Source organism: Apodemus sylvaticus, chromosome 17, assembly GCF_947179515.1.
Source record: "Apodemus sylvaticus chromosome 17, mApoSyl1.1, whole genome shotgun sequence".
In the NCBI taxonomy this organism is placed as follows: domain Eukaryota; kingdom Metazoa; phylum Chordata; class Mammalia; order Rodentia; family Muridae; genus Apodemus; species Apodemus sylvaticus.
The window spans coordinates 53,307,775-53,368,722 of NC_067488.1; the positions used below are offsets into that span (position 1 = coordinate 53,307,775).

At 50.5% G+C, this 60,948-nt stretch overlaps 1 protein-coding gene across 2 annotated transcripts; it reads left to right on the plus strand.

Moving 5' to 3' along the window:
- Positions 1 to 8,544: 8,544 nt before the first annotated feature.
- On the plus strand, positions 8,545 to 56,118 carry Arhgap8 (Rho GTPase activating protein 8). Of its 2 annotated transcripts, none has more exons than XM_052160192.1 (12): positions 8,545 to 8,626; positions 19,795 to 19,936; positions 30,074 to 30,161; positions 31,282 to 31,413; positions 34,748 to 34,834; positions 39,536 to 39,634; positions 40,309 to 40,419; positions 49,589 to 49,662; positions 50,235 to 50,312; positions 51,431 to 51,559; positions 53,665 to 53,768; positions 55,694 to 56,118. In XM_052160192.1, exons 2-12 carry the CDS (start codon positions 19,858 to 19,860, stop codon positions 55,988 to 55,990), a joined length of 1,278 nt encoding a protein of 425 aa, XP_052016152.1. In that variant the 5' UTR covers positions 8,545 to 8,626; positions 19,795 to 19,857; the 3' UTR covers positions 55,991 to 56,118. The 2 variants fall into 2 exon arrangements, with proteins under 2 accessions (XP_052016152.1, XP_052016151.1); XM_052160191.1 differs by lacking the exon at positions 8,545 to 8,626 and adding an exon at positions 15,516 to 15,609.
- Positions 56,119 to 60,948: the final 4,830 nt, after the last annotated feature.

Consider the following 60,948-nt stretch of genomic DNA (forward strand, 5'->3'; position numbering starts at 1 on the left):
AGGAATGGTCGCTACAGACGGGTCATTAGTGGGCTTTGACCTGCAGTAGATAATGGCTCAATACTAAACCATTGGCTTTGATGGACGTGTTTGTAGAGACGGCAAAGCAACTCTAACCAGCTGTAAAGGGCTATAAAAATTATCACTATTTGCAGATGACATGATAGTATACTTAAGTGACCCAAAAAACTCCACCAGAGAACTCCTACAGCTGATAAACAACTTCAGCAAAGTGGCAGGTTATAAAATCAACTAAAGCAAATCAGTTGCCTTTCTATACTGAAAGAATAAGCAGGCTGAGAAAGAAGTGAGGGAAATGACACCCTTCAAAATAGCCACAAACAATATAAAGTATCTTGGTGTGACTCTAACCAAACAAGTGAAAGATCTATATGACAAGAACTTCAGGTCTCTGAAGAAGGAAATTGAAGAAGACCTCAGAAAATGGAAAAATCTGCCATGTTTGTGGATTGGCAGGTTTAATATAGTTAAAATGGCCATCTTGCCAAAAGCAATATACAGATTCAATGCAATCCCCATCAAAATCCCAACTCAGTTCTTCACAGAGTTAGAAAAAGCAATTCTCAAATTTATCTGGAATAACAAAAAAACCCAGGATAGCTAAAAACTATTCTCAACAGTAAAAGAACTTCTGGGGGAATCAGTATCCCAGACCTCAAGCAATACTACAGAGCAGTAGTGTTAAAAACTGCATGGTATTGGCACAGGGACAGGCAGGAGGATCAATGGAATAGAATTGAAGACCCAGAAATGAATCCACACACCTATGGTCACTTGATCTTTGACAAAGGAGCGGAAAACATCCAGTGGAAAAAAGATAGCCTTTTCAACAAATGGTGCTGGTTCAACTGAAGGTCAGCATGCAGGAGAATGTGAATTGATACATTCTTATCTCCTTGTACTAAGCTCAACTCCAAATGGATCAAGGACCGCCACATAAAACCAGACACACTGAAATTAATAGAAAAGAAACTGGGGAAAACCCTTGAGGACATAGGCACAGGGGAAAAGTTCCTGAACAGAACACCAATAGCTTATGCTCTAAGATCAAGAATTGACAAATGGGATCTCATAAAATTACAAAGTTTCTGTAAGGCAAAGGACACCGTCAAAAGGACAAAACGGCAACCAACAAATTAGGAAAAAGATCTTTACCAACCTTACATCCGATAGAGGGCTAATATCCACTATATACAAAGAACTCAAGAAGTTAGACCCCAGGGAACCAAATAACCCTATTAAAAATGGGGTACAGGGGCTGGAGAGATGGCTCAGCGGGTAAGAACACTAAGTGCTCTTCCGAAGGTCCTGAGTTCAAATCCCAGCAACCACATGGTGGCTCACAACCATCCATAATGAAATCAGATGCCCTCTTCTGGTGTGTCTGAAGACAGCTACAGTGTACTTACATATAACAATAAATAAATAAATCGTTAAAAAAAAATGGGGTACAGACCTAAACAAAGAATTTTCACCTGAAGAAATTCTGATGGCCGAGAAGCACCTTAAGAAATGCTCAACATCATTAGCCATTAGGGAAATGCAAATCAAAACAACCCTGAGATTTCACCTTACACCAGTCAGAATGGCTAAGGTTAAAAACTCAGGAGACAGCAGGAGTTGGTGAGGATGTGGAGAAAGAGGAATACTCCTTCACTGCTGGTGGGATTGTAAGATGGTACAACCACTATGGAAATCAGTCTGGCAGTTCCTAAGAAAACTGGGCATGACACTTCCGGAGGACCCTTCTATAACTCTCCTGGGCATACACCCAGAGGATTCCCTAGCATGCAATAAGGACACATGCCCCACTGTGTTCATAGCAGCCTTATTTATAATAGCCAGAAGCTGGAAAGAACCCAGATATCCCTCAATGGAAGAATGGATACAGAAAATGTGGTGTATATATATACACAATGGAATACTATTCAGCAATTAAAAACAATGAATTCATGAATTTTTTAGGTAAATGGATGGAACTGGAAAATATCATCCTAAGCGAGGTAACGCGATCACAAAAGAATACACATGGAATGCAATCATTGATAAATGGATATTAATTAGCCCAGAAGCTCTGAATACTGAAGATACAATTAGTATATCAAATGATTCCCATGAAGAAGGAAAAAGAGGGCCCTAATCCTGGAAAGGCTTGATCCAGCATTGTAGGGGAGTATCAGGACAGAGAAAAGGGAGGGGGAAAGATAGGAGAATGGATGGAGAAAAGAGGATTTATGGGACATATGGCGGGGTGGGGGTGGGGACTGGGAAAGGGGAAAGCTTTTAGAATGTAAACAAAGAATATAGAAAATAATTATAAAAAATAAAAAATAAATGTAAAGTATGCCTCTCTGGCAATGGGCAAAGAGACACCTTGTTAGTGGTATTATATCATCAATCAGGAGTAGAGCAGATGGCATTCTTTTGACCATCCTAGCTTGATGCCCCTGGCTTGGTGGCCACAGCGGTGTTATGCCTATGACACATAAAAATCAAATCAAATCAAATCCAGGCAGAGCAGCTCAAGAAGGGGAAGGCAGAGACCTGTAGACAGCCGTGCCACCCCAGACCTGCCCTCCAGTGCACAGCCCAGGTGGGTCATAGACAGCTGCTACCATGCCACACAGCAAAGATGGAGGATGTCACCCAGGGGCCCATCAGCCACGTGGCCAGCCTGCAGCAGGAGCCACCACAATATGTGAGTATGCGGTAGTCACTTGGGAGTGAAAGGAACGTGGAGCCCTTGAGCGTTATGAAGAAAGATGGAACTGGAGACTCAAGGGCAAAGAGGATGAGCCTGTTATAAGTGACCAACCCTGCCATCTGGCGCCAGGGTGAGGTCCCAGCCCAAGCTGCCGCTGAGGGCCCTGCCTGAGTCTGTGGGCAGGGGCAGGGGCTGGTGTCCGTGTGGATGGCTCATATTACCACACGGATGTCCAGGGGCTGTGCACAACGAGCCCCTCCCTTCATTGGCTGTATTCCTCTGGAGAGCTGGCTCTGTCTCTCACTGGGCCCTGCGCCTTGACAAGGAGCACAGTGGAGCTGGTCCTGGTGGCTGGGATGTGGATGAACCAGTTAAGGGAGAGCTGGCTTGGCGCCCACCCAGGTCCAGATCCGGGGCTCTGAATTGCCCTACCCTAAAAACTCTATCATCCTATCATCTGCAAATGGTTGTGATGCCTGAAAGGACCAGTCCTGCTGTTCCAAAGCTGCAGGATCTCCATGACACAGGGCGAAAACAGGATAACCTAGAGGTGTCCCAGTTCTGTGACACCAACATTGGTGATGCCACAGAAGCCAGAGAGACCTCAAGCCAGACCAATGACTTATTGCAATGAATGTTTGCAAGTAAAGATGTGTGGACAGAGGGGTATACTCTGGGACACACTGTTAATGCTAGAGCTTCTGCGATGAGAGGTTTTCTATGCTTTTTTTTTTGTTTGTTTGGGTATTTTATTTTGGAGTGGAGGCTGCAAGGGGGAAGGGCAGATATGAGGGATGGAGGAGATGAACAGGACCTGGGGTATGTGACATGAAACTCACAAAGAACCAATGGAACATCTAAAAAAAAAAAAAAAAGGTAAAGAATCACTCACATTATCTGCAGAAAGGATCACTCATCCCAGGACTCTCTGGGACTCTCCTCAGCCTGTGATTGGTGGGGATGGGGGTGCTGATGAGGGACTTACCTGAGCCACTTGAGTACCCTCTTGATGAGGCAATGCTGATTGCCTGGTGGTAGGAGCTTTGCCAGGAGTCGAGGGCCACACTCAGGCTTAGTATCCGGGACCAGTGTCCAAAAAATCAGCCCACATAGCAGAGTGGGCCTTATGGGCAAAACAGTGACTATTGCAGTAACTCCAGAAGGAGAATCCACATCCCAGAAGACACCCGCCCAATAGGGAGACTACCCCACAGGAGACTCCTGTGACACTGATCCAAGACCAACAGCCCCAGCAGCCGTGTCCAAAAGGTCCCAAGTCAGCCTGCAACCACTGTGCACACACCCCTCTCCTCACCGCAGGGGTCTCTGCACACACCACAGCCAGCAGATCTGAGAGAGGCAGGAAGGCGGTTCTGTTCAACTCAGTAGCCAGTGTTGGTTCGAACTTGGAGAGTCTGACCTTGAGCGGTTTATTTTAGGTATATTTAAGCACCGCACAATGTGGTGAAAAGTGTCTGGAGATAATGAACTCAGTCCTGTGTGCACGACAAAGCTTAAGACATGGCTACATCAAAACTCTTTGTAAAGTACAAATGACATCTTCTGTAAGATAGTAACTGAGGAAAAAAAAAAACAGGCTCAAGATAAGGGTCTTGGGGAGGGCAGCCTGGCCACAGAAAAAGCACAAAGGTCACCAGGCTATGAACAATGTCTGCTCTCAGCCAGACATTTTCTGGCTAGAAAACAGGTTATACATCTCTCTTGGAAGAGACAACCGTGTGTTTAACATTCCTGCTTATATGTGACCACAAGGACCTGCGTGCTTCCTACACACACACACACATACACACACACATACACACACACACTGGTGACACAAGGTTTTCCCAGTTAACTCTCTCTCTTAGCATGTACCCCATCATGGTGAAGCCTGTCATTGTCCATACCCTGATGACAAGGAGCCTGGGTTAGTTAGTTGTTATGTCACTGTCCATCCATGAGGGTATCTGGTTACTTTTATGTCAACTAGCCACAAGCTAGTGTTGTCTGAGCAAAGGGAACCTCGACTGGCAAAATGCCCCCCACTAGACTGAACTGTGGGCAAGCCTGTGGAATAGTTTTTTGATTCATGATTAGTGTGGGGAGGGCCCAGGCAACTGTGGGTGGTGCCACCTCTGGACAGGTGGTCCTGGAGGGTGTAAGAACGCAAGCTGAGCCAGCCTCGAGAAGCAAGCAGTCTCCTCCCTGGTGTCTGCATCAGGGTCTGCCTTGAGTTCCAGCTCCGACCTCCCTGATGGATTGTGATCAGAATATGTGTGCTGAAACAAACCCTTCCCTTCCCTTCCCTTCAAGTTGCTTTTGGTCATGGTGTTTATCACAGCAAGAGAAGTTTAACTAAGACAGAGGTCCACCAGGTGGGGATTCTTTGATAACACAGGCTGAAGAGCTGGGGATCCAGCCCGGGACACCAGCGGCCGTGCTGGCCGTGCCTCTGTGTATGAACTGAAGTTCCCGAAAAGACGCTATGCCTGTAAGGCTGAATCCCTGATTGGGAAGAGGTTGGGGCGTTGCAGATCCAGAGCCACATTATCTGGAGCTATCTCTAACCCTGATAGCCATTCATTGCCCTCCTCTTATGACTATCCTGTGAGGCCTTTGAGGATGTCTTAAGAGGTCGCTATCCTCCCGCCACCTAAACACTAAGAATGTCATCAGACCGCATCTGTCTAAGCAGTGCTTATCCACCTTTGTGGAACTGGCCTACGTGGCCTTCCCACCATTGTGTTTGGAAAGTTGATTTATGAGTTTCTTTGTTCTGTTACAGTAAGAACTTCATGCAACCATAGCACGCTGGTGTGACTCACATCTGGCTCCAGAAGAAATGCTTCTTCCCTTTGAGGGAATAACTGTTTTTGAAGGGCTTAATCAAAACCCACAGTGTTTCTCATCCGAAGTCATGGCACCAAATGAAGGGGCTTAAAAAGAGAGGATTGGGGGTTAAGGGAGTGTGGCACGGCAGCGTGGGGGAAGGGGGTGCCCAGGCAGGCCTTGTCCGGGCACTTCTTCCCCCTGAGGGACCACACACATACAGGCATGGTATAGAATAGAGTTTATTCAGAGTAGAGGATGGGAGTTAGTGCCAAAGAAAGGCAGAGAGATTGAGAGAGAGAGAGAGAGAGAGAGAGAGAGAGAGAGAGAGAGAGAGAGAGAGAGATGTGGAGTGGAGGCTGGCCATGACCTCGTGGAGAGAGGTGGGGGGAAGAGCCCAAGGGGCAGAGAGGTGAGAGTATGTGGGAGAGCGGAGAGAGCAAAGAGAGAGAGGAGGGGCAAGTAGCCCCTTTTATAGTGGGTCGGATCTATGGGGCAGGGCATACCTGGCTATTGCCAGGTAGGTGTGGGGTGGAGCTTAGACAGAATACCAACAGTTTTAATCATTAGGATATCCAGAGCCAGGGCCACTCCACTGGGAATGTAAAGGATTTCCACACTGGGCCATAGTGTCTCACAGAACACAGTGGAGAAAGCACTAGGGATCCTCTGTGTGATGTCAGAACTGCCTCTGTTCTGAGACAGGAGGAGCATGACTCCTGTCTCCCTACTAGTCTACCGGCAGAAAGCAGGCCCTTAGGCCCTTAGTCGGTGGATAGCAGTGGTTTGACCTGCAGAGGGAGTGGCTGGAGGACGCCCAGATTCCTTTCTGCCTGCCTGTCCCCCTGCGTCAGCAGCACGGAAATGCAGGTTTCCTGAAAGATTGCAGCTCCTGCAGCTGGCTAGGCGAGCCACTGGGGAGAACACAAACAGGAAATCCAGGACCTCTGCTGGTGGCCGGGCCCTTCTCCTGTCCCCAGCGCTCCACCCAGGCGTGCTCATTAACTTAGAACTTGCTGCTTGGGAAAAAAGAAGCCTCCGACTTCATAATCATCTGCAAGAACAAATTTAATAAAGCCAGTATAGTAACACCATTCCGAGGAAGCTCTTCATTATTGTCCTTCTTGATTCATTGCAAGGCCTTTGAAATGCAGAGTTCTTGTTATAGGAGCAGAAGGGAAAAACCCACCAGCTAATTACTGCAGAAGGAAGACAGGGAAGGGCTCCTCCTGGTGTGCAGCTCCTTTCTGGGCCTCTGCCCTTTTGCATCAGTAGCAGCGCGTGCACACACACAACTGTGTTCCTAGGCATGCAGTCACTCTAGATGGCTGGCTTGTTGTGTGTGTTTTAATTTGTGTGTGTGACACACATACTCACACAAACCTATCTAACAGAAGTAGAAAACTGACCCCCAAAGGTTGTCCTCTGACCTCTATACACACACCCTGGCACACGTGTGTGCCACTGTAGTGCAGCATAAATTAATCAATCAATAAATCAAAAGAATTAAGCCTTTTTTCCCCTTCCTGCCACCCTGAGTCCTCTGCGAGAAGGAAGATGTTAGATAATTATATTCAAACTGTGTTGTGTTGGTTGGCAGGCCCACTTGCCAAGATCATTGCAAACTGTCTTTGCAGAAGGAGGCAGCTCTGAGGATATGGAGGGAATTCGGAGGGAATCTCCCCACTAAAGGCAGTTCTGCACTCACAGTGAGCCAAGCTTCCCCAGCTAGGGTGAGGATGATAGACACAGCAAACTATACTTTTCCCTTCCTCTCCATCCAGCAAAGTCCATCAGATCCACTGGAGGCACCTGCCCTCCATGGTGGCCTGTGCTGCTTGGCTGAGACTCAGTTATTTCCGGAAGCTGGAGGTGGTGGCTTATATTGATTGCACCCTTAAGTCACAGCACCCTTTAGAGGTGAGTGATGTCAACATGGCCCTGTGTTAGGGCTCTACATACTCTCCCACTCTCCCGGGACCATGTCCCTTCCTGCAGAGCAGCTGGGTTGTGGAGCTGCCTCATCTACTGGGAAAACTTCAGGTGGAGCTCCGTGTGAGGATCCTCAGAAAGGGGCCCCTGACCCTGTGTGGAGACAGATGGACCTGTGAGGACAGAGGCCAGGAGACCACCAACCTAACCCACTCCCCACCTTGTCCCTGCTTTCTGTGCCCCGTGCCTTCCTTCTGACCTAGGTTCAGTTCCTTTTGGACCCTTGGGGTCAGCATATGGTACAATGACATACTTTGTAGGAACTATTGGGGCTTGAGAGTGGACCACACACAGAATATGAGGACTCAAGGGTGTGGACCCCACCATTGGAAGAATGAGATGAGGAGGAGCTGTGAGCCCTGAGTCCCTCCATAGGCTGGGTATGCAGCAGACAGCTAGGAACCTGAGTATGGAATTAGGGAAAGAGCTGAGATCATCAAGGTCGTAGGTTGGTGGACAGCAAGTGGATGTAGGAGATGAGCTGTAGGCGGAAAGAGGTGCATGCAGACTTAGCATGAGATCAGGAAGCTTGGAGGCAGAAGTCCATGCTCTGGTAAAGCCACCTGCGTGTCCCCGTGTCCCCACTTCTGGTCTGCTCTCCCTAGGACACCAAGGTCTCCTTGTGCCTAGAGGCAAGTCATAGGGGTGTAGGAGTGGTTCTGAGCCTCCCGCCCCGACTTCGTGTGGCGACAAAGGGCTGGACACTAAGAAGGGCAGGGGACAGCGACACACCAACAGCCCAAGGGCAGAGTTAGCAGACAGTCCCGCACATGACCGCCTGGGAGAGCGGTTCGGACGCTTGGGGCGGCAGGCTGTGTTTTCAAACTCAGCCCAGATCTCCGGTTTCCCGTCTCACCTGGCGCATCTCAAATGCAGGTAACCGTGAGGAGGTGACGCAGGGTCAGTGTCCCTCAGCTCCCTCCCGCCTGGAGTTAGAACCACCTACGCTGGTCCCGCCCACCCTGGGGACTCCGGGCGGTGCGCTCTGACGTTGGGCGGGGCCTGTCGGGGAGGGGCCTGTCCCGGGCCCGGCCAGGTGTGCGGCTGGAGTTGCAGAGACCAGAGGCACTCGGTAGTCTGGTGAGTCCCGCCTTGGGGACCTGCTCGGGTGGGAAGGCACGGCTCCTATTCCTGATCCCGGCCTCTTCCCGCTCCAACTTCTCCTAGGTGTCCTCCACTCCCCACCTTGTCCCCGCTTTCTGTGTCCTCCGCCGTTCTTCCGACCCGGATTAGGTCCCCTTTGGGCCTCTGGGGTCAGCACATGGCAGTAGCCCCTCGGCTTCCGCACCAAACCTGAGCGCATCATGATGGCATCATTCCTGCCTAACAGGTGACAAGACAGAGGCAGGGGCGAATGCAGGAGATGCACTTGGGGCCAGAGACTGGGGTCTGTTCGGTCACTTTGTCACACTGGGTGCAACTCCCAGGATTTATAGGCTGCGGTCCTAGGAAGTCCCTACTTAGGTAAGGCAGGCTGCCGCGGGTTTCTTTCGCTTTCCCAAACCTGGCAAAGGCCTCCTGAGAATTCGAGAATTCTTAGGGGGGGAGGTGCAACCTTTAGCTAGCTGCTGCCGGGGCCCAGCTAGGGGAACTGCGGAGGCCACTGGGGGAGGAGTGGCATTCCTTAGTTCTTTTGGCCTGTGTGGGGAAAGGGCCTGGCGGTCCCAGGTTTTGCTCTGGGACTAGCAGATTCTAGCGCGCGCGCTGTCAGCGAGAGTCAGGGCGAACTTGGGTCGAAGTGAGAACTCAGTACGCCTCAACAGTTTGGAAAGTAGGCAGTCCTCATGGCTGTTGTTTCAGGATATGTTTATGAGTTCCTTGTGGAATGCCCCGCCAAACCCTTCCCCGGGTCAGAGCCGGGATGGAGGAGGGGGGCAGGTAACCAGGAGTCTGAGTCCAGCTGTTCCCAGAGGTCAGGTCGGCCTCTTGTCTGCTCTCAGCTCTCAGGAGACCAGAATCAGCTCCACGTGATTGAAGCCAGGGGCTGAGGGGACTTTCCCAGGGGAGGCTGCAGTGGCGCTGGAAGATGGGGTGGGAGATAGGCAGGTGGGTGTGGCCCGTAGATTGCTGGGTGGTCCAGAAGAGGTCGAGATGGGCGTGTCCCTGGTATGTGCTTGGGTCAGCTCACAGTAAAATTCAACTTTAAAGAACTGTATAAGGTTGGGGTTTTCCTGTCAATGATTGGGCATAGAGGCGGCCTCAGTTAAAGAGGGCAGCAGGACTTACTTAGTAGCTTACTTAGCTAACTTAGTAGCACCTCTGCCTAACATACACAAAACCCTGGGTTTGTTTCCGGCAGCAACACATAAACCAGGTGTGTGGTGGCCTGAGGCTGTAATCCCAGGACTTTATCAGATTGAGGACAGAAAGCCATCTATGGACACATAGTGACTTTGAAGCCAGCCTCAGTGTGTGAGACATTGTCTCGAATAATAAACCAAAATATAATAGGGTAACCAAGAACTGTCACCTAGAGGTGCCTGACTGTAGATTCTTACCACATGAGAAAACCATCCATTCCCAATACCTTAATCACCCTCATGTCACTGACTGGGGACTTTGAGATGCTGGTCACATGACACAGATAAAGCTTCTGGGGAATTTTGTGAGACCTTGGGTTTTTTTGTTTGTTTTTTGTTTTTTTTTTTTTTTCCTTTTCTTTTTTCCGGAGACAGCTCTCATTATTTAGTCCAGGCTGGCTTTAAACTCAAGGTAATCCTCCTGCCTCAATCTTCCAAAAGCTGACAGTACAAGAATGAACCACTACACCTAGCTATTAGTGGATTTTGAGCTAGTCATTTTCCCCATGGGGAATGGTAGACTCTATATCTGCAAAGTGTTCTGGTAGCCCTCCCATCCTTCTTCCCCAGCCTGGTGCTTTGGCGCTTTCTAGCAGAGGTCAGAGGTCGAATCATCCTCTAGTGCTGATTGCCCTCACTCATGCCAGCCTCCTGAGGTGGTCGTGGCACCGCCCACTTCTACAGAAGTAAACAGAGGCAGGGGAGCCATGCTCTTAGAGCTGGTAAGTTGAAAGCCAGGCTCTGCCGGTGTCTTCCTTGGTGGATGTAGACTGCTGTAAGTTGGGGATGCTTGGAAGTCCTCCAGCCACTGCCTGTACTTCCAGAAGTCTGCAGTGAGAGGCAGACAAACAGCATCCCTACACTCTCATCTTCCATAGCCCGAGGAAGACCTTGCCTCCAGCAAACCTTCAAAGGGAATGTCAGGACTAGACACAGGGAAACAGGGTCAAGTTTAGTTAAAAGTAGAAAGGAAGATACTCCTGAAAAGGGAAACTACACAAGGGGAGGCTTCCCAAAGGAAAGGATCTTTAAGGGCTGGAGAGATGGCACGGCTCCTAACAGCACCCATTGCTCCTGCAGAGACCCTGGGTGCAGCACCCATGAAGGTTGCCTCACAACCTTCTGTAAATCCAGTTCCAGGGAATCAGATCCTCTTCTAACCTCTGTGGGCTTGTGCAGACAAAACACCTGTATATGTAAAATAAGATAAATAAATCTAAAAGAAAATTATAAAGACTTTTAAAAAATTATTTAAATGTGTGTGTGTGTGTGTGTGTATGGGGAGGGAGTGGGTGTGTGCACACAAGTGCAGGTTCCTGTAGAGACCATAAGAGGGTGTCGAACCCCTGGAGCCGGGTTCCAAGCAGTTGTGAGCTCCCTGAGGTGGGTGCCGGGAACAGAGTTCGAGTCCTCTGCTATCTCTCCAGTCCCTAAATGACTCTTGTCGATGTTTTGAGACAGGGTCTCTCTAGGTAGCCCTGTCTGTCCTGGAACTTTCGATATAGGTCGGGTTGGCCTTGAACCCAACAGAGATCCTCTTGTCTCTTGCTTTCTGAGTGCTGGGATTAAAGTCATGCACCACCATGACCTGTCCTGTAAAGGTTAATTTTTACATAAATGCTATTAAGCATTGGGGTTAAAAGAATAAGAGGGGATTTAAGGAAAGAATTAAGATATAGCCAAGCATGGGTATGGGCAAGTTAATAAATACCTTAGCATTAGCCATACTTAACCATTTTAATTTGACTTTCATGTTATATCTCAGAAGGTTGTTAAGAATCTCCCCCCTCCCTTTCCCCCCTCTCTTTGCTAGGTAAAATTATGGGAGGGTCTGGAGGTGGATGATATTCTAATAAAGTTAAATTAAGAACCACTAAGTTTGCACAAGGGTCTTGGGGTAAGTTTTCCTGTAAATGGCGTTTCAGGTGAAAAACCCTAGAAAGTCTTAGGTTTCGAGCTAGAAATAGAGACCTTAAACTAGTGTCGAACAGGCTAGAATTCTGTTTCTCATCCGGAAGAAGCCTCAGGGGTGAAGGCATCTTTCTCTTTTCATGACTTCATAATTTTCCCTTCCTTTCTATCCTGTGTTACAGACGCTAGCATGGTGATATAAATAAGTTTTCTCTCTCTTATGCTAAAACTCAGCTTCCCCTGCTATTTGGTTGAATTTGATGCTTGAGGAAGAGGTCCCACAGGGATCCAGCGGCTTCTTGGGTGGTTGCTGTGGGCAGTGACAGGCTTGGATCTGGACTACTCTGTGGGACTTCAGGCTGCCCGTTCTATCTAGGTTTCTGGGTTTCTGCAAGCAGGGCTGGTGGGTGGCTCTCCCTAAGTCAGTTCTTTGGATCCCTGTCTTCTCATCTCTGTCACAGGCATCGTAAGGCTGTTCGAAGCTTGGAGGACATTGTATGCATTTGGGGGAGGCAGAGCAGTGGTTAGCAGCTGGGAATAGGGGCCCCACACCCTGTCACAGGCTGTGTGGCCTAGAGTCAATTACTAGCCACTCTGTGCCTTGGTTTCCTCATCTTGGTTTCAAACTTGTGATGATTTGCATATGCTCGGCCCAGGGAGTGGCACTATTAAAAGGTGTGGCCTTGTTGGAGTAGGTGTGTCACTGTGCAGCTTTAAGACTGTCATCCTAGCTGCCTGGAAGATGTAGAACTCTCAGCTCCTCCTGCACCATGCCTGCCTGGATGCTGCCATGCTCCCACCTTGATGATAACGGACTGAACCGCTGAAAGCCAGGCCCAATTAAATGTCGTCCTTTATAATGCTTGCCTTGGTCATGGTGTCTGTTCACAATAGTAAAACCCTAACTACGACAGTACTCTACAGTTATGGAGAGGTCAAAATGAGTGCCTCAAACCAGTCACACAGCTTCGTGAGCAATCATGGTAGCAGTCGCTCTGTGGCCTTTGGGAGCCAGCCTAGGTGTTGAGTGAATTTGTGTGTTGCAGATCCTTCCCTACTGACGGACAGCCAGCTCCACCTTGGGAGCAAGAAATGACCTTTCAGCTGGAAGGGGCAGGAGCCAGGGACTCTCAGAAGGAACTGGTTAGACCGGTCTGGATTCTGGAGACTTCTAGGAGTCATCTTGCCCTTCTTCATCTGGAGGGACTGGGTTTGCTCAGCTTGTGATCTTCAGTAAATTGAAACTCTGGGGTCTTGCAACAAGTTCTGAGTTAGTGTCTTGGTCTCTCTGAGGTCTCTGCAGATGTGCCACTTGTCTCTCAAGATGGGCAGGTGGCTTTGTGTGTGCCTGTGTGTGTGTGTGTATGTGTGTCTGTGTGTGTGTGTGATAGTAGGTTTTATTTCTCCATCTTTAAAAAGATTCATTTTATGTTTTTTTTTCCTTTTTCTCTTCTGTCTCTTCTCTCTCTCCTCTCTCTCTCTGTATGAGAGTAGGTTGTTTTATTTGTTTCTCCATCTTTAAAAAGATTCACTTTATGTTTTTTTCTGTGTGTGTGTGTGTGTGTGTGTGTGTGTGTACGTACTCTGTTGATCAGAACCTTCAGAGACCAGAATAGGGCATTCCAGGCAGCTGTAAGGCACCTCATGTGGGTGCCAGGTACTGAGTTTAGGTCCTTGAAAGAGCTGGAGCTCCCAGACATGGACCCCTGTCTGCAACCCCCTATTTATCCATTTTGGAAAAAAAATCCTATTTTTTTATTTTTATTTTTTTCATTACATGCATGTGTGTGTACCTGCGTGTCTATATATTAGGTTTGTGTGCCTGAGTCCAGGTGCCCAGGGAGGCTGGAAGGGTCTTGGATCCCCTGGTGTTGGAGTCACAGATGACTGTGAACCACTCTGGGAACTGGACTCCAATTGTCTCTAAGAGCAGTGTTCCTAACTACTGAACCATTTCTCCAGCCCCTATTTACCTACTAAAGATTTATTTATTTTTATTTTCTGTGTATGAATGTTTCGCCTACATATATGTCTGTGTGCCCAGTGTGTGCAGTACCCCAGAGGCCAGAAAAGGGTGTCAGATCCCCTGGAACTAGAGTTATGGACGGTTCTTAACTCCTGTTAAACATGGGAATGTCAATGTGGAGTTGTTGGGTCCCTGAGGAAACCATCTGAGCTCCCAAGGAGCCAACTTGAGTCCAGACTGGACTTCAGCCAACGATGATGGTTGAAACTGGTTATGGATTCCTTACCCGGTGTGGGACTGTGTGTTCTAGATAACAAGGACAGTTTGTGCAAAGGCTCAGGGGTGGTCACAGCGCTGTGTTTGAAGAGGCCCCTGCGGCTCAAGGAAAGGGGAATGGGGTAGAAGTGTTTTCCAGAGGGCAACCATTTGGGTGGGGGATGGGGCTTCAGGAAGCCATTGATGTGAAGAAAGTTGAGATGGGAAGCGCTGGGTAGGCATTGTGAAGTCAAGTCTGGTGCTAGGGTCGAGGCGTGGGGTGTGTGTATTCTGATGTTTTTGGTTTTGTTTTGTTTTATTCTTAACACACCTAAGAGCACCTGGGAAGAGGGAATTTCAGTTGAGGAATTGCCCAGGTCAGACTGGGCTGTGCAGCTATGTCTGTGAAGGACTGCCCGGATTGATGATTGGCAGAGGAGGGTCCAGCCCACAGTGGGCAGCACATCCGGAGGCAGGTGGGCCTGGGCTAGATAAGAAACCTAACGGCAGGGGGGGAGGGGCGGCGGCGGGAGCCAGTGAGCAGTGCTCCTCCTTGGTTCCTGCTTCAGTTCCTGCTTGCAAGGTCCTGCCCTGGTTTCCCACAAAGATCAACTCCGACCTGGAAGTGTAAGATGAAACAAACCCTTTCCTCAAAGGTTGCTTCTGGTCAGAGTGTTTTATCACAACAACAACAACAACAACAACAAATCAAACTGAAACAGGGTTGTTCAAGCCTGAGACTTGTCATTGATGGTGGGGGGAGGGGGGATTCGGGCTTCAGAGTCCTCGGGGAGAGAAGGCCAGGGCCCCAGCCCAGCACTGAACATGGGTGGTGGGGGCTGTGACAGAGGTACCAGCTATGCCCAGATGGTGATAGGAGGGGGTCCAGACTGTGAGAGTGAGGCTGGACAAGGAGGGACCTTGAACTGGCTTCTGCCAGTCAGCCACATGGACTTCACCCATCCATCCCCCCACCTCCACCCCCAATCTCACCTGGACCTGGATTCTGGTAACTCCTTAATATCTCTCCCTGGACGAGTAAGTAGTCCGAGTTCCTCCTGCCAGCCCCAGGGACCGTGTGGTGTAGGTGGTAATGAGCTGGCCATGAGAAGACTTGTGGCCTCATATGTAGCTGAGACAAAAAATGGCCCCTGGCTGTAGCGTGTCTGAGGGGAGTGCCTCTTTCTTTCTGAGCCTTGGAGAGTTAGGCATGGTAGCATGGAGCCCTTCTCCTGAATTCGGAGTGTGGAGGTGGGCACATCCCCTGAACTCTTTATCTCTGTCCCCACCCCCATCCCCCAACCCCCTCCTCCTGCCAACCCCACCCCACCCCCAGCCACGGGCTCTGCTGCGTAAGGTAAAGCCTGCATTAATTTGCCCGAAGTAGGTAGGTACTCATTTGTAGCTACTGCATTAAGATAATTGCTATAAGGGTCTGTTTGTGTAATATGCAAACACATTTTGACAGCAACAAACCATTTTGCTGTGAATTATAAATAGACCCCTTGGGTGGTTTGGAATCTGTTTTGCATAGTGCGCCTGCTGCTGGATCGCCTGCTCTGGTCTTTGGCGCTGATGAAGACTGAAGCTCGCTCTTCTCAGCCTTACGGATGCCGACAGCTCCCCGAGGAGTAAGTCCCCTCATGCTGGGAGACTCTGGAGCTCAAGTGGACACAGGCGGAGCCAGGCAGACTGGGGGATAGGACTGAGGCTCAGAAGTGCTGAGGCAGGACAAAGGGCCTGTTGGCAGTGTGACTTGTCACTCTGGCATTTGTGAGGGGCCTTAATGACGCTGGCCCTGCGTGGGGCATGGGCGCGGGTGTGCTCTTGAGCCCCTGTGAATTTCTGGTCATCCCTCGTGGGAGTTGGGATGTCGGTAAAGTGTTACTGTTACAGACTGACTCACCTGTGGGAAAGGGGGAATTCCCCAGTGGGAGGAAGGCGGACCGAGGCCAGACAGGCTCCTGTGGCCGGGGCTGAGACAAGATTTTATAAGATGTACATTAAGGGGAGGGGACTGGGGAGGTGGTCAGTGAGGAAGGGTGCGTGCAGTGAGTGACTCCCGAGCTTAGGTCTCCAGCACCCAGCTAAAAGCTGGGTGTGGCCATGCACCTGTAACCCCAGCCCTGGGGAGAGAGGCAGAGACAGGGGGATTTCTGGGGCTTGCTATCTGCCAACCTAGCTTTGGGTTCAGTGAGAGACCCTGTCTCTAGGGAAGAAGGCAGAGGCAGACAGGACAGCTAATGTCTTCCTCTGGCCTCCATGTTTGCATGTCTGTACAACGACATGCAAAACACACACACACACACACATATACACATACATATATGTTTGGAGTGGTATGTTTCAGTGGAAGAGCAATTGTCTAGCATATGTGTGATCCTGGAGTGAGTGTGTGTGTGTGTGTGTGTGTGTGAGAGAGAGAGAGAGAGAGAGATTATATATCATCATCTTCTTCATCATCATCATCATCATCATCACTTTCTCTACATATTGAGCTCATCCCAGGGTCCAGAACACCAGGAATCAGGCGATGCTGAGAGCAGTGTAGGATGCTGGGAGAGCCGTGGTTTATTTCCCACTGAGTGACTGCAGTGGGAAGAGGACACCTAGTGCTCCCCAGCAAGATGCTTCCTGGTGGTGGAGCAGGGCTGACTATGCTAACTTCAGAATAAAAGATCCAGCCTGTGCCAAGGGTTAAAGACTTTGAACTCGGAAAGGGGAAAGGACCCAGTGTTGGTTGGCTAAAGCAGAGGACAGAGGAAAACAAGGCCTTGCTGTTTCAGAGGCCATGACCGTAGGCTCTGCACAGATACTTGGGCCTGTGGACGGCGTGAGTCCTGGCCTCTCAGCCGTTACAGGTTCCTGGCCAACTGCCTCGGGGGGTGTGTGTCCTGGGCTGTGGGCTCTGAGGGCTGCGTTCCACCACTGGCTTTTGTAATAGATTTTCCCTTTAGGAAGTGTGCACAGGGTCCCAGCCCAGGTGTCAGCCCAGATCAGCTAGGTCCCCAGTGAGCTGCTTTCCAGTGAGGATGCTTTTGGATTTGAGGCGTGCTGAAGAGAAGGCGGGCTGGTGGAGCCTGGTGTTGGTGTCCTGCACCCTGCCAGGGAGGCAAACCTGATCCTGAGTGTGCATCTGGGGCCCGGGCCAGTGGCTCCCCAACTCAGCGCCTCCGCACTTAGAATTAGGTGATGTGGAAAAATACCGTGCAGACCTGGGGAGGTGGAGGGGGAGGCTGCCACGGGGTCAAGTCGCTATGTGATGTAGGGTGGGGGGCAGGGGGGGCCAAGTCTCTCTATGTGACGTACGGGAAGGCTGAGCCATCTGTACTGGTATACAGGAAGGGATGTCAGGGACAGGCCTAGGAGGTGGGCGGTCCAGAATTACAGGAGCTGTAGCCAGGATCCATGTGTCTCCATGTCTGTCGCTGGTATGAGATACGTAGACAGGACGCCTGGGACACACAAGGCCCCTCTCTTCTTGTCCCCTCTGGGCGTCACACCCTTTGGGACCTTTGCCTCCTATGTTCCTCCCCAACTCTGGATGTCCCTTCTTTCAGGGTCTCCTGCCAACGTTGCCCTGGCAGCCCCAGGAACTTGGCAGTAAGTTTAGTAACCGCCCTGCCTGCCTGTCTGGCCACCCAGATGGGGCAAAGCTTTAGGCCAGGGCCACACAGCAGCATGGTGACAGAGCCCTTCCTAGGGTACAGATGGCAAGGGCTTCAGTGAAGGAGGCAGAACAGCATGGTGGGGAGGGAGGGTGTGTGGCAACTCCCAAGGACACTAGAAATGTCACTGTCAACAGGAGAGAAGCTGTGGCATTTAGGGGCGAATAGGTCCTGATGACCTACTCTCAGGTCGGAGGTGACCAGTTTAACAACACCCCTGCAGGGAGCGTCAGCAGGGAGAAGAACTCACCCAGTGGAGAACAAAGTCATGAGCCATGGGCTTCCTGTCCTAGGCTCACCTGTGGGTGATCTTGGGTTACTGTTTACACTCACACAGCACAGAGCACTGATAAATGCAGGTTTATCGGTCGTCCCCAGGTTACGGTGGTTAAGATGGGTGCTTCCCCTCCGCCATTGCTTGCAGCTTTTGCTAATATTTCTTAGCTATTTCTGTAGCCTGAAGAGGGAGAGGGGTGGGCTTTTGTTTTGAGACAGAGTCTTGCTGTGCAACCCAGGTTGGCCTCACACTTACTAGTCAGTACGATACCACCAACCTTCCCTTGGTACCAGTCAGTGTTACAGCTCTCAGGCCTGAGTGTCTGGATCCCAGTCCTCCAGAGTCTGGGGTTCCAGACCTCAGCCTGGCTGTCTGAGAAGCTGAGCCTGTGAAGGCTTCCCAGAGCTCTTCCCACAGCCGAGGCCCACGTTTTCTTCCGCTTTGCACAGCCCTTGCCTCCGCCACACTCGCTTTTATTGCTCCTGCCCTAGAACCTGGACATCTTCTATGCTTTTTTTGTTTGATTGGTTATTTTGTTGTTGTTATTCTTGTTATTTGTTTTTGGCTTGTTTTGAGAAAGTATATCACTACATAGCTCTGGCTGGCCAGGAACTTGCTATGTAGATCAGGCTGGCCTTGAACTCACAGGTAGCTGTCTGCCTCTGCCTCCCAAGTAGTGAGATTAAAGGCACAAGCCACCGCACACAGCCTCAGATGCCCTCTTATTGCTAACCCCATTGCTACGGCTGTTATTGTATCACCTCCCTTCCTTCCTGTTATCCGCTCAGTGGACTCTACCTATAACTCAAGCCAGACAAGACTCCAGTATGGAGAGAGGAGACAGGCAGGAAGTCCCGCCCCCAGCTAAGGAACTGATGGCAAGTGATAGTTGCCAGGAGAAGGAGAGTCAGGGTTTTGTTTTTGCTTTTAAGAATATAGCGGCTGGTGAGTGGACCCTGCTCCCCTGGAAGGCTGTAAATCTGAAAATACGTGGGTAGCACAAATTTGACTTTTGTGGGTTTAGAAAAAGAAAACTGAAGACAGGAAGTTGGGTGGGTAGGGAGGCCAGGGTGGATGTAGGAGAAATGGAGAAAGAATCTGACTAGGATCAAAACACATTGTAATGAAAGAACTCATAAAAATGAAAGGGGAAAAATCAGAACTGTGCAAGAACTGGACACCAGAGAGAAGCCTTTAATGGCCCCAACACTGCAGTACCAGGGGCGACACCGGAAACTGCCTTCCTCCGACACACAAAGGGATCCCTTCACATAGCCTGTTCATATAGATGGAGCCGAACAATGGCCCCGAGAGGCTGGCAAGGGCTCTTTAACAACTGAGGCCTTCATTCAAACTCTGCAGCAGTCAAGAGCCTTCTGCTGGGTCGCCAGGGGATGTGCTGACCCTCCGGTCTGGGTAGAAATGGCTGCAGGGTCATGCAGGGTTCACTGAGGTTGTGACCGGCAGAAATCCTGGACAGGGTGTTGAAGTGGGTGTGGCTGGACGGAGCTTTAGGAGGCAGAGCTGGGCTTCCACCGCGAGCAGCCGCAGTTGTCATGGGGGCTTCCCCAAGGCCCTGCATAGCTCAGAGCAGCAGCCTGCTGGCTATTTGGCATATAATAGTGGGGGACACCAGGGAAGTGGCTAACAGCCACCAAGCAGGGAGTCAATGTCCCTCTGACTCTCAACATTCTCAGCTTAAAACAAAAATACCCCTGTAAAAGGATGGTTACAACAAAGGCTAACTATCAATGGTCTATCAATAGTATTTCATAGTGATTTGTCAATGCTGACCTGGTGCCTTACTGAGTGATAAGTCCCCCTAAGGTAGCTTGCCTCCTAACTCCCTTTAATTCCTGTGTCCCCAACAGAGCTACAGAGACAAGGAAGCAGCAGCCACACCTGGGGCCACAGGAGGGCCCTCGGTGGTGTCCATGGCTGCCCTGGACCCCACACTGAGCACAAGTCACCCATTCTATGACGTGGCCAGACACGGCATCCTGCAGGTGGCAGGTAGGTTAACTATCCGGCTGGTCCCCAAGTCTTTAGGGGCTTGCAAGGTAGTGGGCTATCACAGGCTGCCTCTCTCTAGCTGGGCTACCAAAATGAAGAACATGATGAGAACAAGAGGACCCACCAGTGTTCCCAGACAGCAACAACAATGGCATCTGTGTCCCTAGCACTGTCTGAGCTGCTCAGGTGAGTTCCCCACTGTCTTAAGTGGATGATGTCCTTAAGTGAGGACGCCATGCTGTGTCTCAGCCACAACAACAGACATCCATAAAAACTCAGATGACAAGCAGCCTGCTCTCACAGGGTGTCAGGAGTCAGGACCACGTTCTGCTTCACAGAACTCAGACCTGAGGACCTCTCAGCGTGCACTCTGAGCCTGACTCTAAGTTCCATGTACCAGCTGTCATCGTTGGCTCTTTCTTCTGAGGATCTGGGATCCTATTGATGTAGTGGACAATAAGAAACACTGTCCCCAAATAATTGAAAATCCCAGAAACAGGAGTAAAGGATGTTCGGGCATCCGCTGAGCGTAGGAGGAGTCATGAAACGACTGCGACTGATGGGCACTTGGTTGTTTGAAGCTTTTAATGTCCTTTTTAAAAAGCTTTAGACTTAGGAGGAGGGATGCTAGATCAAACATGGAGGACACAGAAATGACCACTTAAGAAAAAAAGATTTTATTATTTATGTATGAGTACACTGTAGCTGTCTTCAAACACACCAGAAGAGGGCATCAGATCCCATTGCAGATGGTTGTGAGCCACCATTTGGTTGCTGGGATATGAAGTCAGGACCTCTGGAAGAGCAGCCAGTGCTCTTAACCACTGAGCCCCCTATTTAATGGCAAATATTTATAAATAGAATCCTTAGAGCATGTTTAGTCTCGGCACATGGGAGACAGAGGCAGGCAGATCTCTGTGAGTTCCAGGGCCACTGGGTCTACATAAAGAAACTCTGTCCCGCCCCCTTAATGCAAAATCAAAAACAAAAACAAAAAACATAAAACAAACAAAAAAGCAAAATTTTTAAAAAATGCTGCATTTATCTTTTATTTTATGTTTGTAAGTATTTTGCCTACCTGTTTATCTGTGCACCACATATGTGCCTGGTACTCTCAAAGGCCAGAAGAGGGTGTTGGATCCCCTGGAACTGGAGTTATAGATGACTGTGAGACCCTGTGTAGATGCTAGGAGCCAAACCCAGTTATTCTGCAAAAGCAGCCGGATGTCTCTCCAGCCCCAGAACCCATGTGTGTATGTTTTTTTTTAAAGCTTTTCAACACTTTGTGTATATGGTGTGTATGTGTGCACGTGCACCTGTGTCCCACACATATGTATATGTGTGGTGTGTCTGTATGCATGTATGTATGCACATATGTACAAGTGCACACAGATGTGCGCAAGTGTGCACATGTGTGAATGTGTGCGTTCATTTTGAGACAGGGTCTCTCACTGAATTCAGAGCTTACTGATTGGCTAGACTGGCCAGCTAGCCTTCTCTGGGGATCCGCCTGTCTCTGCGGCCTCAGAGTTAGGCTTACAAACACATACCATCGCACCAAGCTTGGATTCTGAGCAAGAACATTAGAGAATGGCTAAGTTTGGAGACTTGAAACTTTAGGAACCAGGGACTCTGCATGTGGCCACCATGCACCGTGTCCCTTGTACACTTGAAGAGCATGTGTGCTTTCCACTGTTGAGTGTGCTGCGGTGTCCTTCAGTGAGGTTAGGTTGGTTGGGGATGCTATCATCCAACTTTTGTGCATCCTTGTCCTGCTCGGTGACTAGCTAGCACAGTAATTTCTAAGGCTCTTAGTTTAAAAATAAAAAATAGACATGTCTCCCTTTGGTTCTGTCCATCTTTGCTCCTTCTGGGTTATCTGTTTGTCTGTCTTAATTTTATTTATTGTTATTGCCTGGCTGGGTGCGTGCCACGGTGTGCACACGAGATCAGAGGACAGCTTTGTGGAATTGACTCTCTCCTTCTTTATGTGGGCTCTGGGATTCGAACTCATGTCACCAGACTTGCACACGGACTCATTACCTGCTGAGCCATGTCCTTGAACCCAGAAGAAAGAGCAGTGATGCAGCCCTTCTGCTGTGGAGTCATTTTGAAAAAGGATCTCCTGTAACCCAGCTGGACCAGGAGCTGGCTGAAGCCAGGGATGACCTTAAACTTGTGATACTCCTGTTCCAGAGCCTCTTGAGCAGCCAAGATGACAGTCCTTATACCACTACCCCAGATGAAGGGGGTGCTGGGAACTGAACCCTGGACCTTTGGTGTGCTAAGAGGGTACTCTACCTACTAAGTGACATACTAGGTTAATTTTGTTTTGAGATAGGGTCTCACTATGCTAGCCTCCACCTGAGTGTCTTCCTGTCTCAGCTGCCTGAGTGCTGGATTGTTCGTGTGTACCCATCCTGGTCCCTGCCCTGTGTGTGAGGTTTTGTGATGAGTGTGTTTATTTGGGGTTGTTCTGTCTGTATGATGTGCTGTTAGTAAGTCTTCTTTACACATTCTAATACTTGCCTTTTTTTGTGTTTGGTTGTTTTTGAGGTGGGATATCATGCAACTCAGACTGGCTACAAACTTACTAGACAGCCAGGATGGCCTCAAACTTTTCTTTCTGCTTCTTCCAGATGCTGGGATCACCTATGCCTCCACACCTCTCTCCCCGTTGCCTTAGAGTGTGAATTTCCTGACCAATGCCCCCACCTTGGTATCTCATTCTGGGAGCTGGCAGATGTGCCTCTCCATTCTTTCTCTTCCAACCTGAGGGTCCACATATACCCCTTGTGAACATGTTGTCCAGGGTCTTTAACTTTTGGGAGAGATGCAGGCCATTCTCAGAGCCTTGTAGGGCATGCTGAGGAGCCTGCATTTGGCCATGATAGCTCCAAGGTCACAAACACCGTTGTGATTGGCAGTTTTCCTTTTTTGCTAAGGAGGATAGTGCACATGGCAGGTATATGTGAGTGTGTGTCTATGTATGTGTGTGTGTATATCGGTGTGTGTGTCTGTGAGTGTGTCTGTGTGTATCTATGTGTAAGTATGTGTATGTGTCCATGGGTCTGGTGTATGTATATGTCCATATGTGTGTGTATATGTCCATGTGTGTATGTCCATGTGTGTGTGTGTCCGTGTATGTGTATGTATGTGTCTATGTGTATGTATGTGTTCATGTGTGTGGTGCATGTGTCTATGTGTATGTGTATGTATGTGTCCATGTGTGTGATGCATGTGTGTGTCCATGTGTGTGTGTATGTGTGTCCGTGTGTATGTGTGTGTGTGTATGTGTATGTGTATATGTGTGTGTCCATGTGTGTGTGTCCATGTGTGTGTGTGTGTGTGTGTATGTGTGTGTGTGTGTGTGTCTTTGAGTACAGGTGCCCACAGGTTAGAGGCATCAGATACTCTGGAACTGAAGTTACAGGTGGATGTGAGCTATTCAACATGGACATTAGGAATTGAACTTGGGCTCTCTGCAAGAGCAGTAAAGCTCTTAACCACTAGGCCTTCTCTAGCCCAAGAGATGGTTTTAAAGTGTTAAGCTGGAGGCTGAGCTGGGCTTCTGGATTGAGGATGGGGTCCTTATAGCGTGGGTAAAACCTCTGGTGTGCAGAAAGACGCTTTAAGAGAAGTGACTTGTCTTTTTTTTTTTTTTGCCTCTGTCCCACCTGCTCTGCTGGCAGATGCCCCAGTGCTGGCTTCATTCACCATGCGATATCCCTGTGCTCTATTACAGTCCTTCTGTGTTACTAAGGGGCTGTCCTAGTTTGGTTTCTATTGCTCTGATAACTACCATGACCAAAAGCAGCTTGAGGAGGACAGGGCTTATTGTATCTTCTAGGCTACAGTCCATCATGTAGAGAAGTCAGGGCAAGAACCTGGAAGCAGGAACTGGAGCCGAGGCCACAGAGGAACTCTGCTTGGTCCTTCTGCCCATTTGGTCCGATCAGCATAACGTCATCAGTATAGTGGACCGGTGTGGTATTTTGTGGAAGAGATGACATAGGACTGGAGAGTTAATGTTCCCTTGTGGTATAACTGTAAAAGTATGAAAACAAAGAGCTCCCTGAAGTCCTTGTGACATCTTTTAGATCATAGCTGCATACCATGCACCAGGATATATGTTAATCTGCACAAGCAAGGACACTCTGTCTGGAATCGAAGTCAGTATTTGATTAAGTTTTAATCTCCATGATCAGTCTGCTCCACTGGCCAGGTAGGAGGGCAAAAGGAGATGACATGGGAGCCACCACCTCTACACCTTCCAATTTCTTGATGGTGGCACTAATTTCTGTAGTTCCTCCTGGGATACAATATTGTCTTTGGCTTACTAGTTTCTTTGATAAAGGCAACTCCTACCCTCACTCAGTAGGTCAGGGAACCAATGTGGGAATTCTGCCAACTTCGAAGTCTCTCTATCCCAGTTATACATTTTTGGAACTGGGGAAGTAACCACAGGATAAATTTGGGGACCTACTGGACCTATTATGAATAGGGCTTTAGCCAAAACTCCATTGATCACCTGACTTTCATATGCCTCTACTTTAACTGGAAACCTTATTTGGGGGAAGAATTTTTTTAAATTGTAGCTGTCTTTAGACACCCCAGAAGAGGGGGTCAGATCTCATTACAGATGATTGTAAGCCACTATGTGGTTTCTGGGATTTGAACTCGGGGTCTTCGGAAGAACAGTCGGTGCTCTTAACCACTGAGCCATCTCTTCAGCCCTGGGGGAAGAATTTTTAAAACCAGTTTCCTAGGAGTGTTTGGAAGGAAAGGGACAGAAAGAGGAACTGTGTGTGTGTGTGTGTGTGTGTGTGTGTGTGTGTGTGTGTGTGTTGTCTGTTATGGGCTTTCTCCTGGCTTCTGAATGTAGAAACCTCTGTTTGGAGCAGGAGAGGACAGCTGCCTTGTGCCTCCTCGGCTGGGCCAAGACACCCTGTCCCCTGCCTGCATCTCCTCCTGGCTTCTCCTGAGCCGAGGCATTGCAGCCCTCAATGAATGTTGGCGGAGTGGTCTTGAGATCAGGCAAAGGGAGAAGGAGGAAGAGGCCACCCAAAAGGTGTTGCTGAGGAGCCTGGACATCACAGGTGGTGGCATGGGGCTACAGGGGAGGGAGGACAGAGGCTCTCTGGTGCAGGGAAGCAAAGGATGGTGGGAACCACCGATGGTGGCTGCTCTGTGGGACCCAAGCTCTGTGTGTGAGGAGCGGCCTTCAGACTGATGCTGTAGTCCAATAAATCTAATCTGACACAAGGTCGAGAAGTGCTCCTTGGGTGCTGACCTTGCTGGGCCAACGTAACTTTCTTTTGGGCCATTTAATCATGATGTCTCTTGGAGTGGCCATACTGTGACTCGGAACTTCAGCTGAGGGATTGGTGGCCCTCGTACATGATCCACAGTTGGCATTGGGACCCAGTGGCCTAGGCAAGAAGACCCCGTTTGGAAAAATGGCTGTTTTCTGTTGTTGTGCCCAGAGCCCTTGGAGACAGGGGAGGGGGCTGTGTGGTGGGTTAGAGCACAGATCTCTGAATAAGCAGAGGCCTGGCCAAGGTTCTTAAGGAGGGGGAGATGAATGGATGCTGTATCTACAAGCAGATTGTTCTGGAATCTTAAACACCATCCAGGCTCTGGAGCCTCGCAGAGGGAGAATGGTGTGGCGGTGCACATAACAAACAGCTTTCCAGCCGCAGAGGTGGGAATCAAAGCTCACCCGTGCCCACACAGCGAGCCCACGTGATTCTGGTTTATTCTGGTTCATTATCTTTCCAGGCATGCGTTCGTCTGTCCTGCATCACATTTGGGGGAACAGGGGAGGAGAAACCCTGAGAATGGCTATACAGACTTCTTTAAAACACAAGTGGGTTTAAGAGGGGTCTCCTAGAAGGGGGCCTTTGTTTTCTTCCGGGTCCTGTGCTTCAAACGAGCAATCAATGATTGGAGCTGCGGGCGAGGAGATGGGCAGCAGCCCTCAAGGGGCTGGAGGGCTCTCCTCAGACTTCTCAGGGGAGAGCAAGGGCTGTAGACATCCTGCTGGGTTCTCAGAGGAGCCTGGGCTGAGGCCAGGCAAAGGGAGAAGGAGGAAGAAGCCACAAACAAGCAAGTGTTGCTGAGGAGCCTGGCCATCAGAGGTGGTGGCGTGGGGCTGCAGTGGAGGAAGGGCAGACACTCTCTGGTGCAGGGAAGCAGAGGATGGTGGGAGCCACAGATGGTGACTGTTGTGTGGGACCCAGGCTTTGTGTGTGTGGAGAGAGCTGCAGACTGGATGCTCAGGTCAATTGAGCGGCAAGGGGCTGTTGCCATGTGTCCTGGTACAAATGAGGCAGGATGTGGGACAGAGGAGACATCCTGAGTTCTGAATAGAGACACATGCGCCCTTCCTCTGAAAATGGAGATAGAGGTAGCCTGAGGCTCAGTGTACCCCCAGCCCCAGTAGGGGACAGGTTCAGTCACCTCACAGCAGCGTCTGTGTAGCTCTGGCCTCTAATTTCATGGATTTCTGAACATTGTTAAGATAAATAACACAACACATTGTATGACTCCTCGGGTCTGTGCAAACTATAAATGAATCCATTTCCACCCACCAAGTTCTGATTCCTAAGACCCTCTGGAATACAGAGAAAGTAAGATTATGGACCTAAGTGACAGGTTACCGACACCAGGACTGCCGGAACAGAGGGCCCCAATCCAAGGAGCTTCTAACAGCAGATATTCAGTCTCATGGTTCTGGGGTTCAGAAGTGAGACCCCAGGGTGTGGGTGGGCTGGTTACTCCTGGAGGCTCTGGGAAAATCCACCCCAACCTTCTCAGCATCCTCTGTTCTTCCTGGGGTTCGCACCTCTTGGCCTTTGCCTGTCCCTACACTGTCCACCTCCCCTGGCTCACGGCTGTGTTCTCGCCTAAGCCAGTTAGTTCTCTTCTGCCTCTCTCCTGCCTCTTTGTTCTAAATCCAATATGGCCCCATCTTGAACTTTAACCTAATTAAATCTGTGGTGACCCTGTTTGCAAATAAGGTCACATTTAGAGGCTCTAGGAAGTTGTGAGTTGGTTTTCGGGGAAGGGAACAGTATTTAACCCAAAGCCGCCTGCATAACCTCTTTCTCTAATGTCTATCTGAGATGTTCACTCACGGGCAACACTCCCCGGTGCAGGGTGATGGAGGTGCAATGTCTACTCCATCCAGCATGGTGGGTTCTCAACACGTGTCACTGCTGAACCTGAAGTGTGTGTAGTGAATAGCTCCCAAGGTAGCAAGCTTGTTTGTTTATGGTGTGTGTGTGTGTGTGTGTGTGTGTGTGTGTGTGTGTGTAATAGCCAAGGCTATCTTGGAACTTGCTTTGTAGATCAGGCTGGCCTTGAACTCACAGAGATCTGCCTGCCTCTATCTGGGATTAAAGGCATTCACTACCTTGCCCAGCTCTGTGGCAAGTTTATTAAGCATGCAGTGAAAGGCATGTACTCCTGCAGGCCAGGAGAGGGCACCAGAGTTCATTACAGATGGTTGTGAGCACCACATGGTTAGCTGGGAGTTGAACTCGGGACCTCTGGAAGAGCAGTTAGTGTTCTTAACCTGTGAGCCATCTCTCCAGCCCAGTTTTGACTTGTTTTTAAAGTTGGTTGGAATATTTCTTTTCATCCCTTTTGTGAATGCCATTGTGAAGTGGATTTATGGGTTGCCTGGTTTAAATTTAGGTGTGTGTGTGAGAGAAAGGGGATGTGGGGAAGGAGTGCTGATCTAGTCAAACTCAAAGCCACAAACATTTCTTACTGAAGGACACCCTGTTCATTGGTTGTCTTTAATGTCTGTTTAAGAATTCTTCAGAAAGGCCGGGCAGTGGTGGTGCATGCCTTTAATTCCAGCACTTGGGGGGCAGAGGGAGGCAGATTTCTGAGTTTGAGGCCAGCCTGGTCTACAGAGTTCCAGGACAGCCAGGGCTACACAGAGAAACCCTGTCTCGAGAAAAAGAAAAAACAAAACCAAAAACAACAAAACAAAACAAAACTTCAGAAAACACACCTTGGCACAGCCTTTGGGCTGTGTTGAAGCAAGAGTTAGCAAGAAGGACACATGGGGGGCTGGAGAGATGGCTCAGCAGTTAAGAGCACTGACTGCCCTTCCAGAGGTCCTGAGTTCAAATCCCAGCAACTACATGGTGGCTCACAACTATCTGTAATGACATCTGATGCCCTCTTCTGGTGTGCCTGAAGTATGTATATATACTCATATACATAAAGAAAAAAAAAAGAAGGACACACAGGACCCCAGGTTGAGGGCATCTTTCCCTTCCTCTGTCCCCCTTATTTTTCCTTCTTATGCTGCCTCAGGATGATCTCCCATCCCAGGCTACAAACTCAGGCCTTGTTGCAAAGAGGTGGGGGGTTCTGCTGAGATAGCTCGGTGGGTCAGGCTGAATTTCATCCTGGGTCCCACATTGGTGGAAGAAAAGAACCAATTGTCACAATCACACACACACACACACACACACACACCCCCCAACTGGTCACAATCACACACACACCAGCTCTCATAATTACACACACATCAGCTGTCACAGTCACACACACACACACACACACACACACACACCGTTACAATCACACACACATACCAGCTGTTACAATCACACACACCAACTGTCACAATCACACACACACCAGCTGTCACAATCACACACTCACAAACTTTCATAAACATGCACACACCAATAGCCACAAACACGCACACACCAACTGTCACAATCACACACACACACCAACTGTCACAATCACACACACACCAGCTGTCACAATCACACACTCACAAACTTTCATAAACATGCACACACCAATAGCCACAATCACACACACACCAACTGTCACAATCACACACACACACCAACTGTCACAATCTCACACACACCAACTGTCATAATCTCTGTGTCTGTCTGTCTGTCTCTCTCTCTCTCTCTCTCTCTCTCACACACACACACACATACACATACACTGAGAGATGGTGAGAGAGACAGAGAGTTGCACCCTGGGGAGCTGGTCCCTTTCTTGTGTCCTGGTCCTCAGTACATGTCCTGTGTCCTGAGTTTACCTGTGAGGGCAGAGCTGTGTGGGGAACAAGGCTCCGAAGATCCAGGTCACAGGAGCTGTGACACAGGCTGCCGGTCCTCAGCATCGTATGATACTTACTGGTCCCGACCCTAAGTCTCCCAGTGTGCACACCCATCGTATGATACTTACTGGTCCCGACCCTAAGTCTCCCAGTGTGCACACCGGGATTCCATAGACGTAGAAGGAAGATCTGCCCATGGGGCTCCTGGCCCTAGAGTAGTGTATGCAGTGTTTGGGACCTCAGCAGTTACCTTCCCTCTAGAGAGAGGCTGTGTGGCCCAGCTCACTAAGTGTCACTCTATGCCTGGCATGAGTCTGGGCTCAGGGGATGGACCTTCAAGTCCACATGAGAGCCATCTGAAAGGGCTCCTGTTACCAAGGCTACCATGACTGCCACCAGTGCCAGTTCTATGCTGGGGACAGCTTGCTTCTTTCCTGGCTAGCTGAGCTGTGTGTATTATCTCTCTGAAGTTGAAGACCATCCCCTGTCCTGGGTACAAGGAGGCCAGAAGCTTCAGATCCCGCGGCTGTTGCCAGTCCTCAGAACACGTTCATCCTTGAGGCCTAATGGCTGTCTTGTGTACCAAGAGCTGATCGCAGCAGGGATGACCTGGGCTCCTGCATTAGATATGCGGTCCTGTCCCGTTCAGGGACAACTGGCCCCTGGCACTTCTGGCTTTCTCCAAGACTCAGAATCTTAGGAGAATACTGAGAGACACTGTTGTAAGACAGAGGCAGCCACATCTTGTACTTGAAGTCAAATGTGGCTTCCCAACAGCTGCCACCTGTGGGACCTGGCCCTGGTGACCTAACCTGGTAGCTCCACTGTTCTACCTGTTAAATGGGAGTGATGGACAGATGGAAGGTTTTCCTCAGGAAATGTGTCCGTCACATACCTCCCCTGGGTGTTGCCTGGCCCCAGTCCTAGGCATCCTGGGCCTTGCTTAGTCTGACCTGCTCTGGCCACCATGGCTTATGACTGAGGAAATCCAGCCCAGGGGCTGGAGGCTCACACCTTTGTTCCTCCAGGGGATGACCGCCAGGGGAGACGCATCTTCACTTTCAGTTGCTGCCGGTTGCCGCCCTTGCACCAGCTCAACCACCAGCGTCTGCTGGAGTAAGTGTTCCTCTGTTCTCAGCCACATGCTTCTGCCTCCCAGCGCAGTCATCTTGCTCTCCATTTCCAGTGTAGCTGTAGAGAGGCGGTGAGCTCAGGGGCTCCAGAACCCACCCCCATAGCTCTCCAGGGGAGGCTCCTATCGCCAGGGCTACCATGGCTTCACCAGCACCAGAAGGATGGTGGACATTGGCATGATTCCCTCCTAGCCAGCTGAGCTGTGGGCACTGACTTCTGAAGCTGGGGACAGTCCCCTCTCCTGAGTGCCTTGGAGGGAGGCCTTGTCTTCCATACCTGATGGACGCAGACTGTCTAGAGAGCAGGAAGGTGTGTTTCTGGAAACACACTAGTTCAGCAAGATGCCTGAGGTGGGGTCATAGTGGTGGGGCAAGAGCAAGGCTGAAAGCTACGTGGCCCTGAGTTCGAATCTCAACTCCTCCTCGAATAGTTTGCTATGGCTACCTTAGTAAATGGTCATGAACTTAGTGGCATGAAACAGCAGAACTATATTCTATCCAGAACAGAGGTGCGCTTCAGACGTGCTCCCTTAGTGTTCCCTCCAGGGGAAGAGCCGATGGCTAGTCTCCTACAACTCCAAGTACTGAACAAATCCGTGAACCTCTCACCAGGCTGCGTCATATCCACTCTGTCTGCACCTTCACACAGTCTTGTCCCTCTAAAGCTCTTCTCTGTTGACCTATGAAGCAACCTGGGTCCAGGTTTGCATCTCTAAGACTTCTCCTGGAAGCCCTCCTGGCAGGGCCAGCATCCACCCATCTCTTAAGACTACAGATTCATCCGCAAGCACCTTTTGTTCCAAATGCGGGGTGGTCACAGTTTCTGTGACTTTACTGTGGCTGTCTTTGGGGAGGTGCCATGTCCCCTTGTTAGCTGTATGACCTTGGGTCAGTGAGGTAACATCTCACCTGAACCTCAGGTGTCTCGTGTCACCTATGGGACAAGGAGAGTCTCCACATGGTCCTGGATACACCCTGAACATAGCCGGCTCCTGCCCCCTGCTGGCTGACCGTGGTGGTGGTTTCTGTTTCATGAATGTTAGTAAATCTCTGTGTAGAGCTAACAACTGTCCTGAAGGAACCCTGTGTCTCGTGCCCTCCAGGTATCTGAAGTACACGCTGGACCAGCACGTGGAGAATGACTACACTATTGTCTACTTTCACTACGGCCTCAGCAGCCAGAACAAACCATCCCTAGGCTGGCTCCAGAATGCCTACAAGGAGTTTGACAGGAAGTGCGTACAAGGGGGGAGGGGGACACAGGAGTGGGGGGGGCACACAGGGACTGAATGTGGCCGTGGTCTATGCAGTGGGTACGGACAGCTACTAGCACCTCATTTCAGTGATGGAGTGAGCCCATTTGGAAGAAGGCTACAGAATCTCAACACTTCTGTCCCGTTGCTGGAGGCAGAAGTGTCTAAAGAGAATTAGCACCTGGGCAAAAGGCAGTGATTATGTTTAGGTTTTTGAGACAGGTTCTCACCGTGTAGCCCTGCCTGGCCTGGAACTCTCTATGTAGATAGACCAAACCTCTGTCTCCCAAGGGCTGGGTTTAGAGGCATGTGCCACCATGCCTAGCAGGCCACTGGGTTTTGAAGGGTGACAGAGTGAGAGGTCATACCTGCAGATAGAGGAGGCCACCTGTATCCAATGTGAACAGCCATTCACACACCCGCTGAAGGACATCAGAGGACACAACTGTCCCTGCGGAGGGGTGGAGTACTTTCTGGCTCCCTGCTCTTAGCCTGGGCCAGCGGGTACCAGGCAGAGGTCAAAGGGAGAGACAGCATGGTCTTCAGATTGGAGGAGCTGAACTCTCTCTTTCCCATGCTCAGTCAAGATGGCGGGGCATGCTTGTAATCCCAGTACTCTAGAGATAAAGGCAGGAGGACCAAGAGTTCAAGGCCATCCTAGGCTATGTAAGGTTGAGGCCAGCCCGGGCTACACTTGGCCATATTTCAAGAATGAAACCCAAACAAAACAACTTGATAAAGATTTTCCCTCTCTCTAGGGAAGGGAGGTGGGGGCAGAAAATGGGAATTTTTATCTTGGCTCCATAGAAACAAAACAGGTGGGCGCTTTAGGCATGGAAACGATCTAAGACTGTGATAGGCGGAGGGTAGTGAGCCCTCGGTCTGCTAAGCGTCCACTCCTCACCCAGCCTAACTCCAGGAGTGCTCGCCCCGTTCAAGGCTTCTAAAGAGAGCAGCTCCTCTTCAGTGGGTGTGGACTAGCTCCAGGCTCTCCCACCTTGTGGCCGGAGCTGTGTAGATGTGATTCAAAAGATGCTCCAGTCACAGGGCCTCAGCATCAAATCTCCAGATGCCGCCGGTGGCCTCTGCTGATGGGCTGAGGGGCTGGGTGGCAATGGGGCACTGGCCAGCACTGACTGACATGTAGGACACGACCTCCCCCCTCCTCTCCCCTCCCCTCCCCTCCCTTCCTCCTTTCTCCTCTTTTCTCACATCAACAAGGACATGTGACTTGGTGTGTCATTCCGTGGTGTACATGTAAGAAATAAGTCAGTGGAGGAAGAAGAAAGAACAGATTCAGTTCAACCTCAAAATGACAAGGGCAGACCTTGCTAGTCTGAGAGGTTGGTGTCCTCGTGCCTTGTGGCTTGGAACAGAGGGTGCAGGAAAACACTGTGCAGGGTCTGAGGGTCAGTTTCTGTAGAGAGCATGGGGGTGGGAGGACCAGAAACTGATATTTATTTATTTATTTATGTATTTATGTATTTGGATAAACGGATTTTTGAAGCTGTGAGGTAGGACATAAGCTGTCTGTTTTTGTGACCTTCTGACCTTTCTGACTGCAGGGTGAAAGGTACGTCAGGTTGCCTGTTCTGTTTTTATGACCTCTGGGCTCCAGGTGCACAGAGGGGATTTGCTGCTTTCTGGAATTCCACGGTGACAGATTTCTTTCTTTCCTTTTTCCTTTCTTTCCTTTTAAGTTTTCATTTTGATTTTACTTTTTATTTTTCGAGACAGGGTCTCGCAGTATAGCCCCAGCTGTCCTGGAACTCACTCTGTAGACCAGGCTATCCCCAAAGTCACAGTGACTGCCTCTGCCTCCCAAGAGCTGGGATTAAAAGCATGTACCACACCATGCCCAGATGGCAGCAGATTTCTTGAAGCCTGTCTGTGGCCACGAGTTTGGAGGGCTAACGGCCTTTGATTTGAGCTTCACTATCATTTAGTGCTCACACGACACAAATCTTGTCTCCACCAGTGCCCCTCAGCCTGGTTTAGGGTCCAGTCTCGCCCCTTCTATCTCTCCAGACTTCCTCCCTGTCTCACCCCAGGCCTGGGCCCTGTCATTTCTCCCGGGATCCTGCCTCCTTTCTGAGGTCTGTGTATTAAAGGTCCTATTGTTATTGTTGCTTCAGGCTGTGGCATTACTGGTCAGCCCCAAGCTGACAGTGAGTTCACAGGGATCCCTGCGCACCCTTCTGTGTGCTCACTCCAGTGCTCTGCCCTGGCTTGACTCCTCCCTGATGCAGCCCCTCCTCCTCCCAGCCTGGCTCCCTTGCCTCCAGATGTCCTCCCCCACTCTGCTCTGGTGTCCTGAGCCAGGCCGCCTCAGCTCTCTGCTTAGATGGTTTCTTCTCTCTGTCTGAGCTTTGATTCCTGTCCTGAGGCCTGTGTCACACTCACCCCCAAACCCTAACCAGGTCGGGGCCTTCTGGTGTGCTATTGCAGTTGAGCTGCTAGCTCTCAGCAGGCTGAGATTCAGAGTGTGGGCATTCCGGTCACGGTGTACTTTAAACACTAGCTGTGACACTGCTGTCGTGGGGCAGCATTCCAATGGGCTGGGGTCCTCACAGCAATCTGTGGAGTAAGTCGTGCCCTCCCCCTAGTCCCTATGGCCTTATCCATACTACCCATAAGACACTGCTACTAATGAGGGTTCTGGGCAGGTTTACTGAGAGCAGCAGCTGGGCCTTCCTGGATTAGGACTGTGCTCCACGCCCTTGTCCACCCATCTTCTGCACCTGTGAGAATATCCTTAGCCACGGGTTCCACTTTACCGATATGCAGTGTGAACAATGCAGTGGGTAGGTCAAGGCAGAGGGATATGTGTGTGTGTGTGTGTGTGGGTGTGTGTGTGTGCAACAGAGGTCACTTTCAATCAGGTTGTTGAGACAGGGTCTATCATTTGCGTAGAACTTGCCCCGGAGGCAGGCTGACCAAGCGAGATTTCAAGCACCTGCTACCACACCCCAGATTTTCTTACGTGGGTTCTGGGGTTCCCCAGACACCTTGCCAACTGAGCCATCTCCCCAACTCCTTCCCTTTCTGGTTTTGTTTCACAATAGGGTCTCACTGTGTATCCGTGGCTAGCATGGAACTCTCTACATAGGTCAAGCTGGCCTTGAACTCACAGAGCCCCACCCGGTTCTGCCTCTCAAATTCCCTCAGCTCAGTTCCTTCTGAGTTTTAATCCATGTCCTTTAGTTGACCTTGCTGAGAAATGGACTTTCTGCAGCTCGGGCCTGCTGGGCAGTCTTTCAGTGTGGAGTGTGGCAGAGTTGGGGAACCTGAAATCACCTCACCTTTCCCTCCCCAGGTACAAGAAGAACCTAAAGGCACTGTATGTGGTGCACCCCACCAGCCTCATCAAAGCCTTGTGGAGCATCTTCAAGCCCCTCATCAGGTGAGTGCGTACCCCGTAGACCCTCATGCCCGCCACCATCTCTGAGATACACCTCTGTCGGAGGGCTCCGTGCAGGTCTGCCTCTGAGGGGTCTATAGGCTATCACAGGGGTCACATGACCACCCAAGCCATGCACTGAGGCTCTCTGAGGTTGTGGACAGGAATGCTGCCCCCATGGCATCGATGTCACAGCTAGTGTTTTAAGTGCACCGTGACCGGAATGCCCGCATTCTGCATCAGTATCTTGGTTCCCAAGGTCACTGTCAAGGTCACAAAGCCCAGGAAGGGCTTCAGTTTACACAGCAGGGTAACTGTAACTATGGAAGCTGAGACACAGGCATAAGGGCTCTCACTCTGTCTTCAGGGAATGACCTGAGTATGCTATAGCAAGGAGGCTCAGTCGAGCTTAGTGCCCAGGTGTCCAATTGGTCCTGTGGATGTGGACGCTCCACAGTGGGCCTTTAGACTGTCTCCACTCCCTCTGGGTGCAGATAGACCACCCTGATAGATAGATAGATAGATAGATAGATAGATAGATAGATAGATAGATAGATAGATGGATGGACAGACGGATAGAGGGACTGCCAGTAAAAACTGTACAACATGCCCATGGCCATGTTTCAGACTTCCTCTCTGGAGCAGGTGAGGGCACAGACTTTTTCCTGGAAACTCAGGATGGGCACCCCAAGCCCACGGGCTAGGCTTTCACTCCCTGCACCTGAGCAAACAGCCCAGAAACATGGGGTTGTCTATCAGCTCCTTCTAAGTCTGGACTCTTTGTCACTGGATAGTGATTTCTCTGACAGTATCAGGAAGAGCTCCAGGGAACCATAAGAAGACCTGGCTCTGCTGGGACCCCAGGGACATCTTTATTTCCTCTCCATTTAGCCACATGCATCAGGCACAACCTGCACCCAGCCACGTGGTGAGTGGCTGAGCTTCATTCAGGCAGGTTGGGACACTCAGGTCAGCCAGGAGGACTCGGGATGGTTTCAGGACGAGCTTTTTAGTGCAGGGAGGCCACCCTTTGCTGGACAGGGCCCTCGAAACCTTTGGCTGCCTCCTCCTCTATCATATCCTCCCGACCCCTCCCATTTGTGATATCTACCTACGGTGGCTCAGAAGTCCACAGCCAAGAGGAACGTCCATGCTGTGCCCTGTGCATAGGTGAGACAGCAGGACAAAGGCAGGGATGGGTGTCACATCCTTTCTCCCCTCTCCCCTCTGACTTCAGGAAGGCATTCAGCCCACCAAGGGCATGGAAAACTCCCATCCTCCTGCATCCCCACCTCCTACTGCCTCCTTGAGGGCTGAGTTCTCCAGCCTCCATCATCAGACACAGCCACACTGTTGGTATCAGACCCCCTCTCTTCGCTGGACCATGAATGACCTTAAAGGTCATTCAGGTCCCAGAGCCTGCAATTCTGTCACGTTCCACAGCACAGGGGTTATGCAGATGAGATTAAGCAGAGGAGATGCAAACAGAAGACAACTTGGAATGTCCCCCCAGGCTCAAGGCAAACAATGGGGTCCTTCATGAATAGCCTTTCAGGAAAGAAGCTTAAAGATGCCACACTACTGGCTTTGAGGATAGAAGCAGGAATCCCACACCAAGGGTGGCAGGCACCTTTAAGAACTAGAAGAATTGAGGGGGCCACAGCCCTGCCCACCCATAGTCTTCCCCACCTATCTGGACGTGTGGAGGGTATGCTGGTGCCATTTTAAGCTGTTTCTTTTGCCCTGGGTCCCTGACAGCTGCCTGGGGACCACCCATCCTAAGACCCTACCCTGCCTAAGACCCCAGGACCCCACCACTTGAATGTCTGCCTGCATTGATGTGTGTGCTTACACCACACATCCCTATTTGGTGTGTATGTTCATTTGCATTCACACAAGTACACACACACACACATGTTCATGTGCATTCACACAAGAACACACACACACACACACTCCATCAGTGGCTCCTGGAAAGTCCTGTGGCCTTGCCTCACTTCAAGCCCTATCTCACACACTTCAGCTGGCCTACAGTTCAGTGTTCCTCCCCCACAGCCCTCATGTTCTATGGAATGGGGCATGCACCACCATGCCTGGTTCACTCTAGAATGTTTGTAACTATCCTTTGGGGATTGAATTATCTATTTACTTTATGTTATAGACACGAAACCATCTTATGTAGTCAGCCATGCCTTCTCTACTTCTAAACAGGGGAGGTTGGTGCTCAGAGAGGTCGTGCAGCTTCCATAGTTGTGCCAGGGAAATGTTAGTGATCCCCCAAAACAGACAGGAGCAGATCTGATGCAACTCACAGCAGGGTCTTTATTCTTTCATGCTAGCTCAGGTCCTCCCAATGCACCGCTGTCATGCAAGACGGTTTTGGTGGTGGGGGAGCCTTGAGTGTCTATTGGGGCAAGGTTTTATAGTAAACAACAAACATCCAATTGGAAAGTGCTGTGGTCTTTAACATCATTGGCTGGTGCTGGGAATCACATCATAAACTTAACTTCTGCTCCCCTCTGCATTGGTGATCATTAGGCAGGGGGTGGGCTTGTAACCTGGGGTGCAGGTTTGTTGGGGGAATAACCTGGAGACACTGGTCTTGTTGAGGGTGTCACCTGGAAATGCTGGTCTTACTGGGCATTAGCCTAGAGACTGGAGTCAGTCTCATGTTTGTTGGAGGGCAACTTGGAAACTAATGCTAGGTACCAGCCTGCTAGTTTACAAGAGTTCAAACTCAGGTCAGGTTCTCTAAGATGGAGTCTGAACTTAACAGCTTTGGCATCTCAACGCAGCTTGCGAAGGGCTCCAGAATGGGATCTAAGAACAGGAAGAAACCAGAACACAGGATGAAGTGTGTGCTCACGGACTTGACGTGGATCCTGAGCATTGTCCTGACTCAGTCTCTTCTGTCAGCTGTGGCTGTGGCACAGCTCCTCTCCCACGCCTGTGCTGGAATTCACGACTGAGCTGCTCAAATCCTTTCCACCAGTGTAAAAGGCCAGACAGGTCATGTCTACTTACCCTCTAACCCCAGAGTCCAGAGGGTGCCTGGCTTACAGGAATTGTCAGGCAGCTACAGAGAGAAAAGTGGCGTGTGGCTCCTGGGTGGGCAGGAGTGACATGGGAAGTCCCCAGAGTGCTGAAGCAGATGTCACTGTCTAGAAAGTTTCACAGGACAGCTAGGTCCTCAGTAGGCTCAGCGGGTTCTTCCTGTCCACCCAAAAAACATTAATAGCACTTCATACCCCAGAGGAAACTTCAGTGTCCCCAGAGCAGAGGCCAAACTGTCCCCAAGTTGTCTGTTATCTGAACAGATAGGAGGTGAGGACATCCCACAAGACCTGTCCCAAGGGTCAGGGCCCTGTCCCAGGGCCCAAGGCATGCATTCTTCCATAGCTGAGGGAGCACCCTTGCAGCCTGTGAAAGCGACCTTGCTAAGGGGTGGAATCTGGCGCCCAGGTCTGATCCACTCTTGCCCACAAGAGGGAGCCAGTGCACAGGCCTTGACCTCCCTTGGGGTGTGGGGAGTGGCTTAGGCTGGAACTGGCACTGGACCCAGAATTCTACTCTGCCCACAGGGATGTCTCATCTATCAGATCCCCGTGGTCTTGTTTTTTTCAGGCAGCGGGAAGTTGGATAATCTTAATTTCACATTATCTACAATGTGGAGAACACACAGGTTGTTCTAACTGAGGCAGAGTCTGGCATTACTGAGCACAGAACTTTCTAGTCATTGCAATTCTGCCGAGTGGCTCAAGTTCAGAGTCGGTATCAGTGGGACCCAGGCCTTGGCAGATCAAGTGCTTTGTCCCAAATCCCCGAGAGAGGATAGGAGGGATGTCAGAGGCTGTGCTATCTCCCCATGGCCTTCTGAGACTCACCTGGACAGTCTCCCAAAATCCCTGCCCTTTGGTCTGTCAGGGAGAGGAGATGGCCCAACACAAAACTTCCACTCACCTCGGACCATAGTGACTCCAGACATGCAGGCTCGGCCCACTGGTCCTCTGAGCTGGCACACAGTTGTGGTATCAAGGTCAACCTGGCAGTTTCGAGAATCACATGGGAGATGGGTTTCTGGGCTTGCCTGTGAGGGGTTGGTTATCCCAATTGAAGAGGAAAGCTCTGCACCCTGTGGGCGGGACCATTCCCCGGGGAAGCAGATCCTGGTTGTATATAGGGAGAGGGGAACTGAGCAGTAGCATACGTGTGTACATCCTCTGCTGGCCTGGACATAAGGTGACCCGCTGCTTCGAGTGCCTCCTGCCTTGATGTCACTGTCACAAGGGAGTGTAGCTTGGACTTTGAGCTGAAATGAGCCTTTCCCTCTTAAATTGTCTTTGTCTGAGTATTTTATCACAGTGACAGAAAGCTAAGACACAAATATCCACTCCACATAGAAAGGAGCCCCTGTGCTGTGTGCTCTACATAAATTCACAGACATAATTATTTTATACAGGTGAGCCTCTAGGGCCTCTGGCATATTCTGGGTCTCAGCGCGTGCCTTGTCTTTTGATTGTTTGTTTGTTTGTTTGTTTGCTGGGAGGCGTTCATGATGAGGTTTGTGTAACAGCCTGGCTGTCCTGGAACTCTGTAGACCAGGCTGGCCTTGAACTCACAGAGAACCACTTGCCCCTGCCTTCTGAGTGCTGGGATTAGAGACACGCCCCTCGACGTTTGATTCTCTTGCTTCTCCTTCCTCAGTCACAAGTTTGGGAAAAAAGTCACCTACTGCAGCAACCTGCGTGAGCTCAGAGAAAACCTTCAGTGCGACCAGCTGCTCATCCCTCCGGAAGTAGTGCGGTGAGGGCCCTCCCACCTCCCCGCCCCCTCAACCCCACCCCGTCCCTCAACCCCACCTCACCAACCTCCCCGCCCCCTCAACCCCACCCCGTCCCTCAACTCCACCTCACCCACCCACCCCCACCCCAGCATGGCTCTGGGGTCCAGTATTCACACACACACACACACACACACACACACACGATAGGGAGAGCAAGCCACGAAAGCTGCACATAGTGCAAGTACAAACTGATTAAAAACACATCCAGGCACGGGTTTGCCGGTCTGCTTCTGAGCCGGATATGAAAGGGGTTCCCTGGTGTGCTGGTGAGCCGTGTGTGGAATGAAATGTTCCAGGAGTGGCAGGCGCGGGAGCTCGGGAAGACAGCTAGCATTTCATTCAGCTCCTGCTGAATGCCTCACTGAGTATCTGGCAAGCCGGAAAGCAGGGTCAAGGAGCGGAGACACCGTGGCTTCAGGCCTGTGCCAGGCAGGCCAGCTCCAGAGAGGCCCATCGTCACTGCTCTCTGAGGATGCCACACCCTGCCCAGGATGCCCTAGACTTCCAGAGATAGGATCTGTGGGTTTCCTCTTGGTACTGATGGGGCTCCGTCTCCACATAGCACTGTGGAGATGACTTCCATGGCTAAACGGCTGTCCCCCTGTGAGGTGACACTCTCCCGTTGTGTCCATAGGTATGACGAGAAGCTGCAAAACCTGCACAAAGGTCAGCCGCCCCCTCCCTCCAAGACGCCACCACCTCGGCCGCCCCTGCCCACCCAGCAGTTCGGCGTCAGCCTGCAATAGTAAGTGAAGAATAGATACTCTGCTCTTCCGAGCAGTGGGGCCCCTCTCTGTCCAGGGAGGTTGCCCCAGGCCTCTGCCTCCTCCCTGCAGGAGAGATAAAGGGTCAAGTTCCCTCTGAGGCTGAGGGCCCATTGCCTCCATGTGTGCCTGGGCGGAAGACAAAGAGCTTTTGGTCACCCTTCAGTGCTGGCTTCCTGCTCTTTGGGCCTCTCCCGTCATCTTCCAAGTGAGACATGCTCATGGGACTTTGATCTTTGGTGGATCTGTCATCTCCTACCTGTTCACCAGGCCAGCTTCCTTCTCATGTATCTTGGGCCCTTCCCCGAGAAGCCTTCCCCCGTACCTCATCACACAGCACCCCCAGCCTACCCCCAATACCCATGTACCCCACCCTCTGGGTCATGAGTTTGTCCCTCTTTGGGGGGGGGTCTCATGCTCTGGTAGTAGACTTGGCTGACATAAATCCAAGGTAGTGTTTTATCCTAAGGCCAAGCTGCCCACAGCACACTCAGGAAGAGCCGGGCCCTTTAGTTAATGCTGTGTGTTAGAGACTTGTACAAGGTTTGATTTTCATTTAAAGCTCTGGCGGCTTGAACGGTCCCTGAGGAGTTGGGAGCCCTGGGAAGAGTTTAAAGGAAGTCTGTTGGGGATTTAAGTTTGTGCCTATCCTTCCTGAACTACCAGGACAGGATTCCTCACGTCTTCATGTGTGGGCTCTGGGATAAGACTTATCCCACGTGCTCTCACAGTCTCCAGTGCATGTGTAGAAAAAAATATGCCCAGTGGATGTCACATCCTAACCCCCAGTACCTGTGGCTGCAACTGGCTTGCAGGAAGGACTTTGCTGATGTGAGTAGCATCTTGAAATAGGGGCTGTCTGGGACACCTTGGTGAGCCCAGGGTAGCCCCTTAGGGTTATATAAGTAAGAGTCTGTGAAGCTGCAAAAGCAAAAAGTATACCCCGGAGCCTCGGGGTACCAGCCCACACCTGTTCTAGACCTGAGCTGTAAGGCAACCTGGGGTGTTGTTTTAAGCTAATTAGTCATCAGAGCCATCAGGAAGCACCTCACTCGAGGTGGTGAGGAGGCTGTCGCATGCTTCTGTAGCTGTCAGCTAGGGAGGTGCGGTAAAGCGGTGTCCCCTGAATAGACGAATACGTTGCATCCACAGGGGAGGAGGGGAGCATCTTGGGATATCACAAAGAGGACTGTTGTTCCGTGTGTCTCCCCGCATCCTCACTGTCTGATGGAGCTTTCTGTCGTGATGGGTGTGGTCTGCTGGACCAACTCCAGGTTGAGTGAGCACATGGCTACTTCCCATCTTAACAGCTTGAGTAGCACCTGTGCCTGCTCCTACTGGTCACACAGTACCTCCCTACCCAACCACACGTTCTCAGAGAGAAGATGCAGTATATGGTGAAATAGTTTGCCTCCCAAACTAGAACACAAACTTGCCACTAAAAGTGTACTTCCCTTTTCTTTTTTTTAATTAGATATATTCTGTACTTCCCTTTTCATGGGTTATGAAAGCTTGCTGTTGTGATTCCCTGGTGGTCCACATATCCTAGATGTTCCCCTGTGGCCACCCCAAAGGCAGGGGAGAGCAGGTGCCTGTAGTAACCACGATCCCCTCTAAGGGCCGCTGGTGAGAGCTCATCGCAGGGGCACCAGGCCATCAAGAGTTTTCAGGATGTTTCTGAGGCGCCTCTGTGCCCTTTCTGCCTCTATGGTTCTGCTGCCAATGTCCCTAGTGGTTCTTCCATTCAGAGCCCCAACTAAAGGCTCCAGCCATACTATCCGATGTCCCGTCGTACCCCGCAGAGCTATCTCTGTCTTCTCAAAACAAAGCAACAAAAAACCCACTAAAAACAGGGCTAGGAGTGCTTGTCACTAAGCCACAGCACACTGTAATTCACCATATTCTGTGATGCGCCATGTACTGGGCTCACTGGCCAGCTGGCCTAACCTAATCAACGCCTACTGGCCAGTAGGACACCCAGGTCGTCTGTCCATAGTTGCACCTCCTACTCACACATATACACGCAACCACTTGGAAATGGAAAACAAGGTACCATGCAGATTCATACATTGTGCACGCGCCTGACCATCGCGATTGGGAACCTGTCAGTGGCTGTTGTCCGTCTTGCAGCTCAACGGTGTGGCTGAGTTTGGGGGAAAGACTTGGGTTTTGTTTTATTTTATACGTGTGAGTGTTTTTGCTTATATGTGTGCCTATGCACCGTATATGTGCCTGCTTCCCACAGAGGCCAGAAGAGAGCATCAGATCCCCTATAACCAGAGTTACAGATGGCTGAGATGCCATGTAGGTGCTGGGAATGAGACCTGGGTCCTCTACAGAATAGACTGTGCTCGTAACCGCTGAACCATCTCTCCAGTCCTGGAGAAGGGGCTATTTTTGTTCATCTCAGAAGGGAGAGATTGACAGACTAAGGAGGGATTCTGTCTGAGTCTAGTCTGCAGGTCACTGCATTGATGGAGTTGTTGGTAGGAACATAGGTGACTCAGGCGGCTGTATCAATGAGAAGCCCACACCCCAGCATTCCTAGAGCCCCTGTGGGACTGGCCGACAGCTCCAAGAGGCTCTCCTTCCTAGCAGTAGCTCACTGTTTATATAACCTTATACGAGCCTCCTATGTCTTGTAAGTTTCTGGTGAGTGTCCTGAGTCTTGTGAATTTCCCTCCTCCCTCTCCCCTTTCCTCCCCTCACCAAGAGGGGATGGGTCTTTATGAAGTGAACCACTCCCCAACCAGGCCACCTGGGATACCTTCGGTGACCTGAGCACTTGCAGGATGTGTTGACACAGAGTTGTCAGTGGACAGGAGGCTACTGGGACTGTCACATCGCTAGAGTTATTTCTGTTCCAAGACCAGTTACTGCTTTTAACAATCAATACATGGAACAAACAGGCGGAGCTGGGGTGCATCCGGGTGGTAGAGCGCTTGCTTGCCTAGTGTGTGTTTCCACTGCGGCCACTCCAGCACCACCCGGGAAAATCCACTTCATTATCTCTTTAGGGATAGCAAGCAACATCAGATGCCTATGAGTACATTCCGGGCACGCCACTTTAAGACATAATCTGTGTGATTGCTTCTTTAAATTAATATTTTATGCTGTCTCATTGCCAATGACTATAATAAAATGGCAATAAACGTATTAAATAAAGCACCCGATATGTAATTTGTTTGGACTGTGAATGAATGGAAGACATTAAAATTCATAACCAAAGCCTATTCGCCAATGTTAATTTGCTGATTTAAGTTCACGACAGAAAGCCATCGCTTGGAATGAGCTGCTTAAGCCGGCAGAGGAAGGCAGGGTCAGGGAGCCCGAGGTCTCCTGGCTCAGCCGGGGCTGGGAGGCTCTTGCTTAGCCCTGGGCTCCATCCCAGCACCGCAGAAATACACAGGCTGCTTGCCATCCTCGGGGAGGGAGGGAGGGAAGAGAAGCATCAGTCTCTGGGTACCTGTGGGCCTGGGAAAAGAGGACGAGGCGGGCCAAGCCTTCCAGGTTTGGGAAGTTTGACCTACTGACTTTACACATCCCACTTTCTCTATGTCTAGGGATGAGCCACTGCCTTCCTCACTAACCCTGCCCAAGAGCCTTTTGTGACCATGGGCCTTGCCACAGAGCGTGCAGAATATGTGCCTTCCCTCGCCCTCCTCCAGGAAGCCTTCCCTGATAGCTCCACACAAACTAGGATGTGTGTGCCCCCTCGCCCCTGACACACTCCCCTACTTCCTCCACCTGCCCTTCGGAGTAGCATATGGTGTCCGGATGTAGGACTGACCTACTTGAGCATCTAGGGACTGTCCAGGCCTGGGTTTTTGGGTCAGCTTCCCTTTTTCTAAGTATGTGATGCTGTGTCGGTTAAGTTTATCACAGCCACGGGCTACTGCCACTCTTGTCTAATCCCAGAACGTTCCCACCACACCTGCAGCCCTGCTTGCCTCACAAGCCCCCACAGGCACAAGCCCACTTCCCAGCTCCACATTCCAGACATTTCAAGTAAATGGAGCCACACCACATGTGGCCGATTTTAGCCGTATCTGCCTGGTGTCACTTTGGGGGTTGTACCAGATTCTGTTTGTTCTATAGCAGTTACTGAACACATTACTTGTTTTCACTTAGTCCTTATTATGTCTAACGGTGGTCTGAGAATTCACATGTAAGATTGTGAGTTCCTGGGTTTTCTGTTTCCCTTGGGTCTACTTACAGCCAGAGGGCGAATCACCTGCTTCCCAGTTGCTGGGATTATACGCACATTCACCTGCTTGGCTTTTTAATGCTGTTTCAGGGCTTGAGCTCAGACTCGTGTGCTTACTTGCACGACCGATGGGCGCTTTACCTGTGCACCATTCCCCAGGCCCTGCGCTGTGCTTTGTTGATGTCCCCAGAGTATCTGACCTGCTCCCTTGCGACTGGCCTAGTGGTGGGGAGAGGGCTGCCCTGGACCCTGGTTCTGTGCTGTGTGTGCTGGCCTAACTTACTGAGTCCACAGGCTGTGAAACAAGCATCCCTGGAAGCCAGTGTGTCAGATGGAACTGCTCCTCCCAGCAGGGCAAGGAGGCCCAGCGAGAGGCACATGGGTCACAGGCTCCAACCGCAGGAGTAGGCCTGGACAGTCTCTCTAGGGAGTTCATTCTGGTGACGTGTATAGGTAGGAAGCTCCTCATGCTCTTTTCGTCTCGTGAGCTCAGTCTCCCTCTGTCACATTACGGTATTCTAGAAGTCCTGACCAGGAGCCCAGCAGATCAAGGGCCCCCTGCACTTGAATGTCCTGCCTCCAGAACTATAAAAAGAACAGTATTTTATTTATAAATGACACAGCATCAGGGATTTTGTTATAGTGACAGAATAGGTTCTCTACCTCGGTAGAAGTTAGAGATGGTTCACAATTGTGAAGCCATTTCGAATTGCCCATCCAGAGAGGGCTGGTTCCGTAGGCCTAAGGCTCCACATTTTTGAGCCCTGCTACCCTGTAACTGCCCAGCTCCCTCACTGACACCAGATGCCCCAACTCCATAAACAAGCTGTAGTCTGTGCCTTTTGTGCATTTGCTTTTAATCCTAGAACTCAGGAGGCAGAGGCAGGCAGAACTCTGTGAGTTCAAGGCTAGCCTGCTGTACATAGTTTCGGGACAGCCATGGCTAGGTAGTGAGACCCTGTCTCAAAAAAATTTGTGTGTATTATATATTATAATACATCATATATCCATTATGTGTGTGTGTGTGTGAATTTGTAGTACCCTTGGGGCCTAGAAAAGGGCACCAGACCCCCTGGAATTGGAGTTACTAGCAGCTGAGAGCAGTGAGCTCAGTTAGGAGCTGAACTCAGCTTCTCTGGGTAGGAGACTGTGCACTATTAACCGCTGTGCCACCTCTCAGCCTGATTTTGACCCTGCTTGTACCCTCATCAGGCAGTGTGACTTCACGTAAAACAATTTACCTCTGAGCTTCAGTTTGTTCTCTGTAAAAACGGGGATGAACTATTGCCACTAGCAGACTCTCAAAGGCATGAGACACAGCAGCGACCACCAGTCCATCGGCACTGTCCAGCTGCCTTGGCATCCGGGACCTCCCTGGCTGGTCCTGTGGCCAAGGGGCTTTGTGGGCACTGTGGTTATTCCTTCCGTCTTGGGGACTGGACAACCATTTCAGAGTTCTGGCATAGGCTTGGGAGACAATGACGGTCTTAGAGGGCTGGAGAGGCTAGAGCCCTGGGACAGACCCGACGACGCTCACTGCCTGCAAACAGCCAACCAGCTTCATTGTCGTCGCTTCTCCTCCCTACCCCACACCCCCCCTGTTTGTGCATTCACCACACGCAAGGCATGCAAAAGTAAGAAAAGCATGCTTCGACTGATGCCAAGCCCTTCTCCCAGGGGACAGGTGGGGTTTATGAGCAGAGCCTCCCCAGTGCCTTCCGGGCAGATGGCTGGACATTGCTGTGTCCCAGGCTGCTTCTGAGGGTGCCCTTGGCTCTTCAGCTCAGGGGATGGATTTAATGTGCCCCAAGCAGCATCTTTACAAAGACTTGCCCCTGCCCCGTGCCATTGAGGTGCTCAGGAGGGACATGGTATGACATTCCCCCATTGCCCTGGGCATAGCCGCCCAGGCAGGAAGTGAGTGCGGCCCATCTGCTCTCCTGCCTGGGATCATTGGTATTCTGGGCACTGACTTTGTTAGTCCAGGGAACAAGCCTCTCTCTGGGCCACCAAGTAAGAGCTTGGGACTGTGAGGCATTGACAAAGACTCTGAACTGGGGGTGCACTGCAACTAGCAGCGACTTCTGGTTACTATAAACCCTGACAGATAGACACAGAGTGCCACTCCTTAGGACCAAAGACTAGTGAACGGGAGACTTTGGAAAATTTTCTTCCCTAAGGGAACCTGGGTTTTCTCCGCTGACAGAGATGGGGTTGAGTGCTCCCAAAGGCTCTGCCCACCCAAAGATGTGCTTTTAAGTAGCAAAGTGTGGGGAAGCACCAGGCAAAGGGGTCTCTAGTGGCTTAGCCTTGTACAGCATGCTAAGCAGGACTCTCCAAGAAGAGAGCCAGTCTGCTTTTTTCTGTGTGACCTGGACGGTCACCATGGCTTGTCGGGTCAACTTGTTTCCATCTGCCATGGGCCGTTTGTGTTCTGCTTGGGGACACGGCTCAGTCCTGGCATGAGGATGATTTCTTTTTTTTTTTTCTTTTTTAAAGATTTATTTATTATATATATGTACACTGTAGCTGTCTCTAGGCACTCCAGAAGAGGGTGTCAGATCTTGTTATGGATGGTTGTGAACCACCATGTGGTTGCTGGGTTTTGAACTCAGGACCTTTGGAAGAGTAGTGCATGCTCTTAACCGCTGACCCATCTCTCCAGCCCCCATGAGAATGATTTCTAGCATTGATACTATTGCCTTCCTGCTTAACAATACCCCTGCATCCCCAGACTCGGGAGAGGGACTTGTCAGTACCCTTACTTTACAAAACTGGAGACTGAGGCTCAGGAGGCTACAGGCCTGGCTGTCAAGGGCACAGCTCTGGGGAAGGCTGGCACAGGCTGTCAGGCTCCCTAGAAAGCAGCAGTGTGGCTCCTTTGCCCTGTTCCTCCCTCTCCAGAGACATCGCCTCCTCCCTGACAACTGGCAACTAGGAAGTTGACATGGGACAGGCTAGAAAGGGCCCACCCAATCCTGGGCCTCTCATGGTGGCTGTTCAGGGTCCTACATGTGTGTCTTTAGCTGAGAGAAAGATCTCCATCAAACCACATACAGAGTCAGATGCGTGGACACCATTGCTTCATGAGCACTGCACATTGAACTGAGCCCAGTGTTTAAGGTCTGTCCCTAATATCCCACCCAGGACAGCCTGCACGGGAACAGAGTAGGTTTGATGGCTGCTTACAGAGTAACAGGGATGCCTTGGAGGATGTTACTCGTGTGTCATCCTGATGATTCCACACCCAAGCCTGGAGACAGGCCTCAGATCAACTCACTTAACAGAAGGGGAAATGGGGGATCAGGGAGGTCAGTGCTGGGTTTGGATGGAAGAACCGAGGTTGCCACACACTTTGGCTCTGCACTCAATTGAGCAAGTCATGCCACCAATCTGTGCCTCGGTTTCCCCATCCAAGTTCCAGTCAGCCTAAAACATTCATCTCACTTTCATGGAACAGAATAGGTGCTTTCTGTATTCGTACCTGTCCTGTTTCCCATCCCAGTGTCATGACCCACCTTCCTCTTCAGGGGACCCTGAAGGCCTTCCCTGCAGTTTCGGGCCTAGCAGCAAGTATGTATCAGTCAGCTGTCCCTGGTCATGCTGTGTAACAAACAGTCTCCATCTCAGCACATTACAACAGCAGGTCTTCTTTATTTAAGATTTATTTATTTATTTAATGTAAGTACAGTGTAGCTGTTTTCAGACATTTTCTTCTCTCTCTAGCCCCACTTGCTTCAGCCCCACTCACTCTGGCCCAAAGATTGATTTATTTATTATATGTGAGTACACTGTAGCTGTCTCCAGGCACATCAGAAGAGGGCATCAAATCTCATGACAGATGGTTGTAAGCCACCATGTGGTTGCTGGGAATTGAACTCAGGCCCCCCTGGAAGAGCAGTGTGTGCTCTTGAGCCCTGAGCCTCTCTCCAGCCCAACAGCAGGTCTTTTTTCTGTGTCTCAGTCAGTTCTTGTTGGGGAGGCCATGTAACAAGTAGTCTCACCCTCAGCGTGTCGTAGCAATAGGCATTCTTCCCGGGGTTCCATGAAGTCTGTGGAGCAACTTCGGTTCAGCCCACTCTGTGTATCTTATTGTTTTTGACAGCCAGACCAGAGGAGTGGCCTCTACCTGGAACATCTGTTCTCCCTGGGGCATGGGGGTGGGGCTGGAGCAAGTGTGGCCCAGTCAGGAGATCATACAAGACGTGTGTTGTGTCTGCTTATGGCCCATAGCGGGTTGTGTGGGCCAGCCCATGGCCAGTGCACAGAGAGACAACTCCCCTGCAAGTGAAGATGACACCAAGACACTTATCCTAAGATACCGTGGCGCCCGCCGTCTGAGGTCCCAGGCAGCACTAGATGCTAAGGATTCAGACTGCATCGAGTCCTTCCGTCTGTCTGCTGTTGTTGCGTCTCAGGGCCTGTGCTTTGATCATGGACTTTTTTTTTTCATTTCATTTCATTTATTTATTTTTTTAAAACAGGGTCCCTCTGTGGTCTGGGTTGTCCTGGAACTCACTATGTAGACCAGGATCCACCTGCCTCTGCCTCTCAAGTGCTGGGATTAAAGGCATGTGTATACTTCTTAGAATTGAATGAGTGCCTAGTCTAGGCTCCTGAGTCCATGCTTACAGTTAGATATTAATCTATCTTCTTGACTGTAATACTTTTTTCTCTGGCAAGCTCCTACTCATCCCTCAAAACCCTGCCTTGAAGTAGCCCCGAGTATTCCCCACATCATACACTGGGTGGAGTTCCGGCACTCTGTTGTCCTTCCAAAGTTTGGACACTCATGGCTACTTTATGGAGACTGAAGCTTTGTCTCTTTCTGGAGACTCCTTGATGTTGTATCTTCTCTGGAATGGGGAATCTGAGCACCTTCCCATGGCAATGCCTGCCATCAAGGTCTGGAATGAATAAGCCAATACATTCTTCTCCCTCAGCCTCAGAGACAAAAATCAAGGTGAACTCATCCCCCCTGTGCTGCGTTGGACGGTGACATATCTGAGAGAAAAAGGTAAGGAGCTGCCTCTGGCGGGGACACTCAAATGGGACTTTATTTCAGCTCCCAAACACCCCACAAGTGTGTGGGTGCATATGACCTTTGGCTTGCAAGGCAGAAAGAAGCATTGCAGGTGCAAAGGCCCTGTGGTCACTTAGGGTGTGTATACATGAGTGTGGGTCTATGGGAAAGTTAGGGAGGAGAAGCAGGAGTTACTAGAAGGACTTCAGTCTCCAGGCTGCTTCCATGTGACACCATGTGCTAGGCCTGGCTTCCTCTCCTAGCTGTGAAGCCCACAGGGGTCTGGTGGGGAGGCAGCCAACTGGTGATGTTGGGTAGAAGAAAGGCTGAGTATTCTCTCCAGGATCACAAAACTGCTAGGAGTCCTGGGCAACTGGTCACAGGCCTGTGTGTTTCTGCACACCCTTCTCTTAGAGCAGGAGGGAGGGCCTGGAGTTGGGACATCAGATAACCGGAAAAGCCTGACCTGTAGCCACAGGAGGCTGATGCCACAGACAAGGGAGTCACAAAATCTTGGGAAGCCCACAGCGCAGGGATCTGAGGTGTTCGGTCTCTTTTTCCTATAGGACTGCGCACTGAGGGCCTGTTCCGGAGATCAGCCAGTGCCCAGACTGTCCACCAGGTGCAGCGGCTATACAATCAAGGTGATGCCCCAGGCCCCTACCTCCTGCCAGATTCCTGATTGCAGACCCCCAGTCCTCAGGTGTAACTCCTTCTCACCCTAACCCTAGAAACAGGTCTGGAAGGGGCTGCTGCCCTGACACCCTAACCACTGTAGAACGAAGGGTCCTGTGTCCAGACTCCAGGCTGCTAGGCCAGGTGCTGCCCCAGCTCTCATTGCCTGTGTGCCTTCTCCACTGACACCAGGGAGCCACACAGGTCGAACTAACACTGCAAGGTAGGGACATCAATCATGTGATGGTTTGCCAAGGCAGGTCCCACCGTGCAAGCCCAGAGCTGGGAGCATCCCCCAAATAACTCTAAACAAGTAGTTGTCTGGTTCCCAGGGACACTTACTCCTTAACCCTGCTTGACCCACCCACCCCCTTCCTGTGATTGCATTGCCCATTCATCCAACAGTAGCACACACACACACACACACATACACACATAAACACACATACACACACACACATACATACACACACATACACACACATACACACATACACACACATACACACACACATACACACACACATACACACACACATACACACATACACACACACATACACACACATACACACATACACACACACACATACACACATACACACACACATACACACACACATACACACATACACACACACATACACACACATACACACACACATACATACACACACATACACACATACATACACACATACACATACACACACACACATACACACATACACACACATACACACACACATACACACACACACACACACACATACACACACACATACACACACATACACACACACACACACACACACACACACACAGTCCAGAGCCAAGGCCCTGACCTTAGAGTTCAAACCTCCATCCACAGCAAAACCACAGGGAACCATAGCTGACTCCATGGGCACCCTCAAAAAGGTGATACCATAGCAATAAGAGGGAAGCTGGTGGGGTAGAGCACCCCAAAATCCAGGTGGTGACAGAGGCATCCCAGGGGCACATGACTGTGACCCATATCCCCCCCCTCAAGTCCCTGAGCCAAGGGCTGAGTGGGGTGCCTAATCACCACATCATGTCCTGCGTTCAGGGAAGCCTGTGAACTTCGATGATTATGGAGACATGCACCTCCCAGCCGTGATTCTGAAGGCATTTCTTCGAGAGCTACCCCAGCCGCTGCTGACCTTCCAAGCCTACGAGCAGATTCTCGGGATCACCAGTATGTGCCCACTTGAACCCTGGCCTCAGAATGTCCCTGACTACAGACCCGGGTCAGCCTTGGTCTCGGCTGAGGCAGTGTCCGCCCAACCTTGGTCCCTGTGGGTCAGCGGAGGGGAGCATGGGTCCCACCCCTCTATTCATTCAGTGAGGCTTAGCCAATGCTGTCCGTGGGGTGCAGGAGGGGAACTTGCCTGGTGTCACTACCCAGGTGGCTGCATTTCTCCTTCAAGTGAAGTGTACCTGCCCTCCCTGGGAGCCCTGGGGAAGGCTGTAGTCTCCACAGACTGCTGGTGAGCTCACTCCAGGGAATTTAGGAGAGTCATCGCACCAGGCTGGAGCTGACTGTGTCTCTGTGGCTTTTCCCGTCTCCAGTTGGCTGTGTGACTTGGGGCAAGTCGTGTGGCTCCTCTGTGCTTACTCTCCTCACGTGACATCCCCTGGGGCTCAGTGGATGGAGCGTTCACCTGCATCCCATCCTCAGCCCGAATAAAGTAGGCATGGGGCTATGTGGACGTAACTCCAGCTCTTGGAAGGTAGGGGTAGAAAGTTCAGAACATCCTCGGCTCAAAACAAGTGACACCGTGCTCAGCTGACTGCTGTCAGAATCAGTGTCGTGATATTCGGCTGCTCTGCCTGCTTCCCGGGGAGGGGTTAAGAGGGACGACCACGATAACCAAGGTGGCCTGTGTCCCTCCCATGTCCTCTCTGTGACTATCATTCTAAGAAGAGGAGCCTGACGCTGTATCATCTGCAGCCCTGGTCTGGTGGCCCCTTGTTTCCCTGGAAATGTGAATCACAGACAACTCCTTGTCCACTGAGATTACTAAAAAAGCCAGCTCAGTTCCTTGAGACAGCGGCTTTTATTAGAAAGCCCTCAAGCTTTTCATAGTCAGGAATCCTGTATTCTGCAGGGAGCATTCATGCAGTTCCAGGTCTCCTGGTCACCGCACAGGCTCGATGGAAGGGCAGTGATGATGTGTCAGAGGCTGGGGACTCAGGAACAGGATCACATGCACACCAGTGTGTGCACCCACATCTCAGGGAGCTGTGTAAATGCTCATTTATGGGTGGCTTTTTTTTGTTTGTTTGGTGTGTGTGTGTGTTGTTTTGTTTTGTTTTTGAGACAGGATTTCTATGTGTAGCCCTGGCTGTCCTGGAACTCATTCTGTAGACCAGGCCGACCTTAAATTCAGTGATCCATCTGCCTTCCTCTGTCTACCAAGTGCTGGGATTACAGGCTTCTGCAGCCACACTTGATTCTAGTTTAGTTTTAGAGTTCAAATGGAGGATCCAAGGCTGTAGATTAGTTGGTAGGGTTTCCCCCCGCACCCCTGGACTCCATCCCTCCTGTGCACTTCATAAACCAGGCACAGAGACATCCATCTGTAATCCCAGCACTTGGGAAGTGGAGGCAGGAGGCTTAGGAGTTCAAGGGTATCCTCAGCTGCATAGTTAAGTTTGAGGCCAGTCTGGGACACTTGAGAACCTGTCTCAAAACTCAAATGGAGGGCGACTGAGGGAACTGAGAGTCTATTCGTGAAACAGTCACATCCAGACCTCCACGCCCACACCGAAAGTGGGATTTTCCCCAGGAACCACACAGTGGTCTATGTACACTGAGACTCATAGGTAGGTGCATCTGTCTTAGAGGAGGCCAGAGAGTAAACGCTGAGCCTTCCCCAGCCACACAGTCTCCACGGCAGCTGCTGGCTTCATCCTTGTAACCCATAAGCAGCCCTAGGTTATGTCAACACACAGCCATGGTTGTGTTCAAGTAAAATATTACTGAGAGTTGGCATGGTGGTGCACGCTTCTAAAGCCAGCACTTGGGAGGTAGAAAGAACAAACAAAACTGTTATTAAGAGAGAAACTTGCTGGGCCAGATGTGGACGGCCATGTGGGTATAGATTACTGGCCCCAGTGTAGCCTTTGGCTGTTTGCTGAGTGACGGGCTGCCCTGCTTCCCAGCAGGCTGTAGTTTCTGTGGCCATTACACAGAGGTGGGTGGAGCCTGGCAGAAGTAGTGCGGTGCTGTACAAAGCCACATGGCCAGGCTGTCCTGGGGACTGTGCTGTCCCGGCCAGCAGCCTCATGCTATTGCAGGTGTGGAGAGCAGCCTGCGGGTGACCCACTGCCGTCGGATCCTGCAGAGCCTCCCAGAGCACAACTACGCTGTCCTCCGCTACCTCATGGGCTTCCTGCATGAGGTAAGTGTGGCTATAGCTGCCTCCCAGGAGAAGGGAGGCCAGCCCCAAGCCTGGGGCCTCTCGACAGCAGTCCCAGAGCAGACCAGTCCTGTTTGCCTCAGGTCCAAAGTCACAGCCAACCCTACTCTCTTTAACCTCCAAAGGACTTCTTCACTCAAGGCCCAGCCTGGCTCCTCTGAGAAGCCTGACAGTCCAATGGAAGGCCCAGAGATGGGAGCCATGGGGGGGCAGAGGGGACAGTGTGTCGTATGATGTCACATTCCTGGCTTTCTGCGCATATGAGTGTACATGTTCGTGTGTGTGTGTGTGTGTGTGTGTGTGTGTGTGTGTGTGAGCATGCGTGTATGCACACATGCACAGATGATCTTGTGTGAATATACATGTGAGGTCAAAGGTCAGTGTCAGAGGTCTTCCTCACTGGCTCTCCGTTTTTGGTGATGAAGACTCTTACAGACCTGGATCTCATCTCATTTATTCAGTCACCCATTATCAGCTGGGCAGTGAGCAGTGAGTTCCTGGGATCTGACTGTCTTTATACTCCCGTACCCAAGTGCTCGCTCGGATTATAGGCATGTACCACCACACTTATTTTTTTTGGGGGGGGGAGGACAGGAATTGAATCCAGGTCCTGTGTCACATATTTTAGCTGCTGAGCCATCTCCCCAACTGCCCTCTACTGTACCCCCACATTCACAAGCAATTCTGTCTCTCCCTGTTGCCTGGTTACGTTTCATGCAAGCGGGGATACGTTCATGCCCTCTTACTGGAGAAGGTGTTCTCAAGCTCCTCCTCAAACACTGGTGTGAGCTGGGCTTGTTCCCATACAGGGACTCAGCAGCGGGTCTTCTCAGCCCTCAGGGCTCAGTTTCCTTAGCTAGAAAGTGGGGAGTACCGAGTCCTGCTTATCCAGATGGCTGTGTCAGCCAGGAGGAGGAGAGCCCCCAACATAGAAAGCACTTTTCTCTCACTACTGTACCCAGGAGCCTGACCTCAGTTCCCCAACTCTGTCCCCAGACAGAAGCCAGAGGGTGTCTGGTTTAGATCTTCAGTGCTGGGTATCCCACCTCAACCCAGTCTGCCAAAGTGGAAGAGCTGCTGATGAGGTGCTCAGGATATCCTGGAAATCAGATGGTGGAATCAGAGGGTCTCCACAGACAAGGCCAGAACCTTTTACAGATGGGAAAACTGAGAAACCAAGACCCCAAGTGCAGATGTGGCCATCCAGGATTTTGATACTGGCAGAGGCCTCTATTCAAGAATTCTTTTATGTACTTGCCTGTTTGTGTGTGTGTGTATGTATGTGTGTGTGTATGTGTTTGTGTGTGTATGTGTATGTGTGTGTATGTGTATGTATGTGTGTGTATGTGTGTGTATGTGTGTATATGTATGTGTGTGTATGTGTGTATGTGTGTGTATGTGTGTGTTTATGTGTGTGTATGTGTGTGTATATGTGTGTATGGTTGTGTGTGTGTGTATGTGTGTGTATGTATGTGTATATGTGTGTGTGTATGTGTGTGTGCTCATATTCAGCTACATGCTACAGCGTGCACACATGAGGTCAGAAACAGCGTGTAGGAAGCAGGTTCTCTCGGGCCACATGGATTGGTGGGTCCCTCAGATTGCTGGACTCTGCAAAAGCATTCTCAATGATTCCATTGGTTTTTGAGATGGGCTTTTGAGATAGGTTTTCACTGGCCTGGAACTGTGCTTGGATCATTTCTGGGGTTCAAACTCAAGCTGGTACAGCAAGCACTTGCCGAACAGGCCTCTCCTCAGCTCACCCCCTCTCCCTCCAGAGCTCTTTCCACCCTACTGGCCTCCTCAGGGGCGTGAATGGAATCATCCAGAGCTCTCTCTACACACCAGTCTCCCTTGGGGTGAAGGTGGGGTTCAGACAGCTCACGCCTGTGGGTCCCCTCTTCCAGGTATCTCTGGAGAGCATTTCAAACAAGATGAACAGCTCTAACCTGGCCTGTGTGTTTGGGCTGAACTTGATCTGGCCATCACAGGGCGTGGCTTCCCTGAGCGCCCTGGTACCTCTGAACTTGTTCACAGAGCTGCTGATAGAGTACTATGACAAAGTCTTCAGTGCCCAGGAGGCCCCTGGGGGGCACACCCGGGATACTGTGGAAATACAACAGGCTGGCCCTGTTACCAAAGAACTCACGAAGACAGGCACTCCCCGGGCCTCACCATACCTGTCCCGCCTCCGTATCTCCTGACTAGCTGGAGACACCTCAAGATGGAGATTGGAGATGCCCCCTTCCAATCTATGCATCTGTGTACCTGTTTGTCTTATGAACTTATTGTCTTTAAAAAGACACAGGAATTAAATGAACCCAGAACTTTCTAGTGGGGATTTTGTGCTTCTGGTTGTTGGGTCCATCGTGGTTCCAGGATATGTCTGAAATGACATACATGTGTGAGGGCAACTCTTCTGAACTATATCTCAGCACGATTAAAGGGAAATGTGAATTTGTTGGTAAGGGGCCAGGAGCAGTCACTGCTGGCTGCAGTGCTATGTGACAGGCCATCCAAGTCAGTGACTCACACAGCTGTAGACTGGCCACAGTCCATAGGTTACCTGACATTTCACAGGTCTTTGGGGAACACACACATGCCCGGGGCTGGGTTGGCTATCATCTGGGAAGTTACCTGTCTGGCCAATTACTCCTATCCTCCAGCAGGTGGCATGGGGTATATGGTGTCTTGGGCAGAGGTGCTGCACAAGGTTTGTGTGATCTTTGAGATCGTGGACAGCAATGCTCAGGTCCTGGTAGAGAAGGATGTCCGGTTGACCACAGTGGAAAGATGAGCATTGTTGAGACTCCCGAAAAGGGGTGGAGCTACTGTTTAGCAGCCAGCCAGCTAGAGGGCTCCAGGTTTCCTGGCCTCAGACTGTCCCCTGAGGGTTATAAACTGGGCCCTTTACATCAGCAAATACAGTGCTGTGAAGTCCCCTACAGAAAGTTCCATACATTATTCTGATTGGACAAGCTGCGATCATGTGCCCATCCTGGACCAATCACTGTGGCCAGAGGATGCACCACAAGGTTTGGCCTAGATCACATGCTTCCTCCCGGAATCACCACCACTGGGAGAGCCGTGTGCCAGCTGCCTTCACACTCTATAGCAGACAGAAGGGAATGGATGCTGAGCTCTCACCCTCCAGGCCTGGATGGGAGCTGCCCCACGCTGTAGCGTGACTTCAGTGCCTGTCCTACATTGTAGGGAAAGAACGGGAACAGGAGCTCCACTAAGCTGTGGCTGTGAGAACTTCTCACAGGGTAGATTAGGAAGTAGAATCAGGAAGTGAGGTCAGACTATGAGCCTCACAGTCGCTTCCTGCATGATCCACATTCTCATCTCCAAACGTTTATAGAACCTTCCAGAACATTGCCAGAAACTGACTGGGCCACGTTTTACCCCATATAAGCCCCTGGAGGTCATTCTGCGCCCCTGAAGGGTGCCAGTGTCTCTCAGTAGCTAACACACTGCAGACTCCATAGAGGGTGAAGACATGCCTGGGAACTAGAGCCCTGCTAACTGTCATTCTGGCCCAGACAGTACTGCTAGCCTGCCAGACAGTACTGCTAGCTGGTCAGTGGCCCTGTAAACACCCGGCTTCTGAGCATGGGCTTGGCTGACCATGCGGGATGGCTCCCTCTCCCATAGGAAACTGTTGAAATGTTCCCTCTTCTACCCCAGAGATGCAGAGAACACAGAGGCATCTAGCCCAGCTTAAAAGGATTTCCTACTGTGAACAAGGGCTGAGTCTGTGTCCTCGGTCACAGTCCTAGCCCACAAACAAGAGCCCAAAGACCCGTCCATAAAAGTAAGAGTGTGCCGGTGCACATAGCCGTGCTGTTGAAAAACGCCACGGCCCAAATTAACTTCAGCATGCAGATTACAGTCCCTCATGAAGGGAGGTGGGGATACAAACCCAAGGTAGGAACCTGGAGGCAGCAACTGAGGCAGCCTCCCTTCCCCCCTCCCCTCCTCCCTACTTCTCCTCCTCCTCCTCTCTCCCTCTTCCTACTCTTCTCCTCTCCCCCCTTCTCCTTCCTCTCTTCTTCTCCTTCCCCTCCCCCTCCTTCTCTCCTCCTTCCTCTCCTCCTCCCCCTCCTCCTCTTCTTCCTCCAGTATCCTACAAAGCCTTAATTTTTCCTCTTGTTTCTTTTACTTTGATTTCTTCATTCTTTTTTCTATTTCCTTTTAGTCTCCTTTTCTTCCCCCCTTTTTTCTTTCTCTCACTTTCCTTCTTTCTCCCTTCTTTTCTCCCCCCTTTTCTTTTTTTTCTCCACTTCCCTCCTCTTTCTCCTCCCTCTCCCCTCCCTTTCTTCCTTCTGACAACCCCCAACCCTTCCTCTCTGGCCTCAAACAGTCAAACAAAGTGGGCTTCCAGCACGGCTCAGCATGGTCCTGGAGGCAGCCGGCCCCCTTGTCCTGGTCGTAGCCTCTGGAAAGGCCACCATGCTTCTGCGCCACCCCCCTCCATGGCGTCTGTGCTCACAGAATGCTGAATAACCCCAAAGGGTCTCAGAGTTCTGCTGCCAGGGAGAAAGAAAGAAAGCAAAATGATGGCTCCCTTAAGAGCCCGCCATTGTGAGCCCCGAATTAACAATGACATTAAATCAAGCCTCATGCATTATGCAGCGGGGTTTACAGGGAAATGCATGTCTGTGAAATATATGTTTCAAATTTCCTGACTTGGAGAGGTGCCCCAAGATGGTCTCCTGCCGCTCCTTTGATAACAGTTTCTCTTCACAATCGGTAATTGTGGAATCCCAGCCCAGCGCTGCATGGCCCCCGTCACCTTTCTGTGTCTCAGTACAATTTCCCCATCGTTCCCACAGCAAAAGAAAGTGATTATGGCAGTCACATGTAGGAAGCACATGACATGTCCCAGCTTAAAACAATGCCAACAGAGCCTGCATGAGGGCTCCAGGGTGTCCCCATCACCCGGACAGACACGGGATAGATTATCCAAGCACTCACTTTTGCAGAGATGACAGAGATTTCCAGTGGCTGCAGAGGTTTCGGCAGGCTGCCCAGAACTTGTGGTTGACATTCAGAGAAAGAATGAATTGACAGAACAAACCACAGATACCTCCCCAGACCCACACATGTTAGGGTCTGTGATGGCGGGAGATGTCTGGGAAGGAAAATAAATGTCAGTAAAATAAAAGTCACTCGTTGAGGACTGAAGCACAGAGTGCTTCAGACACTGAGAGAATATTCAGTGAGCTTTGGAAATCAGCACTGCATCTGAGAATGATCCGGAAGGCTGACCAGAGCATGGCCTGACAATCAAGAACAGCAGGTAAGTCAAGGTGTGTCACCAGTGTGACTGAAGAGCATCCTCCGTTAATATGGCCAGAACTGACCTGTGTGTGTGTTGATTTGGATCACAGTTTCCCCTGGTGACCATCCCTGCTGGTCAGCACTGGCAAACCTCCATGGCACACAGACTGGCAGGAGAACTTAACCCAAGGTCACGTCTGCAAGCCCACAACAGCTCATCGCCGAGTGGTTTCATAGACACTGAATGATATACAAGCAGAAGTGGTTATTACAGCCTGAATGGTAGGTGGTAAGGGGGGGCTCAGTGGGTAAAGGGGCTTGCAGGCAAGCCTGGTGACTGGAGTTCAGTTCCTGGGACTCCCATGGTAGAAGGAAAGAACTGCCTCTAACAAGTTGTCCTCTGACCTTCACATGTGCACCATGGCATGTGGGTGCCCCCACACATGTACACAGACACACACCTGTCCCCCCATACTAAACAGAAAAAAATAACTGAGTGGGGGTGTAGAGAACACAGTTTGGTGATAGAGCACGGGCTTAGCATGTGTAAGGTCCTGGGTTTCAGCCTTCGGTGCTTGAGGAAGAAGAAAGGCGCAGACAGGTGGGGGCAGGGCACAAAGTGTGAAGCCATAATAAACATGTTGAACTCCTGGACCTAAGCCACGTTTACAGGCCATCATACTCAACAACAGAGGCGTGTGCGCTATTCCTAAGTGCGCAGGATGCAGCTGCCAATGTAGACCAGAGTCTGGGTCTTGAGACAAACTCTGGCAAATTAAGGGAGTTAAAATGGAGCAAAGAACACAACGGAATAAAATTGATCCTGGAAATCAATGACTTCGAGGGTGGAAGAATCCAAGTATATGAAAAAAATTTTTTTAGATACACAAATCAGTGAGTTAAAGACAAAGTCAGGATGGAAGCCTCTCCTGGCTCTGTTGATATTTTAAAGATTTTTGTTGTTAATTATGGTGTGCGGTATACATCTGTGCCAGGGCATGTGTGTGAGTGTAGGTGTCCAAGGAGGCCTGAGAAGGGTAGTGGGTTACCTGGAGGTGAAGTTACAGGTAATTAGTTGCATGGGAACCACTTGGTGTGAGTGCTGGGAACTGAACGGTGTGAGTCCACTGTCAGGGCAGCAAGTGCCTTTCCCTGCCAAGCCATCTCTCTAGCCACACCCTTTACTAGAGACAGAGTTTCTCATTGGTCAGTTGGGCTGGATTGGTTGGTCAGCACGCCCCAGAGTTTTCTCTGTTTGCCTCCTCAGTACTAGGGTTACAAGCAAGTACCAGGCTATGCCTCCTCCTCCTTTTTTTTTTCTTTTTCTTTTTTTTTTTTTTTTTTTTTTTTTTTTGGCATGGGTTCTGTTCTCTGGCTTCTATGGTAAGCACTTTGCTGACTGAGCTAACTCCCCAGTTCCCAAGAAAATAATTTGAATTCACACTCAAAATAAGCTCAAGACACGCTAATGTCACAACAGATCAACATTCATGAAGCCTTAAAGCACAGCCTCCAGGGAGAGCTAAAAGCTCGTCGGAGAAAAACGAAAGAAGCAACCCGAAGCAATGGCTAGGACTGCGCCAGAGCAAGAGTCAAGGGAGGGAGATAAAAGCTAACAGAAATTTGGACTAGAGTGTGTTGTGTGTCCCAGGTTTTTTCTTTCTTCCGTTCTTTGTTTCTTTCTTTTCTTCCTTCCCTTCCTCTTTCTTTTTTTGGACACAGAGCCTTACTATGTACTCTTAGTTGTCCTGGAACCCACTATATGGACCAGAATGACCTTGAGTTAAAAGATCTGCCTGATCCCACCTTCCAGTATTAGAATCAAAGGTGCAAACCAACACTCGGGGGCCCTACCTTGCCTTCTATTGCTCTGATA

Coding starts and splice junctions, on each gene's coding strand:
- Arhgap8 (XM_052160191.1), top strand. CDS start 15,589: ATGCCGACAGCTCCCCGAGGA. Junction 34,835..39,535: donor ATCTTCAAGCCCCTCATCAG/GTGAGTGCGTAC, acceptor CTCCTTCCTCAG/TCACAAGTTTGGGAAAAAAG. Junction 39,635..40,308: donor ATCCCTCCGGAAGTAGTGCG/GTGAGGGCCCTC, acceptor TTGTGTCCATAG/GTATGACGAGAAGCTGCAAA.